The 69,668-nt window shown below is 44.1% G+C and overlaps 2 protein-coding genes and 1 pseudogene across 3 annotated transcripts; 2 read left to right on the top strand and 1 right to left on the bottom strand.

Annotated features, from left to right (window-relative positions):
- Positions 1-24,004: 24,004 nt before the first annotated feature.
- LOC120365461 (U6 spliceosomal RNA) lies at positions 24,005-24,100 on the top strand (annotated as a pseudogene).
- Positions 24,101-31,510: 7,410 nt separating this feature from the next.
- LOC120365294 (uncharacterized) lies at positions 31,511-40,226 on the bottom strand. The gene is made up of 4 exons (XM_074378816.1): positions 40,102-40,226; positions 36,044-36,527; positions 32,304-32,429; positions 31,511-31,602 (listed from the first exon to the last, which is right to left on the bottom strand). The coding sequence occupies exons 1-3, from the start codon at positions 40,224-40,226 to the stop codon at positions 32,316-32,318; spliced, it is 723 nt and encodes a 240-aa protein (XP_074234917.1). The 3' UTR covers positions 31,511-31,602; positions 32,304-32,315.
- On the top strand, positions 36,129-65,120 carry LOC101048223 (rho guanine nucleotide exchange factor 5). 2 transcript variants are annotated; one of them, XM_074378968.1, is made up of 16 exons: positions 36,137-36,210; positions 40,814-40,930; positions 43,288-46,444; positions 46,982-47,039; positions 47,493-47,557; positions 47,748-48,001; positions 52,298-52,458; positions 53,033-53,185; positions 53,454-53,583; positions 53,836-53,910; positions 54,348-54,437; positions 56,208-56,365; positions 56,979-57,140; positions 58,900-58,970; positions 60,765-60,869; positions 61,915-65,120. In XM_074378968.1, the coding sequence occupies exons 2-16, from the start codon at positions 40,832-40,834 to the stop codon at positions 62,070-62,072; spliced, it is 4,896 nt and encodes a 1,631-aa protein (XP_074235069.1). In that variant the 5' UTR covers positions 36,137-36,210; positions 40,814-40,831; the 3' UTR covers positions 62,073-65,120. The 2 variants fall into 2 exon arrangements, with proteins under 2 accessions (XP_003929874.2, XP_074235069.1); XM_003929825.4 differs by lacking the exon at positions 40,814-40,930 and having other exon boundaries at positions 36,129-36,210.
- The last annotated feature ends 4,548 nt before the right edge of the window (positions 65,121-69,668 follow it).

Raw genomic sequence — 69,668 nt, 5'->3', positions numbered from 1 at the left:
TTGTCAGAGACAGTGAATCCATAAACATTCATCTGGCAATCTGAAGCAATCACACAACAAAATCCACTTTCCAATCTGCCGAGATTGCAATGGTCATTTGTTTCTACTATTCTTGCCTCCTCCACGGAACTGTCTGTGATTTTCTCTGAATAAGCACATAGTCTTCACTTAGAGGAAGTTAGCAAGTACCACCACACAACTTTTCATTGCTGGGGATGAATGGAAAGCCCCACGCAGAGATAATTCAATGGAAAAAAGGGTTTTAATAATAATGGTAATAGTTAGCATTATTCGAAATTACTCTGTGCCATCCACTGCACATTGAGAGGGACTTTATAGAGATAACCTCGGTTTATCATTATAGTCAATCCATTTCCCATTATCACCCCATTTATAGATGTAAACTTTAAGTAGATGGAAAATGTTAGACTCACACCCAAACAATCTGGCTCCCAAGCTTTCTCTGTTTAACCAGGTCAATGTAGGACACTCTTAGCGACATTTCAAATTAAGAATAAATCTAACCAATCCTAATGTAGGAGATGTTTGGTGAATGTGGGTTCCTTCTCATTCTAGAATGTGCAATGATGAGGCCACTGGTGTCAGAGATTCTTTACGAAAGGCTTTTTATCCTGTTTGACGAGTCCTATGGGCATGGCTGCAAAGGAGGTTAAGAGATTCAGAGGAACACAGAACACAAAAAGGGTGGGAATGGAGGCTGTTCTTGCTGAGATCTGAGAGTTAGTTTAGAGCTATACTTGGTTTTGGGTGGTGAGATCCTGAAGAAAGACATCTCTAGTTCACATACAACACTCACATGCGCACGCGTGCACACACACACACACACACACACACACACAACCTGAGCGCTTCGTGAAGTACTATTCCAAGAACCTTACAAGTATAAGCCCTTTAAGTCCTCATAAAAACCCTATCAGGTAGAGACTATTATTACTACTTTTGGATGAGAAAACAGAGCTATAGAGAGATTATATAATTTAACCAATGCTCCCAGCTAATAAGTACCTAGTCCAGAATCAAACTTAGGCAATATGACTGCAGAACCCATAATCATAACCATTATATAAAAACCAAAGAGACTGTGAAATTTCCAAAGGAGAAGAAAGAGGAGGAGAGATAAAAGGCAGTTTTCCATCTCTAGTCGGAGATAGGCATTGGGATCCAGACAGAAAAGCACTTAAAACTGTGACCAAAAAACAAAAACAGCATTTTTTATACTGGTGTGTGAAACAAGATGAGGTAGGTAGCAAGAAGGGACTGTGACTTTAAGGGTCAGAGATGGAGGAGAAGCCACTTTCTTGATGGGCAGGATGGTGAAACCGAAAACAATGGATTAAAGAGGTTGACGCTGCAGTTTTAAGTTGATGATTCATCAATTGAAGAACATTAGAAAGTGTTTCTGTAAGTTATCTAGCCGGGTGTGGCAACATGTGCCTGCAGCCCAAGCTCATCAGGAGGCTGAGGTAGGAGGATCACTTGAGGATTTTGAGGCTGCAGTGAGCTGTGATTGTGCCACTGCATTCCAGCCCGGGTGACAGACTAAGGCCTTGTCTCCAAAAATGTAATAATGATAAAATAATTAATTAGTTTAATTTTTAAAAATTACCTAACTGGATATACAATGTATAATTCCATTACTGCTGAATACAGTTTTTTAATGGTTGTTTAGTTTCATGACAGATGCTGAATATTGCATTGCAACCAACACTGGGAGTGGATACAGTCAAATGGCAGGACGAAAGTGACAAGCTCTAATTCCAGGGGTAGGTCTCAAGGGAAGAGAGGAGCAGCAGGAAATCATGGTGTGCAGAAACACTGCTCAGGAAGTTGCGGGTATGGACCTTAAATTCTGTGTGTGAGTGCTCTCTCAGGATTGGCCCAGGCATCCAGGAAGCCCAAGACACTGCCTAGCCATTAAATACATGAGGCACGTACCTGAGACCCTGGGTCTAGTTCCAGGTCTACCATTTGCTAGCTGTGTTCTTTCCAGAGAAGTCCCTCAAACTGCCCAAGCTTCAGTCCTTCATCTGTAAATTGTGCATATGAAAGCTGTTTAGGACACCCCAGAGTGCCACTGAAAACCACGAGCAAGATGCAAATGGACACATTATTTTTGAAGACTTAAAAGTGCTATGTGAACATAAGATAAACTGTTATTATTACCATGATGTCAGACGTTATTTTAATTCTGTTGGGGAAACTTTCTGATCGGAAACCAAAATTGCTCTTTAGACAGGAATAGCATTGGTGCTGGTAGGTCACCTAAACCTTTGCCCTCGTGGCTTCCCCATGTCCCTTCTAGAGGCATAGGAGGCCACTCAGACTTGGAGGGCACAGGCTGAAAGGAGCAGGAGCTGTGGCCCAGACTCAGGGAACCTCTGTGAGTCAGTTGGCAAAGGCTTCTGGGGAGCCGCTCTCTCTTTGAACCTGGCCCTAGCCCATTCACTTGGAAAAAAACAGGAGACTTCTCCCAAGGCTAAGGAATTCAGCTTTGGGTTTTGGTTTCCAACTTTTTGTAATCCTCAACCTGGAGTTTACAGTACACGTCTCAATTATGCTTCATTCATCTCTCCACAAAGGACAAGCATTGGGTCATCTCTTTACACCTATACATTCCTAGCACAGAGTGACTACTCACAAAAAACCATATGGAATACACAAGGACACTTTAACTATCTGTTGACCTCATTTCCAAACTCTCAGTGTTGAGCCACCTTCTGATTTCTAACCTTCTTTAAATCCCTCTAATTTTAGGTTATAGTACGATAGAAATTTAATTGTAGCTGATAATTATTGAGCATTTACTATGTGGTCAGCATTGCATAAAATGCTTTAATATAATTCTCCCATCAAATCTGTGGAGTTAGGTACTAATGCTATCCTAACATTAAATGGAGAAAATAAAGTTTAGTGAAATTAATTCATTTATCCAAGGTCACTAAATTATTCAGTAGTAGAAACACGATTCAAGACCAGGCAGTCTGGCTATAAATAAACTCTGAGGCACTCCCTTGCAGAAGACCTCCTGATGTTCATCTCTTGAATGGCTGGTAACGGCCTGTTCATAGTGTTCATTGTGTTCAAATTTCTACTCACATCATATAGGCCCAGGGATGTGTTACCCTTTATTCTTTTTTTTTTTTTTTTTTAAGATGGAGTCTTACTCTGTCACCCAGTCTGGAGTGAAGCGGCCCAATCTTGGCTCACTGCAACTTGTCTCCCAGTTTCAAGCAATTCACCTGCCTCAGCCTCCTGAGTAGCTGGGACTATAGGCATGCACAACCATGCCTGGCTAATTTGTGTATTTTTAGTAGAGAGAGGGTTTCACCATGTTGCCCAGGCTGGTCTTGAACTCCTGACCTCAGGGATCCACCCATGTGGGCCTCCCGAAGTGCTGGGATTACAGGTGTGAGCCACTACGTCCAGCCTATTCTTTTAAGGTTGGATATCTCATGCATTTGATTAGTCCAATTCATCCTCTTAGCATATTCTTATGCAGTAGATATTAATAATCAAGAACGTGCGATTGCTCTAGGATCACAGAGAGAAAAAGAAACAATTTTGGATAGAAATTTAGCAATTACTATTAAAAATGCTGGAATGCTTATGTATGTTTTATCATAGGGGTCCATAGTCATTGTCTTCTCACAGGAGTGTGACAAATGACAGAACCTGTGACTCCAGAAGGCCAGGATGGTACTGGTGCTACACAGGAAGTCACGTTAGGGTGTTGCTCTTGAAAACTCCGATGAGAGGGTGGAGACAATTGTAGGCAATAACTACTGGAAATGATAGGGATGGAAATTTGTACGTTGCAGTCAGTTTCTTTGCCGCCTGAAATTGGCAGCTGCAGCATCTTTGGCATGTGGACCAGGGATTGCCAACTGCCAGCCTGTAGGACTTGTGCTTACTGTTTGCTGGCGTGTAGAGTATCATTGTTAAATATAGGTTCTTGACAATAGACAAAAAGGAAAGACATTTGGAATGCTGTCTCACTGGACTTCACAGCTCTGATGTTTTCACAACCAGCAGAGAAGTATCTGACATCCCTTGCTTTCTTCATAAATTTTAAATAGCATTGCCTCGTTTTTATCTGTGTTTTTCAGACCTGTGTTTCTCTGTTTTTAATTTTTGAAGTCATGTTGTGCCAAAAGAAGAGGTGAACCACTGAACATAGTAGGCTTTAGTCAACAGAACACTGGCTCAGCATGTCAATATCTGGGCTCTCATGCCAGTTCACCCACTTACTCACTGTGTGACCTTAGAAAAGTTGCTTAACTCCTCTGGGCTTCAATTTCCACACCTATAAAATAAAGAATTGGACTAGACAAACTTTAAGGTCGCCTCTTATTTTCTAATTCCCTGTTATTAGTTTATTCACATTTCATATTGATTTGGATTTTCATTTTTGTTAAAGGAGTATAAAATAAATTGCATACAGAGAAAATGAAATGGACTTCTGCGGCTAACAATCTCTCAGACCTTAAAAATAGTAGAAACCCAAAAATATGTACTAGCCAGGAACAATGGTTCATGACTATAATTCCAGTACTATGGGAGGCCGAGGCGGAAGGATCACTTGAGGCCAGGAGTTTGAGACCAGCCTGGCCAATACGGTGAACCCCGTCTCTACTAAAAATACAAAAACCAGCCAGGCATAGTAGCACACGCCTGTAATTCCAGCTACTCAGGAGGCTGAGGCACAAGAATCGCTTGATCCTGAAAGGCAGAGGTTGCAGTAAGCGAGACGATGCCACTGCATTCCAGCCTGGGTGACAGAGGGAGACTGTCTCACATAAAGAAAAAAAATAGTATGTACTGAATTGATTAATTAGCTGACTATTTTAGTGTTCTGGGAAATAGAAATTTCATAGGACTGGCTAAAAGTTAACAGGAAATGCCCACTCTAAGGAAAGGATATTACTAAGAACAACTTTTACTGGAAAAGGTTCTAGGATCTAGACTTAAAACTTAAATGTCCAGTTTTGTACCCATATTACCCACATTGTAGATAAACTTTTTTTTTTTTTTTTTTTTTTTTTTTCTGAGACAGAGTCTCACTCTGTCACCCAGGCTGGAGTGCAGTGGTGTGATCTCAGCTTACTGCAGCCTCCGCCTCCCGAGTTCAATGGATTCTGCTGCCTCAGCCTCCTGAGTAGCTGGGATTACAGGCATGTGCCACCACGCCCAGCTAATTTTTATATTTTTAGTAGAGATGGGGATTCACTAGATGGGGAGACCAGTTGGCCAGACTTGTCTCAAACTCCTGACCTTGTGATCCGCCTGCCTCAGCCACCCAAAGTGCTGGGATTACAGGCATGAGCCATGGTGCCTGTCCAGTAAGAGCTAGTATTTGTTGAGAGCTTACTAAATGTCAGGCATTGTGCTAAGGTACATGCATTATTAACCTGTCTAACACGTTATTATCCTTCATAACACTTCTATGAGTTAGTACTTCTATTTTTTTTTTTATAAAAAGAAAAAAAGAGATAGAGGTACAGAGATAGTAAGAAAGTTTTCTATGGTCACACAACAAGTATCTGACATAACCTGGACTCTAATCCAGGTCAGCCCATCTCCAAAGACCATGCCCATAACCACTGATCGTACGGCCTCCCTCTAGCCTGGACTTAAAGAATCTTTTTCTGTGAACGGCTAAGTAAGGATCAAGAAAATCAGCCTTGAGATCTCCTGTACAACTTGGCGATGACAGTTAATAACAATATATTGTATTTGTGAAAAATGTTAGGAAAGTAGACTTGAAGTGTTCTTACCACATAAATGACAAGTATTAGCTAATTCATATGGTAATTTGCCCAATTTAGCCATGCCACAATGTACATACATTTCAAAACATCATTTTATACATGGTACATTTTGTCAATTTAAAAAAATAAAACTTTTATTTTATTTGAGATGGAGTTTTGCTCTTGTTGCCCAGGTTGGAGTGCAATGGCACGATCTCGGCTCACTGCAACCTCTGCCTCTCTCATTCAAGCGATTCTCCTGCCTCAGTCTCCTGAGTAGCTGGAATTACAGGTGCCTGCCACCATGCCCAGCTAATTGTTCACATTTTTAATAGAGATGGGGTTTCACTATGTTGGCCAGGCTGGTGTCAAATGCCTGACCTCAGGTGATCCACCTGCCTTGACCTCCCAAAGTGCTGGGATTATAGGCATGATTCACTGCATGTGGCAAACAAACAAACAAACAAAAATACACATTTTAAAAGGCCACCATCTTTACCACACACAAAATAAAAGCAGCTTTAAGAAAATGATAAAAATATAGCTAATGTGGTCCCTCATATATATAACAAGTAAAATAATAATATGCAAATCAGTTTTGTATTGGAAAAAATACATAGATACAAGTAGAGACAAATGAACTATTAACAGTAGACAAAAATAAATATAATGAAAGATGTATATCTTCTCTAGTAAGTAATATATTTTAAAGCACAAGATACCACTGTTTGCCCATTAAATGGACAAAAATGAAAAGCTGGATACTTTCTAGCATCATTAAACATGTAGGCAAGTGGATATTTCCCCATAGTCTTAATAGATTTGGGGGAAATTTGGTCATATCTCTTCAAAAACTAAATTGTTTTGTTTTTTGCTTTGTTTTGATTTTTCAGAGACAGGGTTTCACTCTTTTGCCCAGACTAGAGTACAGTGATGCAATCATAGCTCACTGCAGCCTCAGAAGATATCCTCTGACCTCAGCCTCCTGAGTAGCTAGGACTACAGGTGCAAGCCACCATGCCTAGCTAAGTTTGTTGTTGTTGTTTGGTAGAGATGGGGTCTCACTAAATTGCTCAAGCTGGTATTGAATACCCGGGCTCAAGCTGTTTCTCTCCTCAGTTTCCCAAAGTGCTGGGATTACAGGCATAAGCCACTGTGTCCTGCCTCAAAAAATAAAATTTAAACATCTTTTGATGCAGCAATTCCAATTCTAAGAACATATCCTACAGTAATATTTCCATATGCATATATACATGTAAATATATTTTAAGCAGAAGCAATATTTGTAATATTGATAAATAACCTAATATCAGTAATGAGGTTATTAAATAAAACATTGCAAATATATACCATGAAGTATTATGCAACTCAATATAAATTTTATTAATATATTAACATCTAATAGTTTGATATTAATATACAATTTACATATAAACTAATATTAACCATAAGCAAAATTTTCATAAAATGTGAAGTGAGAAAACAAAGTTATATTGATACTGTGCTTTCTTATTCACTTGAAAACCTACCTAGATATGTGTATGTGTGAGAATATACACAGAGACAAACACTAAAGTATGAAAAAATGTTTAAATTAATACACATTAAAGAAGTAAAGCAGAGACCTCTCAAAATGTAGACTGAACCATGGGAAAGAATACTACATTATTTGAAATTTTTACAGTAAACCAATGTTCATTCCTTGTTCAGAGAAGATTTTCCTGACCAGCAGACATCATGCCATCAATTGGTGATTCAGGGACCCAGTGTCCTTATACCTCATGGATCTGCCATCATTTCCACATGGTTGAAATGTGTGTTGAAGAGAAAGCATGAAAGTTTCAGTGGCCTGACCCAAAATTGGACTCTTCATTTCTGCTCACATCCCATTGGCTAAAACGTGGTCACATGGCCATAAAAAATGCAAGTGATTCTGATAAATTTGGTCCATGTAGTCGGCATAAGAGGAACAATTTTGATAAACATCTAGCAGCCTGTCCCACAGGGAAACAGAGGTTCTGAGTTTCCAGCTCTCTGCCTCTTCCGGACAATAGTAAAACTCAAAAGAAGTGGTGGGACCAAGAGACTTCCGCCTCCTCCACAGATCTCCATCATCAGCACCTCCATAGATACAAACAATAGATTTTTTTTCAATTTTATCTGAAATACAATCCAAATAGAGCTTCAAGACAAATCTCCTATCCCCCATTTCAGTACCAAAATTCTGAAACTGCTACTGCCCCTGATCACCTTCTGAGGGACCCAGACAAAGTCAGCTCTGAACCATTAAGCCTCAAGATGTTGAGAAATCCTATCAGCCTGAATTCAGGTGTGCCATGATTAGCCTTATCCTTGTTTTGCTTCCCTGTCTATAAAATGGTAAGACACCACCCTATCTATTTCAAGGAAATGTGAACTTCGCAAAGGGTAATGTACACAGAACTTTGTAAGCTAAAAAGAACTACTGAAAGTTATTTTTAATCATAAGCATTGAGATCCATCTATTCTCTTCCCTCACCTTTGTTTTTTCCTCCCTTACTTTCTCTGTGTATTATTTATCTGATTCCTTATAAAAGAAATGAAGGACATATACCTACTATGTACCCACAAATACTGAATTTAAAAAAAATGAATGTGGTCCCTTAAACTAAAACCCACTACAATTTAGTCCCAAGGAAGAGAGTTCTAGGGAAGAGTCAAAGAATGACATAAGAACAAAAGGTAATACTGGGCAATAGGATTGGATTTGAGGTAACCAAATCGGACAGGTATATGATCCTTTCTTCCCAAAAAGTGGGTTCCCAAAAGTGTAGATCAGCCACTCCATGCTTTAAGGGGATAAAGAGAATAAAAAAGCTGAATTTCCAGCTTTCCAAAATGTGGTTCCCATGGTGTTTGCATGGAACTGGAAGAAAAGAAAGGAAGTGATGACTAAAGTGGATGAAAGGTCAGGCACGGTGGCTCACGCCTGTAATCTCAGCACTTTCGGAGGCCAAGGCGGGTGGATCATTTGAGGGCAGGAGTTCGAGACCAGCCTTGCTAACATGGTGACACTCCAGCTCTACTAAAAATACAAAAATTAGTTGGGCGTGGTAGTGCATTCCTTTAATAGCAGCTACTTGGGAGGCTGAGGCAGATAAATTGCTTGAACCTGAGAGATGGAGGTTGCTGTGAGCAGAGATTGCACCACTGGACTCCAGCCTGGGTGACAGAGACTCTGTCTCAAAAAAAAAAACAAAAAAAAACAAAAAAACACATAATTAAGTGGTGGAAGGGTTAAAATACTAAGTAATAGACTCTTCCAGCTTGCAGAAGACATCCAGCACTCCATGGCTGGGTGGCTCAACCCTTCCCCATCAGATATGGCAAAACAAAATGTTAGCATGTCAGCGGTAAGTCAGTTAGCAGGCTGTAGCAATGCCGCTAACAGAATAACATGACCTCAGAAGCTATTTGTCCTTTTTGAAGCCAACAACTATCCAGTAGGATTTTAGAGGCACCCAAAGCCTTACAATTATATCTCCCTCCTGCCTTCAGATATTCAGAATGTCTTTAGCAAGACAATCTTTGGTTTCACAATCACAGATAAACTTTCCATGCAGATGTATGTGTTCATATAGCTAGGTTGTGACTAGCAGGTAATAAGGGTCCTGTTTTATAAGACTTAGAGTCCTAGATACCTGAAGAGGGTGTGGAAAAAGGGAGGCTAGGGCTCCCCCAACAATTTCATCTATTTAAAGCCTTATCTCTTCTGAAACCTATAATCAAACCAGATTTGTAGCTGCCACTTAAGTCTCTGAAACCTTCCAGGAGCTTTTTTTAATGCAAAAAACAAACAAAACAAATGCCCACTAAGTTCCACCAATACAGGACTGATTAAGTAAAGACCAGTGTCTTCATACAATGAAATATCATGAAATTATCAACAAACAGTAAACAGTACGGATGGTTTCTGGATCTTATATAGAAAAATCTCCAAGATCCAGTCAGAAAGGCAAGAAAAAAAAAGTGGGTGGATAAACTCTATCTGTATGTGCTTATAAATGCATAAAGTCATTCTAGAGGAATACAGAAGAAAGAAGAGAGAGGCTGAAAACAGGGAAGATGGTGACAAGCAGCGGCTTACTTGAGCCTGGGAAGTAGAAGTTGCAGTGAGCTGTAATTACACCATTGCACTCCAGCCTGGGTAACAGAGTGAGACTCTGTCTCAAAAAAAAAGGGGGGGTTTTAAAAGCATATAGTTAGTGAGGGCATGGAGTGTCATACATTGCTGTATTTGGTATAAATGACCTCCATGGAGAACAGGTTATTAAAGTCTCCCACAATTACAGATGCACCATTTCGACACAGCAATTCTATTTCCAGGAATATATCCCACAGGTACAATGGCATGTGTGCTAAGCAACAGATGTAAAGGTTATTCACTGCAGCATTGTTGATATTGCCAAAGTACTGGAAAAAAACTCAATAGGAGACTACACCCATTCATAAAATCTTGTACAGCTGAAAAATAAATAAGGAAGCTCTTTATATACTAGCATAGAACAATCTTCAACCTATATTCTTAAGTGAAATATGCAAGTTTTGAAATATTTTGTGGACTATCATTGAAGTAATATATTTCCTGTAAGTCCAAAATATTTTTAGAAGCATTTCACCAACAACTTGTAATATTGGTGCCTTGAGGGAATATAGTTGGATAGCCGGGAAATGTGTGGAGGGAGAGATTTAACTTCTGTACTTTTAGCTTTTGAAGCATGTCAATGTGCAACTTTTTCAAAATATTTTTGAAGAAAAACAGATTTTTAATATTTGCAAAATTCACACCAGGCTTATATTCTAATCAAGCCTGAAGCTGTTCAGAGGGGAGCCTAGTGAATCCCCAAAGCTTCACATTAGTTCCATGTTTGATGCAGATCAAACTAGGGATAAGAAAGGTTGAGAACACTGGACAATTTTTTTCCTCCACTGGAGGATATACTACTGCCATTTAGATGAGTCATTATTAAATGATTCAATGACTTCATGATTCTAAATAAAACCATTTTCCAGGGACTTTTTTTTTTTTTTTTTTTTTTTTTGAGATGGGGTCTCATTCCATCACCCAGGCTGGAGTGTAGTGGTGCAATTACAGTTCATTGCAACCTGGAACTCCTGGATTCAAGTGATCCTTCTGTCTCAGCCTCTTTCCAGTTCTTCTGTGAGCTCTCAATCAAATGCTTTAGTTTCTTAATAATGAAGGGACCTCCTTTTCCCAAGCCCTGTGTCAATGGACTCTATTGCTTAAGAAGAGAGATGTCTGATTCGCTAGAGGAGACAGAAAAGAACATTAGTATCCAGTGATCGTTCTTTTATTTTGTTGGGGACTTAGAGTGACTGTGTTAACTTCAAAGAAGCCAAGATGCCTTGGGATGTGGTTAAAATCCAAATGACACACATCCTAAAAGAAATGAGTCTGAGCTGGGGAGAATATAGGATCCTAAGTATGGTAGTTATTCTAAAAAAAGATAGCTGCTACTGCCGGCCTGGGCAACACAGAGAGACCCCATCTCTACAAAAAATTAGCCAGGTATAGTGGCACACTATGCCATGCGGGAAGCTGACTCAGGAGAATTGCTTAAGCCTGGGAGTTCAAGGCTGCAGTGAGCTATGATCACACCACTGCACTCCAGTCTGGGTGAGACAGTGAGACCCTATCCCAAAAGCAAAACAGAAAGACAGCTGCCACTGGTGGGGAATGCTAACTCTACCTTCATAGAATTAGAACATATAAGAAGTCTTTTGCTACTTATAGATTGTGCATTCCAAGAGTGGTTTAGAGCTAAGAAAGCATATCAAGACTGACTTTAAAACAAAAATGACGACTCAACCACCCGGAGAGAGATCCAAGATGGCTGATCACTAGCAGCTCGGGATTGTAGCTCCCAGTGAAAGCGCAAAGAACGAGAGGACGCCACACCTTCACATGAATTCTTGTTGCTCAAGCACCAGGAGATTCCCAGCAGAGGAGCCCCACGGGTCGCCAGCGCGACTCTTGTGACCGGCGAGGCGGTTTTACCGGCGCCTCGGAGCGTCGGTTCTTGGTGCAGAGTCAGAAAAGCACCATCAATCTTAACGCCGCTGATTTAGTCGGTGCAGTGGGTTGCTCAGATTTCGGCGCTGAGAATCAATAAGTCGGATGTCCACTCAGAAAACCAATTACAAAGACGGTAAATACAAAGACCACAGATGGATAAATTTATAACGAAGGGAAGAAAACAGCCAAAAAAGGCTGAGAATACCCAAGATCAGAACGCCTCTCCCTCAGCGGGGGATCACAGTTCCTCATCAGCAACGGAACAAGGCTTGATGGAGAACGAGTGTGTTCCAATTACAGAAGCAGGCTTCAAAATGTGGATAATGAGAAACTTTTGTGAATTAAAAGAACTTGTTTTAAACCAATCCAAAGAAACTAAGAACTTTGAAAAAAGATTTGACGAAATGTCAAAAAGAATACACAATTTAGAGAGGAATATAAGTGAATTGATGGAGCTGAAAAACACAATACGAGAACTTTGTGAAGTATGCACAAGTTTTAACAGCCGAATTGATCAAGCAGAAGAAAGGATATCAGAGGTCGAAGACCAACTCAATGAAATAAAACAAGAAGACAAGACTAGAGAAAAAAGGTTAAAAAGGAACGAGCAAAGTCTCCAAGAAATATGGGACTATGTGAAAAGACCTAATCTACACTTGATAGGTGTACCTGAAAGTGAGCAAGAGAATGAATCCAAACTGGAAAATACGCTTCAGGACATTATTCAGGAAAATTTTCCCAACCTAGTAAGGCAGGATAATATTCAGCTCCAGGTAATACAGAGAACACCACAGAGATATTCCTCAGGAAGAGCAACTCCAAGGCACATAATCGTCAGATTCACCCGGGTTGAAATGAAGGAGAAAATACTAAGGGCAGCCAGAGAGAAAGGTCAGGTTACCCACAAAGGGAAGCCTATCAGACTCACAGCAGATCTCTCAGCAGAAACCCTACAAGCCAGAAGAGAGTGGGGACCAATATTCAACATCCTTAAAGAAAAGAACTTTCAACCCAGAATTTCACATCCAGCCAAACTAAGCTTCACAAGTGAAGGAAAAATAAAGTTTTTTGTGAATAAGCAAGCACTCAGAGATTTCATCACCACCAGGCCTGCTTTACAAGAGCTTCTGAAAGAACCACTACACATAGAAAGGAACAAACAGTATCAACCTTTCTAAAAAAATACCAAAAAGAGCATCAATATAATGAAGAATTTACATCAACTAATGGGCAAAATAGCCAGCTAATATTAACTGGCAGTATTAAACTCACATATATTATTATTGATTCTAAATTTAAATTGACTAAATCCCCCATCCAAAGACAGACAGGCAATTTGAATAATAAAACTAAAACTGATCAGTATGCTGCATCCAGACCCATCTCACATTCAAGGATACACAAGATTTAAAACAAGAGATGGAGAAGGATTTACCAACCAAACAGAGAGCTAAAATAAATAAATAAAACGCAGAAGTTAAAATTAAGCAACAAAGATCAAAAGAAGCAAAGAAGGACATTATATAATGATAAAAGGATCAATGCAACAACAAGAAGAGCTAAAGATCCTAAATATATACGCATCCAATACAGGAATACATAGATCAGTACCACATCATATCAACTTAGAAGTTTAAATGAAATGTTCGTTGGCTCCTTGTTTGTTATTCTCTTCCCTCATTTTCTTTTATATCTCCATTATTAAGGACAATTATAGGCATACCCATATTTAGATTGCATTCTAGCCCGGGCAATAAAGCAATACCCCCATTCTCTCTCCCTCTTCCTCTTTCTTTTTCTTATTTAAAAAAAAAAAAAAAAAAACCCAGTGAGATTCTAAGTGCCTCTTATAAGATCTCATGCCATTGCTTGGATCCCCTGGGTCAGTAACGCCCTGGGCTGAGCTAGGCACTCTGGCTGGTCAGTATTTCTTGATTTCCCTATATCACAGCTAAAAAAAAAAAAAGAACTCAACCACCCATATGTGAAACATTCTGATATTGTTCTAGATGCCTTTGATAATTTCATTTTTTTTATTTTGTTTTTGTTTCTGTATAGCAATTTGAATAATCTTTCTAACCCATCTTCAAACTCACCAAATTATTCTTTTTCCAATAGGCTATAAAGCAAAATCAGTAATTTTTAAATTGTACATATTGCATTTTTAACTCAAAAAAAAAATGACTAAAATTTTCAGAGCAAGCTTGTGAGCCAATGCATTTATGTCCACAAGATGGTGCTATAGCTTCTGCCAAGTACAAAACTCGCATTTCCTTTAGGAACTAGAAATACAAAATATGTTTCTGATTGAGGACCAAATCTGCACATGCTCTGGTGAGTCTGTCAAAGAAACAAATTGTGCAAAAATGTCCTGGGGGAGGTGGAGGTTGATTTGGGCCTAAAGGGTGAAGACCGTTCCAGGTAATAACACCTTCTACCACCTCCACACATACCTGAGTTGATGTCTCCTCCTTTTCCAAAATGCTGCTCTTCCTACCGTCAGGTGTGTGTGTGTGTGTGTGTCAGATATGGAACTGACGAGTGGCCCAGAGCTCCCACTTCCACCCAGGGGCAGCTCAAGGCTCGCCCCTTCAATAAAGCCTTTCTTTGCCATTCTGTCCCATATTAATCACACCTTCCTAGGGGTACAAATATAATAAGGCAACAGAATGTTTTAGAATACTATTTTTCCATTTCCATCTAAGTATGCCAAATTTTCGGGGGGCACAGAGTCCATTTTATAACCCACAGCAATTAGGATCCTATCTTGAATTTATGCACAGTGATGGTATCACAAATGCTGGCAATCTCAAGCAAGGGTTCAGTCACTTTGCTTAGCAGCCCAGGTAACTGGGAGGATGCTGGCCCCAGTCAGCCACTACCCAGATCTAGAAATATGTTAAGTCATCACCTCTTTGGAGTTGGTCGACCATCTCTAACAGATAGGATTAAACTGTCCTGATTTTCTTTTAATGTCTTGTTTTAAACTTTAACATCTTCAGTATCCCTCTCCTGAGAAAGTCACAGAGGTGGGAATGTTTGTATTACAAGGGAAATAGAAAGATGTTTCTGCTGAAGTGAATGGCACCTCCCTTCCTATTCATCTTCATTCTTTAAAAAAAAAAAAAAAATCTGGCCTGGTGCAGTGGCTCACACCTGTAACCCCAGCACTTTGGGAGGCTGAGGTAAGTGGATCATTTGAGGTCAGGAGTTCAAGACCAGCCCGGCCAACGTCGTGAAACCCCACCTCTACTAAAAATACAAAAAATAGCCGTAAGTGGTGGCGGATGCCTGTAGTCCCAGCTACTCCGGAGGCTGAGACAGGATAACTGCTCGAACCCAAAAGGCAAAGGTTGCACTGAGCCGAGATTGTGCCACTGCACTCCAGCCTGAGCAACAGAGTGAGACTCTGTCTTAAAAAGAAAAAAAAAAAATTTTTTCTAACAGAGATGAGATCTCACTATGTTTTCCAAGCTGGTCTTAAACTCCTGGGCCCAAGTGATCCTTCCGCCTCCACCTCCCAAAGTGCTCGGATTAAAGGCTTAAGTCACTGCGCAGACCTCATCTTTATTCTTGTCTCCATTTTTCTCTCTTCCGTTCTGTGCCTCTGTGCATTGGCAGTTAAAAATGTGACATAACTATACAGTCAGCCCTCCTTATCCACGGTTCCACATCTTAGCTTCAACCAACAATGGATCAAAAATATTCAGGAAAAGAAAATGGATGGTTGTGTCTGTATTGAACATGTACAGACTTTTTTGCTTGTTATTATTCCCTAAACACCACTGTATAACAACTATTTTCTTAGGATTTACATTGCACTAGATAATAATCTAGAGATATCTTAAAGTATACAGAAGGATGTGCATAGGTTATAGGCTAAGCCATTTTATTTCAGAGACTAGAGCATTTGGGGATTTTGGCATCTGGGTTGGGTGTGAAGGGTCCTGGAACCAATCCCCTAGGATGACTGGATGTGGTGGATCACTCCTGCTCTCTTTTGCTAGCATATCCTCTCCACTGCCACAGAGGTAGGGGCAGGGTAAGTGGAAGCCTAGGGCCACAGAGACAACAGGGTTCTCTGCGCTCACCATCAAGAGGAGGGGAAGAAACCTTTGTGCCGCTATAGTAGAGGCTGCCTTTTAGAAGATAACTGGGATAACATGGATTAGGATGGAAGAGAATACTCATACCTAAGAACAATCACTGACTAGGGACTTTTGACAGTGGATGAAACACCTCAAGAAATAGACATCAAGGAAGTGAGATAAGGGATAAGGCCAAAGACTTTATATCGGCAAAAAGGAAGGACAGAGTTAGACCACTAAGAGCCAAAGTAAGGCCATTTCTGTGTTGAAAATAAACAGCAGGCTATTACTGGGTTTTGTCTTATGTCTATCAGAAGAAGAGGCAGTAGACAAAACACAACTTACTCTTTCAATAACAGGAGATTTTAGTCTAAAACAGGTAAGATACAAAAAAAAAAAAAAAAAAGATGTAAAACATGTTTGCTAGCTTCTTCCAAATAGAAAAAAATAAAAAATATTTGGCTTTAAGCCCTCAACACAGGAATTCTTGGAACTCTCTCTTTTCCAACCGATGTAAGAGGCAGTATAAACATCTCTGTATGTATCAGTATGTATTTGTGTGTATTGTGGTCTCATCTGATACCAAAAAGAATACAATATTACTCATAAATATATAAACAGAGACACATACATTTAATAAGATAAAATTAAATTCAAGATAGATTTTAAAATAGGGCAATAGAAAAATAAGAATAGAAGGTATAAAAGTTCACAAAATATACTTTACTATGCAATACATCTCAGAAAGGTAGGTTACAATTTTGCTATTCAATTCTATTCTTCAATTCAGAAGGGAAATATGAGGGGTATAAATTTTCTTCAGGCTAGCCTTGCTTTCTCAGTTTCTTCTAGAATTTATGCTAATACAACTTGTTGTTCAGATGCAATTTGCATAACCTTCTATCTTGAGAAAATAGAAACACCATCTTCAAGGATAAAAGTCAGTTGAAATTCAGTTCCCCACTCAAATATATTTCCCACCAATAATTACCTAATGTCCTAAATTTACTGGGTGTGGAAATTTCTACTCTTCCCTATCTCAGGGTTAGTTTGATGCTTACCTGCAGTTTTCTTTCAGAGGTTAAAGGGTAATGACTGCCTCCCCTTATTGAATAATCTTAATTTGTATGTTCTAGGGATTCATTTGTTTCTTTTCTTTTTCTTTTTTTAAGACGGAGTCTCACTCTGTCGCCCAGGCTGGAGTACAGTGATGTGATCTCAGCTCACTGCAACCTCCACCTTCCTGATTCAAGCAATTCCCCTTCCTCCGCCTCCTGAGTAGCTGGGATTACAAATGCATGCCACCATGCCCAGCTAACTTTTTTTATTTTTAGTAGAGATTGGGTTTCCCCATGTTGGCCAGACTGGTCTTGAACTCCTGACATCAGGCAGTCTGCCCACCTTGGCCTCCCAAAGTGCTGGGATTAGAGGTGTTAGCCACCACGCCTGGCCTCATTTGTTTTTCATATAAAGCCAAATCCTGACAGATTACCTTGGTATGCAGTGAGTAGTAGAATGAGTGAGTCCCTAACTTGCAATGAATAGCACCCCCAAATACCATAAAATTAGAGATGAAATAGAAATGAGAACAAAGAAGAGGGAGATTGTATTAGTCCGTTTTCACACTGCTGATAAAGACAGACCCAAGACTGGGGAGAAAAAGAGGTTTAATTAGATGTACAGTTGCACATGGCTGGAGAGGCCTCAGAATCATGGTGGGAGGCAAAAGGTACTTCTTACATGGCAGTGGCAAGAGAAAATGAGAGAGAAGCAAAAGCGGAAACCCCTGATAATCCCATCAGATCTCCTGAGACTTATTCACTATCAAGAGAATAGCCTGGCAAAGACAGGGCCCTATGATTCAATTACATCTCCCTGGCTCCCTCCCACAACACATGGGAATTCTGGGAGATACAATTCAAGTTGAGATTTGGGTGGAGACACAACCAAACCATATCATTCTGCCCCGGCCCCTCTCTCATGTTCTCACATTTCAAAACCAATCATGCCTTCCAAACAGTCCCCCAAAGTCTTAACACATTTCAGCATTAACCCAAAAGTCCATAGTCCAAAGCCTCATCTGAGACAAGGCAAGTCCCTTCTGCCCATGATCCTGCAAAATCAAAAACAAGCTAGTTACTTGCTAGATACAATGGGGGTTCAGGTATTGGGTAAATACAGTCATTCCAAATGGGAGAAACTGGCCAAAGCAAAGGGGTTACAAGGCCCATACAAGTCCAAAATCCAGTGGGGCAGTCAAATTTTAAAGCTCCAAAATGGTCTCCTTTGACTCCATGTCTCACATCTAGGTCAAGCTGATGCAAGAGGTAGTTTCCTAGAATCTTAGGCAGCTCCACCCCTGTGGCATCACAGGGTACAGCCTCCCTCCTGGCTGCTTTCACAGGTTGGCATTGAGTGTCTGTGGCTTTTCCAGGTGTACGATACAAGCTGTCAGTGGATCTACCCTTCTGGGGTCTGGTGGACGGTGGCTCTCTTCGCATAGCTCCACTAGACTGTGCCCCAGTAGAGACTCTGTGTGGGGTTTCTGACCCCACATTTCCCTTCCACACTGCCCTAGCAGAGGTTCTCCATGAAGACCCAGCCCCTGCAGCAAACTTTTGCCTGGGTATTCAGGCATTTCCATACATCTTCTGAAATCTAGGTGGAGTTTCCCAACTACAAGTCAATTCTTGACATCTGTGCACCTGCAGGCTCTACACCACAAGGAAGCTGCTGAGGTTTGGGGCTTCTATCCTCTGAAACCACGGGCAGAGCTGTACCTTGGCCCCTTTTAGCAATGGCTGGAGTAGCTGGGATGCAGGGCACCAAGTTCCTAGGCTGCACATAGCACAGGAACCCTGGGCCCAGCCCACAAAACTATTTTTTCATCATAGTTTTCAGGGTCGGTGATTGGAGGGCTGCCATGAAGACCGATGACACGCCCTGGAGACATTTTTCCCATTGTCTTGGTGATTAACATTCGGCTTCTTGTTACTTATGCAAATTTCTGCAGCAAGCTTGAATTTCTCCTCAAAAATTGGGTTTTTATTTTCTGCTGCATGGCTGCAAATTTTCCAAACTTTTACGTTTTTTTCCCTTTTAAAATGAATGCTTTTAACAGCACCCAAATCACCTCTTTAATGCTTTGCTGCTGAGAAATTTCTTCAACCAGACACTCTAAATCATATCTCAAGTTCAAAGTTCCACAAATCTCTAGGGCAGGGACAAAATGCCACCAGTCTCTTTGCTAAAACATAACAATAGTCATCTTTGCTCCAGATCCCTACAAGTTTCTCATCTCCATCTGAGACCACCTTAGCCTGGACCTAGTGATATTGTCAATATCACTATCAGCATTTTTGTCAAAGCCATTGAACAAGTCTTTGGGAAGTTTCAAACTTTCTCACATTTTCTTGTCTTTTTCTGGGCCCTCAAAACTGTTTCAACTTCTGCCTGTTACCCAGTTCCAAAGTCACTTCCACATTTCCAGTTATCTTTTCAGCAGCGCCCCACCCTACTGGTACCAATTTACTGTATTAGTCCATTTTCATACTGCTGATGAAGACATAACTGAGCCTGGGGTGAAAAAGGTTTAATTGGACTTACAGTTGCACAAGGTTAGGGAGGCCTCAGAATCATGGTGGGAGGCAAAAGGCACTTCTTACATGGCTGAGGCAATAGAAAATGAGAGAGAAGCAAAAGCAGAAACCCCTGATAAACCCATCAGATCTCATGAGACTTAATTCACTACCATGAGAATTGCATGGAAAAGACCAGCCCCCATGAATTCATAATTGAATCAATCATTGAAAAGAATTAGTAGAGGTTTGCTAAATAGGCAGAGAAAGGTAGGATGAGCATTTCAGATTCAAATACCTCCCCTTGGGTCCCTCCCACAACATGTAGAAACTCTGAGAGACAGAATTCAAGTTGAGATTTGGGTGGGGACACAGCCACACCATATCAGGGATAGTCACTGTTTCACTGATGTCATATTTATGGCAAGAGTTATTGTCATTCATCTGAGCTCCATAGTTAGAACATTTCTTTTGAAAAGATTTTAAGCAGATTCATAATGTTTTATGAGATATGCTATAAACTGAATGTTTGTCCTTTCTCCCACCCTCCCATTCAGATATGAAGCTCTAACCTCAATGTGATGGTATTGGGAAGTGGAGCCTTTGCAAAATAATTGTGTTTAGATGAGGTCAGAAGAGTAGATCCCCCTTGATAGAATTAGTGCCCTTATAACTAGAGGAAGATATATTAGACCTTCCTCTCTGCAGAATATGAGAAGGCAGCCATCTGCAAGCTAGGAAGAGAGCCCTCGGCATGAATCAAATCTATTGGCATCTTGATCTTGGACTTAATAGCCTCCAGAACTGTGAGAAATAAGTGTTCGTTGTTTGAGCCAACCAGCCCACGGGATTTGGTCACAGCAACCCAAGATGACTAATATAACATCTTCACAATTGAGCAAATGTATATATATATATATATATATATATATATATATATATATATATATATAATTTGTTTTACAAATAAATAGAAAGATTAATTCCTTGTCTAAAACCACATGACCAGTATAGGATCAAAATCTCATTCTCTACATGGTGAACTTACTCAATTATTTGTTCAACTTCTAAATTATTTACTAACTGATCACCTACTATATGTTAGAAGTTATGCTCAGTTTTGAGCCACAAAGACAGAGAATGTATGGTCCCAAATCTTAATAAGCTTGCAATAGAAAATAAGCAGATAAAAAAATAAAAATAAATTAGTTACAATATCACAGCATTAAAAATGTACTAACAGAAGTCTACACTGAATATACTATGGTGGCACAGAATGAAAGATAATCATTCTATTTGGAGAAGTCAGGAAGGGTCTCAGAGATGAGGTAACATGAATTCATCATTGAAAAGAATTAATAGAGGTTTGATAAATAAAGAAAGGTAAAAGAAGAGCATTTTACACATAGAGAATACTGTCTAGCAAGATCCAAGAATAAAAAATAACTGGCATATAATGGTTTGACAAACAATCAGGTTTGAGCACAAAACATACACAGTAGAGACAGAAAAAGTGACCAAGAGGGAGCCTTGGAATGAAGGGAGGAGCCAGACTGTGAAAGGCCTTTAGATTGCACTCAGTACAATTTTTGTAAACTAAATGAACTGCCATTTTAAAAGCGTAACTTTCCTTTGTGTGTTGCCTTTGCCTTTGTCGAACAATACTAAGAGCACCTATACCTGTGTGTCCAATCTCCAGTCTTAAGGGTAGCTGGATTTTGGCATTCAAATTCCCTTTTCTGCTTTCAGGGATCCAAGCTGGGATCAGCAGTGAACAGGTCTCAGTGCTTGCTTCATTTCATTCATTGCTTCTGAGGAGAAGAAAGTACCAGGAAGACAACCAATCCTATGGTACTTCATAACTATGGCTTGGAGACCCATGTCGAGCTTTTTAGTCTGACCACAAGTCTGGCAGTGAAGGCTTCCAAAATGGATGTGTAAATTTGAGCCAAGAGTGAGTACCCAGAAGAAGCCATAATAGACAGCAAAAGGCTATGTTCAAAAACATCTACGTGGTCTGAGGAAAACTGGGGGAGACACCAACTAAAGCTAAGTGAGCCAATTTGGGGAATTAATTTATCACCCCTAGAAAGACAGCCATGTAAAGGTATAAACTGCCCCTTCCGTTGGTCCTTGTGGTGGGGTATCTGCTGCAACTGTCGTGGATATTCCCATGAAGCCTCTGTATGGACCCAAATATCAGAGCAGCCCATTCTGCTTTATGTATCCTGCTCTTTCATTCATTCATTCAACAAACATTCATTGATCACATGCCATGCAATGTTTTAAACACTGGGATTACAGAGACAAAAGACACAGCCTCTGCTCTTGAGAAACACAGTATAGTGAACAGATTAAAATCAACGCATTTCTCCAGATAAGGAAAACTTTCTAGAAAAATAGAATTGAAAAATAAGTTTTAATTCACAACAGCATAAAAAGCTATAAAGTGTTGATAACCTTACTTAATAAAAAAATATAAATAAAAAGTTTTAAATCAGTCTAAAGGACATATAAGATGAGAAGAATAATTGGAGAGACATATCTATACCTTTGGAAAGGATAGTTTATTATCATAAAATATCAATTCTCCCCCCAAATTAACCTCAGGTAAGATTTCAGTTGGGTTTTCTGAGGGTCTCTGAAAACCTCTATAATCTACATGGAACAGTAAAGGTCCACAAATAACTAAATAAATGTTGAGAAAGAGGAGAAAAGTAGAGGTAAGGGAGGGACTGTCCCAACCAAATCCATTGATATACTGTAGCGCCACTGCATAGAAACAATCTTGAGCAAGAACGTTTAAATGAACAAGTAGAACAGAACAACAGAGCAGAGTCAGAAACAGACTCATCTACTGATTAGAATGTAATATATGATAAAGTTGGTAGCATAAATCAAGAAAAGATGAAAATTGGAGTTTAAAAACTGACATAATACTAAACTGACATAATAATATTAAGTATCTACTCAATATCATTAGACCAAATAGATTCAAGATGGAAAATAAAGCCATAAAGATAATATAGAAGAATTAATGGCAATAATTGGAATAATTATTGGCAAAATTATTACACATTTCTGTTCAGATTACTAGGAGACTATGTTTTCAATATCTAAAATGTACAGATAACTAACATTGAGATTATGCAAGTGACAGAGCCAGATTTACATCTCAGAAAGATCACTTAAGGGTGCAACAAATTGTATCTACTCTTTCTCTTCTTTTTCTTTTGGAGATAGGCTCTCATTCTGTCACCCAGGCTACAGTACAGTAACATGATCATGGCTCACTGCAGCCTCAACTTCCTCGGCTCAAGCCATCCTTCCACCTTGGCTTTTGCAAGGCAACAAGAAAGTTTTGCAAGGCAACAAGAAAATGAGAGTAACTCAAGAGAAAAGTAGACAAAGGCATGATAGGCAATGTAACAACATGCTAACAAATCTACTGAAATGCTCAACCCACTAGTAACCAGAGAAATGAAAATTAAACAGCAGTGAAATACACAGTGAAGCTACTAGACTGATCGAAACATGCCCAGTGTTGGTGGAGACATGGGGCTACAGAGACTCTTGCACTGTGAGGAACACACAGTCAGTGCAGCTATTCTAAGGAGCAATAGGCAGGATCTAGCTAAATAAGCCCACCGTCGCTTTCCAACCCCAGAATTTGGATCCTGGATGTTCATATCCCAGAGAAATTCTCACACAGGTCCATAAAGAATATATACAAGGCTGCTCACTGCAGCACTGCTTGTAATACAGGGAAAATGAAAGGATTTGGGTGGCCACCACTGAAAGAGAGGATAGGTAAAATATGATTAATTCCCACTGTGAAGCACCAAGCACTGGTTAGAAGCAACAGACTATAGATACACAAAGGAAAATGAGTTGATGTTTAAAAATCATTCTAATTTTAAAAAGTAAAAAATGTAAAGTTAATAAAAGACAGCATTTGTGTACATTAAAAACACATACAAACAGTACAGAAGTCTTTATAATAAGAAAGGAATAAGGTGGGGCGCGGTGGCTCATGCCTGTAATCCCAGCACTTTGTGAGGCCGAGGTGGGCAGATCACAAGGTCAGGAGTTCAAGACCAGCCTGGTCAATATGGTGAGATCCTGTCTCTACTAAAAAAATACAAAAATTAGCCAGGCATGGTGGCGTTTGCCTGTAGTCCCAGCTACTCTGAAGGCTGAGGCAGAAGAATTACTTGAACCTACGAGGCGGAGGTGGTAGTGAGCCAAGATCATGTCACTGCACTCCAGCTTGGGTAACAGAGTGAGACTCCGTCTCAAAACAAAACAAACAAACAAAAAAAGAAATAAAGGAATAGTAAAATGAGGTAGGAGCCTTGAACAAACCAAAGAAACCAAATGATAGTGTGCCATGAAGATTTAAGTAATTATTTTCTGCATCTGCTCTTCCCCAATTGATCCAAACAGGTAATTGGTAATAAAACCTAAAAAGCGCCTTTATAGAGATTAGCTCTAGTGTTTGCACATATACCAAAATTGAAATGATACTGAGATTAGCAATGGCCCCTAAGAAAGGATGACACGCAAATTCATGAAGCATTCCATATTTTAAATAAAGTTTAAAAAAAATTAAAATTTTTAAAAGCAGAAAAAATTTAAAATGTAAAATAAATGTATATATATATATATATAAAATATATATATATATATAATATATATATATATATTATATATATATATATATATATATTATATATATATATATATATATTATATATATATACAGATTAGCTCTAAAGGCTGTGGTTATTTGGAGGAGGAAATAAGAAAAGGCCTCACCAGAAAGTGACAACAAAGATGGACCTTGGAGGATGTGTAAGAGTTTATACGAAGTAGGGAAAAGGGGAGTGTAATCTGAGGGCAACTGTAAAAGCAACGGTTTCTAAATACAAGCAAAAGATAAGAAGGGAGAGAACAGGCTGGGCACAGTGGCTCACACCTACAATCCCAGCACCTTGGGAGGCTGAGGTGGGAAGATCACTTGAGCCCTGGAGTTTGAGAGCAGCCTAGGCAACATAGTGACACCCCAGGTCTACAAAAAAGTTTAAAATGAGCCAGGTATGGTGGTGCCTACCTGTAGTCCCAGCTACCTGGGGGGCCAAGGTAGAAGGATAGCTTCAGCCCAGGAGGTTGAGGTGACAGTGAGCCATGATCACGTCATTGCACTCCAGCTTGGGTGACAGAATGAGACTCTATCTCAAAAAGAAAAGGACCAGGCGCGGTGGCTCAAGCCTGTAATCCCAGCACTTTGGGAGGCCGAGGCGGGTGGATCACGAGGTCGAGAGATCGAGACCATCCTGGCCAACATGGTGAAACCCCGTCTCTACTAAAAATACAAAAAACTAGCTGGGCTTGGTGGCGCGTGCCTGTAATCCCAGCTACTCAGGAGGCTGAGGCAGGAGAATTGCCTGAGCCCAGGAGGCGGAGGTTGCAGTGAGCCGAGATCGCGCCATTGCACTCCAGCCTGGGTAACAAGAGCGAAACTCCGTCTCAAAAAAAAAAAAAAAAAAAAAGAAAAGAAAAGAAAAAGAAAAGGAAAAAGAAGGGAAAGAATTGATACAACTTGCTGCACCTTTAAGTGATCTTTTGAGATGCAAATCTGGCCCTGTCACTCTCCCTTAGATCCTTCAATGGATTACCTTACCCTCAAAATAAAGATTAAATTCCTTAATATGGTCTACTAAGCCCCCATGATCCCTGGTCTCTGCTCACATCTTCAGTTTCATCTTGTGCTATGGTATTTCCACCTCTGTCCTCTAGATCCGAAACACTCTAGTTTTGCTTCAATGACCCTCCTGCTGCCAAATTACAGATTTCTCAAACCCTCCATAAGAGGTCATTCTCAGGTTATACAGATATACTTTCAGAAATCAAAAATAATCCCAACCATCTGAAAGGACCCCTACTCTACCCCAACCACCTGAAAGGACCCCTCCTCTAGGCCAAGGGCATTCCAAAGTTAAGTTGAAAAACTGTTTCAGGCAATGACGAAAGGGGGTCAGACATGCCTCATTACACCCTCCTCTTTTTTTGGAATTCAGGAAAAGCCAGCCAGTATTAACATCAATACAGACCTAAGGTCTGATACAAAACATTTACCATCTATTCTCTCTGAAACCTGCTACTTGGAAGCTTCATCTACATGATAAAACCTTGGTCTCCAAGACCCCTTAACATATCCCAGACATTCCTTTCTATTTATAATAATTCTTTCCACCAATTGCCAATCAGAAAATTTATAAATGTACCTATAATCTGCAAGCCCTCCTACCACCAGCCTCAAATTGTCCCACTTTTCCAGATTGAACCAATGTAAATTTACATGCATTGATTGATATATTATGTCTCTCCAAAATGTATAAAAGCAAGGTGTACCATGACGACCTTGGGCACATGTCACTGGGACATCCTGAGACCATGTCTTGGGTGCCTCCTTAAGTTTGGCAAAATAAACTTTCTAAACTTTCTTTGAGACTTGTCTCAGATACTTTTGAGTTCACACTTTTTAGCATACATCAAAATTATAGTAATGTAATATTAAGTAATCATTTGTTTAATGTTTATGCTGGCATAATCTGGGTCCTTGATCTCACTATACACCAGCCCCTCATTCAACACTTTGCACAATATTGTCCCTTATCTGAAATGCCTGGAACCACAAGTGTTTGAGATATGGGATTTTTTTTGGATTTGAGAATATTGGCAGGTAATTAACCAGCTGAGTGTCCCAAATCCAAAAATCCTAAATGTCAAATGTTCCAATGAACAGTTCCTCTGAGTATCGTATTTCACAATTTGGAGCACTTTGGATTTTGGATTTTTGGATCATGTCTGCTAAACCTATACATATGTTGAATTACTGCATAAATTAAGGAATGGAGTAGGAGTGCTTTGGTTGGGGTGGGAACAGGTGATTCTGTTTCAGACAGCTACCTGTGACAGTAGCATCTAAATAAGAGTTGGGGTCCAATTAAAGAACCACTGCCCTGTTCTTTCAGCGTGCTACACAATGGGATCCTCAGTGTATCCACTAGGGGAAGGAGATAAAAATATTAGAACTGTCAATGACGTTTATTTTTAACCTCATTTTTAAAAAACATCTGTTTGCACATCAAACAGCAGAAATACACATATATAATTCATAAATAAATAAATAAATCCATATATCGGAGAATGACTGCTCAAAAATCTTTTATTGACAGGGGTAGGATAAAAGATGTTTAAAAATCACTGCTGTGAGTCAGAGAGTTTCCACCATTATTATGCATCCAAATCAGCAAAGACCTCTAGTTCTGCTTGACCCCAAACCCAAAGAATTAAAATTCCATGCATTTAGGGCAATAGCAGATTCAAAATGCTGATCAGATGATTATGATGAAAGCCTTTGCTAAAGAACCACGGCAATAAACAACAGTCAGGCCCAGTGGCTCATGTCCCTATAACCCCAGCACCTAGGGAAGCCAAGGGAGGAGGATCACTTGAGTCCAGGAGTTCAAAATCAATCTGGGAAAAACAGAGAGTAGTGAGACCCCAATCTCTACAGAAAATTTTAAAACTAGTTGGGAATGGTGTCTCAGCTACCCAGGAGGCTGAGGTGAGAGAATCGCTTGAGCCCAGGAGTTCAAGGTTGCAGTGAGCTATGATCAAACCACTGCACTCCAGCCTAAGTGAAACAGCAAGACCCTGTCTCTAAGATAGATAGATAAATAGACAGATACCTAGAGAGACAGATAGAGTTTTTTAAAGGAAATTTTGCTGATTTGCCAGGTTTAGGAGCCACTGTATCAGAGGCATTCAAACCAGAGTGGCTCCTTCACAAATAGGGACTTGGTAAAATAAAGCTGAGACCTACTGGGCTACATTCCTAGGAGGTTAGATGGCCTCAGTCACAGAATAAGATAGGAGGTCGGCACAAGATACAGGTCATAAGATATCACAAGATATCTTGCTGATAAAACAGAACACAGTAAAAACACCGACCCAAATCCGCTAAAGCCAAAACCCGCTAAATCCAAAATAGTGATGGAAGTGACCTCTCTGGTCATCCTTACTGCTCATTATATGCTACGTATAATACATTAGCATGCTAAGAGACACTCCCACCAGTGCCATGACAGCTTACAAATGCCAGGCCGTGTCTGGAAGTTACCCTATATGGTCTAAAGTAGAGATAAACTCTCAGTTCTGGGAACTGCCTGCCCCTTTCTTGGAACACACATGAATAATCCACCCTTTGTTTAGCATATAATGAAGAAATAACTATAAGTATACTCAGTCGAACAGCCCATCCTGCTGCTCTGTCTGTGGAGTAGCCATTCTTTTATTCCTTTGCTTTCTTAATAAACTTACTTTCACTTTACAGGCTCACCCCGAATTCTTTCTTGTGCAAGATCCATTAACACTCTCTTGGGGTCGGGATCAGGACCTCTTTCCAGTAACAGTTACAGTAGAGCCAGAACTCCACTGAATGAACTTTACTGGTTATAGTGTCTTTAAGAACAGGAATTGGCTGAGCGCAGTGGCTCACATCTGTAATCCTGCCAGCACTTTGGGAGGCTGAGGCAGGTGGATCTCTTGAGCCCAGGAGTTTGAGACCAACCTGTGCAACAAAGTGGGGACTACTGTCTCTATAAAACAATTCAAAAATGAGCCAGGCATGATGGCATGCACCTGTAGTCCCAGCTACTCAGGAGGCTGCGGTGGGAGGATCATTTGAGCCTGGGAGGTAGAGACTGCAGTAAGCCATGATCACACCACTGCACTCCAGTATGGGCAACAAAGCAAGACCCTGTCTCAAAAAAAAAAAAAAGAACTGGTATTATCCCTATCCCCATCCCTATCTTCCAAAAATTTTGGACAGGGAAATTTCCAAAACATCCCAAATCCAAACATTTCAAAAGCCTAAAAGCAAGACAACCTGAATAACGGCAGGGGGTTGCACATTGTAGGGCAGGCAGGCAAGGACCCACTGTCTCATGACTGCAGCACCTTGCCATAGCTATAACCAGCCTCCAGCAAGACCTGGGTATTCTCAGACATTATTTACTAGACATTTTGGAGATGTTCAATTGAATGATATTTGAAAGCATACATATTTTTCTCTTACATATGCACCCAAGTTAAAAATGTCTTTGCATAGGAGATTCGAGAAATATGAGCCTCTAGTCCAGAGACTTAGGAAGAGTGTGGGTGTAACTACAGACCTATTAACATCACACAGAGGCATCATCACTTTGGCACTGGTTTACAAACTCACCAGCAAGATAATCTATTCCTCCTCCAAACTCCATGGCACCTCTAGCATAAAATGCACTGCACTTCTTCATTGTTGTTCATCTGTTTCCTCCATTAGGCTGGGAGCTCCTTGACATCAGGATAGGAAGCCTGTTCATCTCTTAGAACCCAGAAGAACTGGTAAAGGGCTGTTCTTTTTGTTTTTGTTTTTGAGACAGAGTCTTGCTCTGTTGCCCAGGCTGGAGTGCAGTGACGCAATCTCAGCTCACAGCAATCTCCACCTCCTGGGTTCAAGTGATTCTCCTGCCTCAGCCTCCCAAGTAGCCGGGATTACAGGTGCAAGCCATTGTGCCAGGCTAATTTTTGTATTTCTTTTAGCAAAGACGGGGTTTTGCCATGTTGGCCAGGCTAGTCTTGAACTCCTGACTTGAGGTGATCCACCCACCTTGGCCTCCCAAAGTGCTGGGATTACAGGCATGAGCCACTGTGCCTGGCTAATTTTTGTTTGTTTGTTTTTAGTAGAGACAGGATTTCACCATGTTGGCCAGGCTGACCTCAGGTGATCCGCCCACCTCAGCCTCCCAAAGTGCTGGGATTACAGGTGTGAGCCACCGTGCCCAATCAGGGCTATTCTTTTTTTTTTTTAAGGTAATGGCACTCTTTCCCTCTCTCCTTCCCCATGTTTGGTGGCCATACCACCAAACATCTCCCACGGACACAAACCATGAAGGATATCAAGTATTTTAAGCTTTGCTAATCAACTGTTTAAAATAATAGTCCATTTTAGAACTCAAACAAATATTTACTATACCATTTATTGATCCCAAGTTGGGCTTTCATCCTCTTAAAGAAGTTCAATGAACTACAAGAATATACGGGTTAAAAAAAAAAATTAACCCAAAGACTCCTAGTGACCTTTGTTCGAGCTAACACAGCATCTCTTAATCCAGCTCTAAAGGATGTGAAGAGCTCCAGGCCTGAGGCACAGTGCTGTGCGGCAATTTACTTCTTCATTGCACCAGGCCCATCGCTCATTGCCCACAGCATCCAGGGGTAAACTCTGAACAAAAGATTGCTTACACTTTCATAACTTCAAAAATTACATCACACATGCATGTCCACTGTTAACATACAATAACTAATCACACGTACTGTCTACAGAAGTTGTTGAAAACTCGCTCTGCTTTCTCCCTGTTGGCCTTAACAATCCCTGTTTCTAATTTCCTTCCATCCTCAGGTCATAAAACTTTATACCCAGTGGCCTGGCACAAAAGTTTCTTTTCTTGTTTCCCTAATATCCTTAAAGCAGGCATTGCAGCCCACTGCACTTCTTGCTTTTGTATAACCTGGAACCCCGTGAGTCCTAAGCTTTATTGTGCATAAGAATGACCCACAAAGCAAACTGGGGACTCCAATGCAAGTGTACCACAAACTAGACTTTGATCTATGGTGTGACAGATGTTGCAGCCAGATTGCCCTCGCATATACAAACTATACTTTGAGACCCTCTACACACTTAGTTGTTATATACATTATTCATAATTCACAAGTGAACACAACTGTGAATTATTAAAAATTCACCATTCATTCATTCCTTCATGTCAGGGTGGTGTCTTTCACTTCTTAAACTCCCATCCTTTTCCTACACCCATGACTTAACATCTTTGAGAATGAGTGAATTTCTAAATGTTTGAGTTAATAGAAACATTCTTTTTCCAAGTAAAACACACCATTTCCTCAGTAACCCTTCCCAGAACTACCCACCTTACCACACTTACCACTCTTACCACTACTGATTAAAAAAAAAAAAAAATAGGTAGTCCCAACTAAACCAGGCAAGCTGAAGCCCTTGGCTCCTGGACACAAATGATGACAGCTGTGGCTAAACTCCTAGGCAAGGCTCTTTAATGGGTCTATTTAGCCAGTAGGCCTCTAAATCTTGAAAGCAAAGCAGCAACATTGAAAAAGAAAGGGCCAGGCTGTGAAATGCAAATTCAAAGCAAGCAGTGGAGTATAAATAGTTAAGCTTCTTTCTCTGAATAAAATACAGAGCGAGAGAGGCAGCCTCCGCAAAAGCAAGAGCGGAACTGGAGGTTCTCTCAGGAACAGAGTAAGCACTCAGAGAGCACATCATTTTATGCACCTCCAACAGCCAATTTGTAAAATCTGACTTACTTGTTTTACCTTCAAAAAAACAGAATCAGCACAAAACGAAAATCCATTCCCGGTCTCATTTTCCCATTGCCCCTGCATTGTTCAAGGTATCATCTTTTCTTACCCACATGACTACCATATCCATCTAATTGCTACAACACCAATCCCATTGCCTCCCTCACCTCTCCACTTCACTACCCAAGCCAGTTCATTCTCTACATTGCCCCCAGTGCTTTTTCTTTTTAATCCAACCTTATAATCTGATCTCATCATGCCCTTGCTTGAAATCCTTCCAAGGAGGCCCATCCCCAGAAAAATAACGCCCAAACTCAGTAGCATGAATGGCCTACGAGGCCTTTCATGATTTGGCTGCCCTACTACCTTTCCAACTTCATTCTCTGCCATTTCTTCACCACATCTCATGTTAAACCCACACCATTTGCACATCCCTGAACAGAGGGCACTCAGGCTTGTATTTCTGCATATTTCACTTCTGCTGGTGGTATGCTTTTCCTATATCTTCCTTTATACCAGGTAACAGTATTTTTAAAGACAAGTCAACTCAAATCTCACCTTAGCTGGGTGCGCTGGCTCACGCCTGTAATCCCAACACTCTGGGAGGCCAAGGTGAGGGAATTGCTTGAGTCAAGGAGTTCAAGACCAGCCTGGGAAAACGACAAAACTCTGTCTTTATAAAATATACCCAAAAATTAGCCAGGTGTGCATGGTAGTGCATGTCTGTAGCCCCAGCTACCCAGAAGGCTGAGGTGGGAGGATCACTTGAGCCCAGGAGCTTGAGGCTGTTGTGAGACGTGATCACACCACTGCACTCCAGTCTAGGTGACACAGTGAGACCTTGTCTCAAAAAGAAAAAAATAAAACCACCTTATCCATTCATGCTTCTCTGATTCCCCAAGCAGTAGCACCTACTCTCTCCTGTACTTTGTGTCCATCTCAACACAACACTCATCAGGCTCTGCTATCATTATTTGCTACTTGCTTCTCTCCTCAATCAGACTGAGAGCTTCTTGGAAGCAGAGATCTTGTCTTTGTATATCTGGTTTCTAAGAATGCATACTGAGTAAATGAATAAGAAAAAAATGAATGAAGCAATTAGTATGTATGCCTTGAATGGCACTAAATTTAGGCTCATGACAATCAATGTGCAAAGGTTGAGAAAATAAAGAAGAGAAAATCAAGTATAGAAAACTGTGCTCATCAGAATAGAAGAGGACAGGCTGGGCGTGGTGGCTCACACCTGTAATCCCAATCACCTGAGGTCAATAGTTTGAGATGAGCCAGGCCAACACAGTGAAACCCCATCTCTACTAAAAATACAAAATTAGCCAGGCGTGGTGGCACATACCTGTAATCCCAGCTACTGGGGAGGCTGACGCAGGAAAATCATTTGAACCCGGGAGGTGAAGGTTGTAGTGAGTCGAGACCATGCCACTGCACTCCAGCTTGGGCTGGACAGAGTGAGACTCCATCTCTAAAAAAAAAAGACAAAAAACAAACAAAGTAAAAAAAAAAAACAGAATAGAAGAGGATAGCTAAGAACTACAGTGGCCAAGCCAGTCTGACTTCAACAGAGACTAATGGAGAGACCACGATGAGCCCCATTAAGAGAAGAACTGAGTTCAAAAGGTTCAATGCTGGGTCACAAGATCAGGAAAAGGCAGAGACAGAAACACCTTAGGAGTGTTCCAAGAACTAGCGCTGGACCAGCTGCGAGTCGGAGAGAGTTCACCACATGGGAACAATGCAGCCAGTAATGTGGGTTGGTGGCACCATGACAGCATCTAGTCAGGACAATGACAGCCCCAGGGATAACGCTGATGAGTTCCTGCTTCAAAAAAGGTCACCATAACTCCCTTAGTCCTGATACCAAGAACTACACAGGATTGTTCCCTGCCTCTCCCCAGACTTATAACTTGATCTTAAAGGCATTATAGGCAATTAAAGTCATCCCAACTTCCATCGGGTACTTAACACTAAGGTGATTTCTACATATTATATTATCGAATCACCACACCAATCCAGTGACGTATTATTAAATATTATTAACCCCATTTAAGACATTAGGGAAATGAAGCGTACGAAGATTCAGAGAAAGCACAGGAAGGTTAATATGCCCAAGATTTCACATTAAGTAAACAGAAGTCAGGATTCAAATCTACCCCTATCTGAATCTAAATTTCATTCTCTTTCTAGTGCATCATTCTCTCTCCTCTCTAGGCCTTTATAGAGGAAATACAGGTCCAAATGAAGTATCAAAATCTCTGGATGGGATGACAGGCATGATTAAGAAACCCAGTCACCAAGACCAAGCACTAAGACATGGATTAGAAAAAAAATAAAATGCCGAGAGCCATAGCCTGAAAAGTAAAGGGAAGAAAATCTGGGAGAGCTAGAGTGGCCTCCACACGCAAACATACCCTGCAGACGGGAACAGGCTTGATGGGAAGAGCAAACTCCCAAACTGATTGGTTGTAACTCTCCTACTAGTTGAAAAATCAGGAGAAGCCTTTTATGCTTAACTCTCTACACAAGCACGTAAGACTTAAGGGTGGTGACTTCAAGAACCAAAATGCTGACAGGTGAGAGCTGGCAGAACAAGAGGAGGTTGAGTTGATGAGACCTGAGGTTCAAAGAAAAGAGAGAGCAAGAAAGAGAGAGGAGAGAGAGCTGTAACCTAGGAGAACCAACTGAAGCTGGGGGGAAGCAGAAAGAAAAGCCGGGCTGGTTCAGGAGGCGGCTCCGGCACCTCTGACCCCACTGCCCACCCCCAGGAGGTAGCATGAAATATGCCAGAGGTCAACAACTTTTTTTTTCAGACTGAGTCTCACTCTGTCACCCAAGCTGGAGTGTAGTGGTGCAATCTCAGTTCACTGCAACCTCTGCCTCCTGCATTCAAGCAATTCTCCTGCCTCAGCCTCCCAAGTAGCTGGGAATATAGGTGCCTACCACCACAGGCGGCTAATTTTTTGTATTTTCAGTAGAGACAAGGTTTCAGCATGTCGGCCAGGCTGGCCTCAAATTTCTGACCTCAGGTGATCTGCTAGCCACTGCCTCCCAAAGTGCTCGGATTACAGGAGTGAGCCACCACACCTGGCCCGGAGGTCAACAGCTTCTGCCCTAGATCAGAAGTGTACTGACTTTGCTCACACATTATAAATCAAAGGCCCTCTCAAACCTGGGAATGAATTTTGTATTCCAGCCTAGAAGTGAAGCCAGTCCCAGTTTAAACTTTTTGCCTTTCTGTACTCCCAGTTCTTATTCCTTTGCTGGGCCTATGACATATGCTAGGCCTGCCCTTCTACACCTGAAGCCTCATCCTGATTTCTCCTATTGTTTCTCATACACTCCATGCAGCTTAGAGTAGGCTGAAAGCTGCTCAGCTGTCTAAGACTTAATCCCTCAGAGTAACACAGCAGAGTAGCACAATCTTTGAACATACAGCTGTTCAGGACCTTATTAGAGAAGAGACTATACTTCCTTAATTACATTCTGTTCTACAGCCACCTTCAAAATAACTAGTGACCACATTCAACCAGGATCACTGGCAACAGCCAATGGGCACAGTGATCTAGAAATGGTCTAACCAAGTTGTTTGGGCTGTAGACCATGGCATTCCTTAGAGCAAAATAGCCAAGGAGTCCATTAATATTTTACTTAACTTATGTCACCATGGAAACCCCTGGAGTAAAGAATGCCTTTGGGGAGTGGTTTGACTCAACCAAAAACATCAAAAATCTCTGTCCCCTAGGTAAAGGATTCCTACTCTGTGTGCGTCTGTGTGCTCGAGAGACTTTGGGCATTCTTTGAAGTATTGGAGGGGCACAGAGATAAACCCATTCAGCCTTGGCCTCCAAGACTAACAGAACTCAAGGTATCCCTGAAAAATCAGAAAAAAATACAGGCAAAAGGAAACACATAAACATGGGCTCAGAGATTTAAATACACACACACACACACACACACACACACACACACACACACCGGCCCTAGAAAGCACACAGAAGGAACATACACCCTGAGATATACAGTCACCATTCTAAAATAAACTCAGGAATACAGAAGGACACCGGCATGTCCTTTCAGAGATTCACAATTCTAGGCCCTAAGTAGGAGAATGAAGAAAGAAGAAGGAAACAAGAGAAAGGAGAGAGAGAGAGAGAGAGAGAGAGAGAGAGAGAAGAGGAAGAGGAAGGAAAAGGAGGAGGAGGAGGAGGAGGGGGAGGGGAGGAGAATAGAAGAGGAGGAGGAGGAGGATGGAGGAAGAGGAGGAGAAGGAGACATTACAGAGGAGCAATTAACACTGAGGCCTTGGCCAAGCGGTGGTGGCTCACGCCTGTAATTCCAGCACTCTGGGAGGCCAAGGTGGGCGGATCACCTGAGGTCAGGAGTTTCCAGACCAGCCCGGAGAACATAGCAAAATCTCATCTCTACTACAAATATAAAAATTAGCCAGGCATGGTGGCATGTGCCTGTAATCCCAGCTATTTGAGAGGATGAGGCAGGAGAACCGCTTGAACCCAGAGGCGGAGGTTGCAGTGAGCGGGGGTCGCGCCACTGCACTCCAGCCTGGGCGACAGAGCGAGACTCCACTCAAAAAAAAACAAAACAAAAAAAAAAAAAAAAAAACGAAGAAACACACAAAAACCACTGAGGCCCGAAGATAAAGACACACGTACACCCACAGATGTCAGACTTCCAGAGGCACGGCCCAGGCAAAAGGCGCACACACACAGAGGGCTGCGGGCGGACAGGCCGGTCCAGAGTCAGGCTCAGGTGAAGAAGACCCGAAGAAACCATCACCAGGGAGATTTCGGAGGCGTCGGAGGATACCGCGGGGCCCGGCAGCTGCCCCGGCCTCCGTGCGCGCCCCTGCCCGGGTCACCCCGCCCGCGCCCGACCTGCGCCCGCGCACCGCGCCCTCGGGGCTCCCGGGACGGCCCGCGGCCTGGCCCGTGCGCCCGGGCTCTCCTCCCCGCCGGCCGGGCACTTCCCAGCTCTGACGCGGGAGCTTCTTTCACACCAATGGGGCTCGCGCGCGGAGGTGCCCTGCCCCTCCTCCGGGAAGGTGTGTCCCTGTTTCCTCACCTGAAACTTCCTAGGAGAACCCGATCCCTCCCTCACGTCGGGCGGCCAGGGGCGGGCCGCGGGTGGGGCGGCCGGGCCTGCGCTGGGGACGGCACCGGGGACTGCGGCCGGCGCCGGGACCTGGAGGGGACGCTGGGGCCGAGGCAGCAGCATGTGACACCGACCAGGTGGGTGCCCTTCTCCCGTCTCGGCCCGGGGCCCCTGGCGGCCGAGGAGCGCGGCGGAGGTGGGGCAGGCCCGGAAGGAAGAGGAAGCCAGGCCTTCCCCTGGGATCGGCCCCCGCGGGGTCCGGGGCGCAGGCTCCGGAAATGGGGGGGCTGGGCCTGTAGGCCGGGCTCGGGTGTGCGTCTGAAGACCCTGGTCGGGAAGAGGAGGGGAGCTGGAGGAAACGCCGTTGCCTAAAAGTTTGCTTCCGGTCGGGTCCCGCCTAGGAGACAGGCACCCTGCCCCCAGACGTTCCCCGGGCCGGTAATCAGGGCTCTGGCTTCAAAGTCGGCGCCCTGGGGAAAGCTAAGCCGCGTCCGAAGGAATCACTGAGATTCCCCTTCCAGGCTGTTCCTTACCTGGAGAGGTTTTATCCGCTCCTTTTCCCTAACCAGGCCAGGCCCTTTCCTTATTTACCTCCAGAGGTATCTGCATACTGAGTGAGTCTGTGTGTGGCTTCTCTCCTTATTAATCAAACCTCTGTAACCTGGAACGGTGACTCCTGCCCTGCCCCTCACCCCAGTTCCCTAGAGATGGGGAGCCTCCCAAAGCTTCATGTGAATCACAACATTGCATTCGTAACTTAGCAAGGTGGAAAGAAGTTGGGGGCAGGGGTAGGAGCCGGAGGGCTAGAATGGGGGCTTAGAGCTCTAGAACCCCTGGCATCCTTAGTTGCCTTCCAGCAAGAGTGCCGAGGAGAGTCAGTGGTGATGCCACTTCATGTCCAGATCTCAATCCCCTTCTTCCCTTCCTGGATCTTGCGTTCCGAAGACTGATTTGCCCTCCTGTCTACCTACAAGTGAACTCTGGCCAGGACTGTTGTCGGATTGAGAGGGAAGGGTGTGTCAAGCAGACGAGAGGGTGGTTTTCCTTTAGAACTTCCTTCCTCGCTTGCTCCCCCACTGCACACCACTGTCTCGCCTGCATCCTGGGCCTACTCCACAGATCCCAGCTCCCAGCTAAAAAGCTCCTGATGTGGCCTGTGTCTCAGATGTCCTGTTTTATCCGCACTTGGAGCATGAAGAAGCTCCTGGCATAGGCCCTAGCAAAATGGGTGTCATTTGTTAACCAATCTGTGGGCCTAAAACTGAAGCCGTGGCTAGTGAAGGAGTCCTGGGGAGCTGGGAAGATGGGATTGGGGGTGTCAGTTCCACGTGAGACTGTTGTGCAAGAGGAATATATGTCGTGGTCCTAGTGGGGAGGAGCGAGACATCATGAGGAATGCAAAGGAATCTCTCTCATCAACAGAATATAGTAATTCTCAATAGAGTTAGGAGCCTTCATATATCAGGGGTCCCGAGAGTATATCCCTGCCCTTAACACAGTCTGTCTGAGGTTCCCTGGCCACATTACGTGTGTGTCTGTGGGATAGACAGGAATACGTCATTTGTGGTGTCTGGAGAGATCAGTCGCTATGTGGTATGGACAGGAATGGTGTCACTCCTAGGGTCTTGGGCTCACCAGGAGCAGCATTACTCAAGTGTCAGTGGTGTGGACTCAAACAGATAACCAACAGCTGTGGTGTAGACAGGGGCCGGGTCACTCACAGTGTCTGTGGGGTAAGCAGGAGCTGATCGCTTACAGTGCCTGCAAGGTAGACTGGAACAAAGTCACCCTCGAGGTGTGTGTTAATACACAAACACATCACTCACACTAATATGATCTGTGTGGACACCACCAGGACCACAGATGAGTTTATGGAGTGTTAAGTCAGCATTGACACTAATAATGTTCTTATATAAACTATCTTTTCTATAAGGCAGTTGGTGTGACATTTTCAGACCTTAGGAATAGATAAGAAATGTTTATTACATTTTTCACTGGCATGGTGGGACTTTCCTACAGTGGATAGAACACATGTTTTAGTCAGTGGTCAAGAAGGCTACCCCTATTTTGATATCTTAGTAGTATTGAGGGCAGTAATGTCAAATAGTGAATGGAGTTATATATTTATGTGGTGATCTTATTTTAACCTCAATATTATTTTAGTGATTTGTAAGTCAGCATATTTGAACTCAACCTTGCCAGAAAATCCAGGAAGCATGGTCCTCAAAAATATACATGGCACTCAGCCTCAGTTCAAAAAATTAGCTGTTTGTTTGGGGAGGGGTTATATTTTTGAAGTACAGTTTTGTGTCTCGTGACAAGAAATAGACAAGAACTAAGGTGTTGGCGGGTGGGCTCTAGGTAAGATAGTGAGCTCTGTCACACGTGGTGTTAAAGGGATGACTAGAAGCTTTTCCTCTCAAGAAGTCACATGTGGATGAAGTTATATGGATGTGAAATGTCTGTGGTCTGAAGAAAGGCCATATCCCCATGATGCCATGCCCTGGCTTTGCCTATACACAGATAAACAGTGATTATACACCCTTGGTGGAGAAGGGGATGAGGGTGTTTGCACTCTAACGTAATGAGCATAGCAAAAAAAAAAAAAAAAAAAAAAAAAAAAAACTCTCTCCTGATGTCTTTACGTGAGTAAGACCATGATTTACAGATTTCCTTTCGCTTTGTCACATTTTAGCTTTGTCATGCCTGATTGCAACAGGATCACTGAGATAGGATCAAGTATAGGGAATGTGGAGTATTTCTCCCTTTGCGGTAACCAGTGGCTGAGCAGGTGACCACTGGCATTTCCAAATGAAAGAAAACTGTTAGAAATGGTGTCAATGGGTTTGCAGAGGCAGGCATGCATTGTGCCACTAGATTGAAACAGAAAATGTCCAGGTAGCATGTGGTATTTATAGATAATACCGTAGATGGGGCAGAAACACACTTCTATTGGGAGGCTACTTGTTTTGAGAATGTGATGGTGTGTATGGACGAGGGGAGCTGAAAATACAGATGTGGGTGAGGAGAGAGTACAGGTTTAGTCTCATGGTCTCCTTAGGCAGGAAGGAGCCAAGTTTTAGAAGGTATCTTACAGTGAGCAAGTATATTATTCAATGTGTGGTTGAGAGAATAGGGCCACATCACAAAATCACCCGTAAGGATTATAGTGTTTTGTACGAAAGGGCTAGACATAGGGAACAAGTCACATATGGTGTCAGTTAACTGGAAAAGGATGTAAAAGACCTTCTGCATGTGTACAAGTATGACAGACATACCTCTGTGCCCCGTAGAGATGGTATCTATGTTTCTGGAGCGGTTGGAATCTTGTCACATACTACTTTTGCAGTGTAGTTGGGAACCTGCCTGTTTGGTTATGTGAGGCTCTATTGCAAGAGATTGTAAGGAGGGCTCAGAGTGTGTGTATGTGTGTTTGTGTGTGTGCGCACGCACAGGTGGCTCAGCAGGACAGTATTCTGAGCAGCTGAACTTTCAGTTGAAGCCTGGACCAGACAAGAAAGGTGCAGGGTCAGGTGCAGCATTGAGTCCATAGAATTCTGGGATCTTCTCTGGACTGGTGGTGGCCTTCCAGCTTTCTTTCAGTGGGACATCTAAGTGTTCACAATAGACCTAAGTCAAGAGACTTTCTTCAGATTTGCCTATACCATTCGCTTAGGAGAGCTGAACAAGGGTCTAGGGTCTTCGACCTTTAGTTTCTTCATCTGTAAAAGTTTCTGTGTGTCTCTGATGCTCCTGCCAGCTTTATGAATTCTATGTTTCTCTCTTACACTTATTCTCTCTCTTTCAGATCAACAGTACTTACAATAGCCACCATTTCTATGATCCTTAAGAATGACAGTGTACATTTTTATGTCATCTTGTTTACTCTTTACTAGAACTGTGACGTAATCCTTTTATCTTCTTTTTATGGATAAGAAAATGGGTGTTCAAATAAATTAAATGGTCTCTGCAGTTGTCTTAAAACCAGCAAAGATATCAAAGGGGCACAAGTAAACACTGAGCCACACTTTTTTAACTCTGCGTTCTTGCCGGCACTCATTTTTGCAGTGCGTCTTTGTTGAGAGCCAACTAAGTTCCAAGCAGAGGGGATTGAGCAGTTAATATGGCAGTGTTTGTGCCCTGTGGTGCTCATGCTGTAGCCTGGAAAATAGACATTAAATATGGCATGACTAGTACAAGGTGTATTTGAGGAGAAGCAAAGGATTCTCTGTTGCAAAAGAGGATTCCAGGCAGAGAGGCAGTGTTTGCAAAGCCCTACAGTTGAGAGACAGTGAGCTAAAGACACTGAAAGCCAGCTGTGTGTTGGGGAATGCAAGGACAGATGGTGACAGGTGGAGGGGCTGCTGGAGAAGAAGGCAGAGCCAGGTTGTGCAGGGAGTATAACCCATACTGAAGATTTAGGTTTCATCTCAAGAACATTCAGAGGCTACTGAAGAATCTAAACTAGAAGTGATGCTTTTGAAACTCACTTAGGTGCTGTATAGAGAAAAGATTGGAATAGGCGCAAAATGGCTGGAGGCCAGCGCCCAAGCTGTGACCAGATGCAGTGGTCTGGGCAAGAGGGTAACAGCACGCTCCAGTGGAGATGGATGGGACAGTCTTAGGGGATATTTAGCAGATGAGGTCAGTAGGATATGATGATTGATTAGATATGGGGAATCTGGGCCAGGAGGGAAACAAGAATTTAATTAAATTAATTAATGATTTATTTTGAGACAGGGTCTCACTCTGTCACCCATGCTGGAGTGCAATGGTGTGGTCTCAGCTCACTGCAACCTCTGCCTCCTGGCCTCAAGTGATCCTCCCACCTCAGCCCCCGAGTATCTGGGACTACAGGTACATGCCACCACACTCCACTCATTTTTCTATTTTTTGTAGAGACAGGGTTTCACCATGTTGCCTAGGCTGGTCTCAAACTCTTAGATTCAAGCATCCCACCTGCCTCAGCCTCCCAAAGTGTCGGGATTATATATACAAAGTACATTGGGAAACTCAGTTTCCCATCTGTAAAATGGGCAGAATAATGGTACCCATCTGTTACGATGACTCTTAGATGCATGGCATATACATATTTAAAGAAGTTTTTTATTTTTAATGACATGTATGCAGGAAAACCTTAGTGTTTCAGAATGAGAAATAAGAAAAATTAATTTGTTGTGTATACATCTCTAAATGTTTAAAGTTCTGTGTAAACTGGTAATCATGATTTTAGGAAAAGGTGGGCATTTTCCATTGAAGTGAAAAGATCACATTTTATTTTGGCCTAAATTTTATTCTTTATGTGAAAAATATTTATCAAATGCTTAGTGTGGGCCAGGTATTATGCTAAGTACGGACAATTGAGCAAGACATTGTTCTTAATCTCATACATTTTACCATCTGTTGAATAGAGGATAAATCAAAATATGCACATCATTATATAATTATAATTGTATAAATGCTACAAAGGAAAAGTAAAGTGAATTATAGTTGGTAAGTGCTACAAAGAGGGGTACAGTTTAACCTAGTTAAAAGACTGGAGTAAAACCAGGAAAATGTAATACCACAAGTAACAAGAGAGTATTTCCAAGCTCAGTAGTGTCCAATACTGACAAGAACCACCCACAGTGAAGATATGGAGGGTCTTTGGAATTAACAGCGTGTAGACTGTAGGGAATATGGGCAGAATGCTGCTTATTGAAGCTGGGTTGGAGACAGCTTTGATGTGAGAGTATGAAGACAGCAGATAAAAGCAACTCCTTCCAGACATTTGAAAGATGAGAAGAATGTGGATTCCACATTCTTCTTCCATTCCCGAGGGGTGTTTCAGCAGAGATGAAGCTGTGAGCACACGAGGTCCCTGGGGAAGCAGGCTAGAAATGACAGAGCATGGAAAGGAGGGACACGTCTTTTCCTGACTGAGGGCGGAAGATAGAAAGAGTAGAAATGCAGGTTGCTTTGGATTACCAGAAACGAAGTGAGAGGAATCCCGTTCCATCGATTTCTAGTTTCTTTTCAACATAGGGGATGAGGTGTTCTGCTGGAAGTGAGCAGAAAGGCGGGAAGGTCAAAATCAAAAGACAGAAATGTCAAAAGAATTATTGCGAAGAATTCCTATGGATACTGGGGCAAAGGAGAGAGTAAGATAATGCAGAACGCACACTTCTGTGGGCCTCCTTGAAGGTGGTAACGTGTCTAGTTCAACACTAATCCAATAAGACTGTTATCATCCCACTTTACAACAACTGCCTCTAGAATTGGAAACAAAACTGTTGGTTAGTTACAACGCTGCAGCAGACACTATGGAAAATAGAAAGATGCGTTAAACTCCAAAGCCTCTATAAAGTAGATGAAACCATAGTACCTTGCACATTGGCTATAATAGCCTGGCCTGTTTTAACTGATGTGCACAGCTTAGGAGGAAGATACCCTCTCCTGACACTGCTTCTCTGGCCTAATAGATCTGGGGTGTGTCCTGTGCTGTGTCTGTGTCTCTGGGAGTAATAGGAGGCTGAGTCACTCCTAGTGTCCGAAGGGTAGAAAGGGAGAGACAGAAGATGACGTAATACAGTCTAGAGAGAACTGACGACTGAGAGCCGCTTGGCTGTCTCTGACAATGGTCCTCTGCTGTAATTTAATTGTTCATTATTACCTGTTTCCCTCACAAGACCACAAGCTCCATGACGACAAGATCTTTATCTCATTCACTACTGAATGCCCTACACTTAACAGGGTCGCTAGGAAAATATTTATTGAATAAATAAATCAATGATGAGTTTTTTTTTTTTTTTTTTTTTTTTTTTGAGACAGAGTCTCACTCTGTCACCAGGCGCTAGGCTGGAGTGCAGTGGTACAATCTTAGCTCACTGCAACCTCCGCCTCCCGGGTTCAAGCATTTCTCCCGCCTCAGCCTCCCGAGTAGCTGGGACGACAGGCGCGTGCCACTACGCCCAGCTAATTTTTGTATTTTTAGTAGAGATGGGGTTTCACCATGTTGGCCAGGATGGTCTCCATCTCTTGACCTTGTGATCCGTCCGCCTTGGCCTCAATAAGTTTTATAGAGGCTACTGCTTATTTTGTCGAGAACATGTTGTCTCAAAGAATGACCCTAAATGGAACCAAAGAAATGCATCACTCTTCTTTTTTTTACAGTCTCTTCCTCTGATAGGTAAAAGCAGAGTTGTTAGAAACCTTTGTCTTTAATTCCTCCTTAGGTTTCAGCCCTGATGGAGGCTGAGGAGGCCCAGCATGGAGCGACTACTCCCATCCCTGCCATAGAGGAATTCAGCGTTATCCCTGAGGCTTCCATGAGGAGCAGCCAGGTCTCTGCCTTGGGGTTTGAAGCTCAAGAAGATGAGGACCCATCCTATAAATGGAGAGACGAACGCCGACTCTCGGCAACCCAGCAGAGAGAGTTAAGGAATGTGTGTGACTATGCAGTTGAGACGATGCCCTCTTTTCCCAAGGAAGGTTCTGTAGATGTGGAGCCCAATCAGGAAACCCTTGTGGCCAAGGCCTGGGACACTCCAGAAGGCTGGGAGGCAGCGCCCCAGAGTCTGGCAGGCCAACAAGCAAGGACTCTAGCTCCCCCAGAGCTCTGGGCCTGCCCCATTCAGACTGACCATCTAGACATGACCCCATTTTCCAGTGACCTGGGAAGCGAAGAAGAAGAGGGGGAATTTTGGCCAGGACTTACTTCTTTGACATTGGGATCTGGACAGGCAGAAGAAGAGGAGGAAACCTCTTCAGATACCTCTGGTCAGACCAGATTTTATCCTCCCTGCAAAGGGCACCCTTCGGACACCAACGAGACAGAAGTCTCTGAAAGTGGGATGGCCCGGCAGGGGGAAGAGCTGCCGTCTGAGGAGCTGCAGAGAAGTCGGGGGCTCGTGCATCCCCAGGAGGCCCAAGTTCTGGAGGAGCAGGGACAGCAGGAAGTGGGATTTTGGGGGGAAGGAACTCTAGGGGAGGATGTTCATGCTAATGGGCTGTTGGGGGAGGAACAGATGATAGAGCAGGTTAATGGCGAAAAGGGAGAACAGAAGCAAAAACAAGAAAAGGTACAAGATGATATGATGCTTGGGAGACAAGGAGAAAGGACGAAGCTCACTGTGGAGCCAGAGGGTCTGAATGATGGTGAGTGGGAGCAAGAGGATATGGAGAGGAGGGTTCAGGGTCAGGGAGGTCCAGAACAGGGAGAAGAGAGGAGCAAGGTGCTGTGGGTGCCGGAAGAGAATAGGGTGGAGTCCCAGGATGAAAAGAGTCAAAGCTTTGTGGGAAAGCCAGAGGAAGTAACTGGAAAGCAAGAAGACCATGGTCTCAAGGAGAAAGTGGTGCCAGTTGTGGGGCAGAAGGAGAAGGAGCCAGGGAACTGGGATGGGGGCAGCCTGGGGGCAGTGGGAGGAAAGTGGAGCAGGGAAGAGGAGAATGAGCATCATGGGCCTCCGATGCCAGCTCTGGTACCCGCTGTGGACTCTCCTTGCTGTGACCTGTTTCCAGGTGCCTCATATCCCATGACTTCCACAACTCAGACAGAGGCCCAGGCTGAGGAACTGTCCCCCGAAGCTCTGACTCCCTCACTGGAGCCCATCGGATGCTCTCACCAGTCCATTTTTCTATCTGGCCACTTTTCCACGGAGGAGTCACCTGACGAGGAAATAGCTCAAAACAGCCAGCAAGAGGGATCCAGGCTGAGCAAGGGAACAGTATCCAGCCAGGGGACTGAGGTGGTCTTTGCCAGTGCATCTGTGAGTCCTCCAAGGACACCAGATTCAGCTCCTCCCAGTCTTGCTGAAGCCTCTCCCATCACACGTGCCTCGGTATCTGCCAAGCTCGCCATTGCCTTTCTGGGGAGGGAAACCTTTTGTGCTGCACATGTTCCAGAAACTGCCAGTGCCTCTGTCTCAATGGATAACCCATCTCCCTGGGGGACTTCTGAGATGTGCCCGGCTGCCCTCCGTGGCTTCCCCTCCACCGGGGCCAGCCCTCCCAGGCCCCCAGCCAACTCCACAGGTGCCATCCAGCACTTACGGAGCGACTCCTTTCCCGGTTCTCACAGGACAGAGCAGAGTCCAGACCTGAGGGGAAGGTCGCTTTCCTGCTCCCACTCAGAGTTGCCCCAGAGGCCCCCCAAACCTGCCATCTACGGCTCTACGACCCCAAGAAGGAACAGAAGGAGTGGTAGGGACTGGAGCACCATTTCAGAATCCCCTACTGCCTTGTCCACTCCAGAGCAGAACTCTCAAGAATCCATCTCAAATCTGGAGAGGCACCACAGTCCTTCCAGCAGCCAGCCATGGGGCTCCCCACATAATCCAGACTTTGCCGCAGCGTCTTCCACCTACGGTTCTTCCCCATCCTTTGTCTCCATGGATGTGAGGATCCACGAACCTCTGCCCCTCCCTCCCCCAGAGAGGAGAGACATCCATCCCTCCGAGGTGGAAAGAGATGGCCATCCTCATGCAGCGGTTCCCACACTGAAGCGGCATAGCCACCCTCCTCCATTGGCCCTAGGTTCAGGGCTGCATGGCCCCCATAAAGGCCCACTTCCCCAAGCCCCAGACCCCGCCGTGGCCAGGCAGCACCGACCTCTACCATCTACCCCAGACAGCTCCCACCATGCTCAGGCCACCCCCAGGTGGAGATACAACAAGCCGCTCCCCCCCACCCCTGACTTGCCACAGCCCTACCTTTCTCACATTTCTGCTCCCGGTGTCTCACGGATCTACAGGCCTCTGCCCCCCGTGCCCATCATAGACCCTTCCACTGAACCACCCCCATTACCCCCAAAGTCCAGGGGGAGGAACAGGAGCGCTCAAGGAGGGCATATGAACTCAGGGGGTCATGCCAAAACAAGACCTGCTTGCCAAGACTGGACGGTCCCTATCCCCGTCTCTGCTGGACGCACCTCCTGGCCCCCGGCCACAGGTCGATCCACAGAGTCTTTGGCTTTCACCAGCAGGAGTAAGAGCGAAGCATCCCCGGGCATGGCTTTCAGCAACATGACAAACCTCCTAAGCCCCTCTTCCCCTACCACTCCCTGGACTCTGGAGCTCCAGGGACCCACCCCTAAGGATGAAGCAGGGGTCTCAGAACACCCTGAGGCCCCTGCAAGAGAACCTTCAAGGACAACCCCTCAGCAAGGAGCCAATGGCCCAGGGAGGTCGTCTGTGGGCCAAGCAAGGCAGCCAGAAAAACCTAGCCATCTGCACCTGGAGAAGTCGTCCAGCTGGCCCCACCGGCGGGACTCAGGAAGGCCACCAGGGGACAGCAGTGGACAGGCCATGGCTCCTGGTGAGGGGGCCAACAAGCACAAGAGCTGGAACCGGCAGGGCCTGCGCAGACCTTCCATTTTGCCTGAGGGCTCTTCAGGTGAGCAAGGACCAGAACCACAGTGACACATCAGACCAAGCTTTTCCCAGCTCTTCCCGCCTCATCCCATCTTCTGTCCCCAGAGTTCCCAATGTTCCCTCTGCTGGCGTCGCTCACACGCGAACCTAACCTCAACCCAGAGCCCTGGAACGCCCTCCATGCTTCTTGGGATGCTCTTCCCTCTTCTTCCCCTCTGCCTCCCTGTCTCTCACTCAACCAGGGCCTTCTTTGGATGCCCCGAGGTTGTTGCGGACTCCCTTCTACTCTTTAGTTGCAGTCACTGGCTTGCTGTCCTCCTGGGTGATAGAGAAGGCCTCCTGTACTTGCCCTAGCCCCATCCTGACCCATGGCTGGGGACATCGCTGGTACCGGTCTCCCTCACGCTCTCTGCTTTGCCACTTTCTTCCCTCCCAGTTTCCCAATAGAGCCCGTTTTCCCCCCGACACCCCTATATCTTCTACTCTAGGTCTTACTGTCCATGGCTGTCTCTGAATATCCCTCTGAAGTCTCAGTTATCTTCCCCATTTCCACTTTTAGATTCAAGAGGTCCAGCCATGGAAAAACATCTGGGCCCCTCAGACACTGTTGTTTTTCGGTGAGTCCCCCTGGCCCCAACAGCCACGCTGTACTCTCTTCACTTAGGACCCTGAGATCTCCTAGTGAGGATTTCAGTTGATAAGGGTTCTGAGACCCCCAAATAGCTCATTCCTGTTTCTTCTGGGTGTAAGGAGAAGAGAGAGATGCCAGGATCCCAGGGTAGGGAGATTGTCTTTATCTACCTCATTCAGTCAACCGAGCCTATGAGGCATCTGTCCTCCCAAGCCCTTCGGCCGTGAACTAAACCCCATACAAAAGTTCCACATGACATCCAAGAAAGCTCCATGTTACCCCAACTGGGTCAAGCTGCAACTCTGTGTCTTTCCAGGGGATTTGGTCTTGACATCCCAGCTCGTGTCCCAGAGGCTAGAAACTTTGTCCCCCATGGTTACCTGGGGTGCTCTGTATCTAATGGCCAATAGGTACCCCAGAGTCCTTCTTTACTCCACAGGGAGAAAAAACCAAAGGAGGTGATGGAAGGCTTTTCAAGACGCTGCTCCAAGCTCATCAACTCCTGTGAGTACCTTGAAATGGAACTATAGACCCAGGTGGGCATTCTGCCTAGAACTGAAGAGGGGCTTTTGGCTGTCAGCAGTGGGCTGGGGACGTTCCTGGGAGAAGGCATTGCAGAAGAACTGTTTCCCTGCCTCCGCTCACTGTCCCTTCTTCCTGCTTCTCTTCCTCCCTGTGCTCCTTTGCCCTGCAGCCCAGCTGCTTTACCAGGAGTATAGTGATGTTGTCCTGAATAAAGAGATCCAGAGCCAGCAGCGGCTAGACAGCCTGACAGAGGCACCCGGGCCTAGCTCCCCGCGGCAGCCTCGGAAGGCCCTGGTCTCCTCCGAGTCGTACCTGAAGCGCCTCTCCGTGGCCTCCAGCAGCTCCCTCTGGCAGGAAATCCCCGTGGTGCGCAACAGCACCGTGCTGCTCTCCATGACCCACGAAGACCAAAAGCTGCAGGAGGTACTGGGCAGGATGCAGTGGGGAGGGGGGTACAGAAGAGATGACAAGGTCTTGTTGGCTGGCATCCTTATCTCCTGCTCACCACTGCCACCAAGAGCAGGCTGTCCCCGACACACAGGCGCATGTACATGCCACAGCTGTGGGTCATGTCCATTCTGGAGAAGCTGAATTGTTTGGCTGGGCGCAGTGACTCACAGCTTTAATCCCAGCACTTTGGGAGGCCGAGGTGGGTGGATCATGAGGTCAGAAGATCGAGACCACCCTGGGCAACATGGTGAAACCCGTCTCTACTAAAAATACAAAAAAAAAGTTAGCTGGACATGGTGGCGTGCACCTGTAATCCCAGCTACTCAGGAGGCTGAGGCAAGAGAATCACTTGAACTCGAGAGGCAGAAGTTGCAGTGAGCCGAGATCGCACCACTGCGCTCCAGCCTGGGCAACAGAGCAAGACTCCATCTCAAAAAAAAAAAAAAAAAAAGGAAGTTGAATTATTTTCTGGATATCACCACCTCTTCTTTTGTCTCCACCTCCTCATGCCATAGGCCACTTACTCCTGTCTGCTTGAGGTCTGGGTGGCCGTGGCCTCTGAATTTGTGGGGAGGAGTGTGGAGTTAATCCCATCATCGCTGCTGTTTCAGGGTAGAGAAAAACTTTCCTGTTCAACCAGGATTTCAGGCTACACTACAGTTTTCCTCTTTAGCCAGAACATACTCAGGGGCTCTTTGTTGGGTCTGTTGAAGAGGGCCCCTTGCAGCTGTCCTGGAGTCCAGTCATCTAACAGGGGCCTTAGAATCATCAGTCCCTGCATGGTTGTTACTCCCAAGAGCAAGACTGAACTAGAGGCTGTTTGTCTGATTCTAAGCTATTACCATTAGTAAGTTTTACATGGAGAGCGTCACCTAATAATTTGTCTGAAATATGAGGTAAAACCTTTCTTCCCAGAAAGACAGTGTGGAACAATGGAATAGAATAATGTTTAAGAAATTAAGTTCTGGAAAAAAAGACCTATATATAAAACCCACTTTTTTAAAAAAAATTATTAATTTATTAGAGACAGGGTCCTCCCAAGAAGGTAGGACTACAGGTATGTGCCACTATGCCTGGCTAATTTTTAAATTTTTTGTAAAGATGGCATCTCACTGTGTTGCCCAGGTTTGTCTTGAACTCCTGACCTAAAGCAGTTCTCCCACGTTGGCTTCCCAAAATGCTGGAATTAGAAGCATGAGCCACTGAGCCTGGCCCCAGAGCCCACTTTAATATTTCTAATTTAACTTTAGCCAAATGATGTGATCTTCTTCTTTTTTTTTTTAGATGGAGTCTCTCTCTGTCACCCAGGCTGGAGTACAGTGGCACAATCTTGGCTCACTGCAACCTCCGCCTCCCAGGTTCAAGCAATTATCTCCCTCAGCCTCCCAAGTAGCTGGGAGTACAGGCGCCCACCACCACTCCCAGCTAATTTTTGTATTTTTAGTAGAGACGGCGTTTCACTATCTTGGCCAGGCTCGTCTTGAACTCCTGACCTTGTGATTCATCTGCCTCAGCCTCCCAAAGTTCTGGGATTACAGGCATGAGCCACCATGCCTGGCCATGATGTGATCTTTCTAAGCCTCAGTTTCCTCATTTGTAAAACTGAGATACAAACAGTCACTGCAAGAATCAAGGTCATGAATGCCTGGTACATAGTAATTTCTCAAAAAATGTTGACTTTTCATTTTAAGTAAGACAGACCTAGGTTTGAATCATGACTTCACCAAGTACTAGTTTAGGCAACCTTATAACTTCATTAAATCTCAGTTTCCCCACCTACAAAATGCCTACCTTTCAGGGTTCCTGTATGGTTTAAATGAAATAATGCATATCTAATTTAGCAATAATGTCTGATGTATAGTTTGATAAATATTAGTGCTATACTCTCTGCCTTTCAGAGGCAGGGAGGAGTAAAATTTAGGCCAGGAGAACTTACAGATAAAAAATGCTTTTACCAAGTCAGAGACAGAATACATTTTTAGGCTTTGCAAAGTTCAGAGAGCCCCGTTCTGGTTGCAGATTTTTAAGGACATGGAAGATATTTAGAAAATAACTGATCTTCCCCATATTTGACCAAACAGCAGGGAGATGACATGAGTTCTAGCTCTCTTTTACCAATGCCAGCATACTGGAAGTCCATCAGATTCCAGCCCTGGTCTCCCGTTTGTAAGAAGAAAGGGCTCTACATTTCTATCTCTTAAACACACATATTCATTTTATAAAGTAGCACCTCTGAGGTCCACAAAGTACTGTCACAGATTCCATTTCTTTTGACTATTGCATCTTCCACAGTGAGACAGGGGTCACTATAGTCACATAAAAAGACAAGAAAAGTGAGATTGAGAGAGGTTAAATGAGCCACCCGAAATCAGTCACATAGTGAATGTTAGGGCAAGGATGCAAATGAGCCTTCGGTGTCCCTGTTCAGGGTTATTGTATGGGAGGGTCATCGGGCTGTGTCATTGGTCATCCAAGTCATCACCAGGGTGTGTGTGTCTCTTTTCTCTTTTCTATCCAGGCACTTCTCTTGAGACCACGTGCTTGGATGAAAAGCATGAGGATCCCAGCTAGAGGCATGGTCATGAGTCATGGCACCCCTTGCTGGGACCTTCAAACAGGTTCTCAGCTGCTGAGCGTGCACTAAACCACAGCTGCGCCATCTTGTTCTCAGATATCCTGCTCTGTCTCCTGCTTCTCATCTGTCCTCAAACCTCAAACTGAGCTCATCACCTTCATCCTCTAAATCTATGCCTTTTTCAAAGGTCTCTGCTTTGGTAAATGACTCCATCATTTACCCAGGTACCCAACTCAAAAAGCTTTTGCTTTGAGTACAAAACATTAGCTGCAGCCCTTCCTTCTCTTTGAGGCCCCATTTCTAGCAAATAACCCAACCCTTCCAATTCTACCTCATAAATAATTATAAAATTAATCTACGTCTCTTCAGCTCCATAGCTATTCAGGCCTTCATCTCTCATGTGGAATTATTACAACAGTTTCTTAACATGGCTCTTGCTTCTTTTAATCTTTTCTTCTCATTCTGCTCAGAAACAACTTTATAAAAAACAGACTGGGTGCGGTGGCTCACGCCTCTAATTCCAGCACTTTGGGAGACCGAGGCGCGTGGATCAGCTGAGGTCAGGAGTTCGAGACCAGCTGGGCCAATATGGTGAAACCCCCTCCCTACTAAAAATACAAAAATTAGCTGGGCATGGTGGTGCACACCTGTAATCTCAGCTACTCAAGAGACTGACTCAGAAAAATTGCTTGAACCTGGGAGGCGGAGGTTTCAGTGAGCTGAGATCGTGCCACTGCACTCCAGCCTGGGTGACAGAATGAAATTCCATCTCAAAAACAACAACAACAACAAAAAACAGAAATAACTTTACAAAAAACAAATCTGGTCAAGTTATTCTCCTACGTAAAACCTGTTTTCACTGTCCCATTGTCTTAAGTCCAAACAATTTTACATTGTTTACATCACACTTCCAACCTCCCCAACTGCTGCAGCTTCATCTCTTGCCACTACTGCTGTACATTTGGTTTGAAAAATGCTCAATTTATTTAGTTTAATTTGTTTGTTTGTTTTGAGATGGGGTCTCACTCTGTCACCCAGGCTGAAGTGCAGTGGCACGATCTGGGGTCACTGCAAACTCACCTCCCAGGCACAAGCAATCCTTCCACCTCAGCCTCTCCAGTAGCTGGGACTACAGGTGCATGCCACCATACCTGGCTAATTTTTGTGTTTTTTGTAGAGACAGGGTCTCTCTGTGTCGCCCAGCCTGGCCTTGAACTCCCAGATTCAAGCCATCCACCCACCTCAGCCTCTCAAAGTGTTGGGATTACAGGCATGAGCCACTGTACCCAGCCTACTTAGTTTTTTTTAAATATAAATTTCATTGTGTTTATTCAAGATATACCACATGATGTTAAGGGCTACATATAGATAGTAACTGTGTTGCCCTAATGAAGCAAATTAACTATTAATCTCACATTGTTACTCATTCTTTGTTCTTGTTTTTGTGTTAGATTTCTTGAAAGCATATTTTTTCTCTTACACCTTTGGGGGCCTGTACTGTGCTTCAACCCTAGGTGAAATCTTACTCTAATGCTCTTTGCCTCTCATCCCAGATCAACTTCAGTTCTGGTGTGACTGTGAACCATAAAAGGATCTTGCTCACTGCTGTACCCCCAAAGCATTACACAGTAGCTGACATATACCAGGGGGTCAATAAAATTCCTAATTCATCTTCCTTATCTCCAACCTCCTAGGTCAAATTTGAGCTGATTGTGTCAGAGGCCTCCTACCTACGCAGTCTAAACATAGCTGTGGATCATTTCCAACTTTCGACTTCACTCCGGTCCACCCTTTCCAACCAGGAGCACCAATGGCTCTTCTCTCGTTTACAGGATGTGCGAGACGTCAGTGCCACGTGAGACTCCCCTTCTTTCAAATTCCACCCACTCAGCCTCACTGTTGTTAGGCTTTAAAAGTTCCGTTGTTGTTTTCCCCCTCTTAGAAATCCTCTCATTTTTCCCCCTCTTAGAAATTACACAGTTATGGGATGAAAGTGGGCCTCAGTTTCTTCCCTGATTCTCAATGGTTATAGGAAAAAAAAATGGCAAGAAGAGGAGAGGGCCTGCGGGTGAATAGATCCATGAATGGATAGGTAAATGAGTAATGCTCCCTGGGTTGAGGTTTTGGATTACCGTGGTCATGCACTGCACTGGAGATGAGGTGGAGAAACCATCCAAAGATCAGAAAACCTGAACAGGGTCAAAAGAAGAATGAGAAATGGAATATTCAAATAAAAGCATTAAATCAGGCCCAAACTCAGGACAGTTTTGGAGAGAATTCCAGTACATAGCAAGGAGCACAGAGCAAGGAGTCCATAGAAGTTATTGACTAATGGAGTGAAGAAGTCACAGGCTCGGTATACATCAGGGGCCAGTCACCTGCTTAATGAGGCCCAGAAGTCTCATGAGACTTGTTTACATCCTGTACAGGTTCCTTTCAGACCTGGAAGAAAACTTTGAGAATAATATCTTCTCCTTCCAAGTATGTGACGTGGTCCTGAACCATGCCCCAGACTTCCACCGGGTCTACCTGCCTTATGTCACCAACCAGACCTATCAGGAACGCACCTTCCAGAGCCTGATGTGAGACTCATCCCCCATTCAATCCTCATGTGGGCCCTGCAATGACCTCTGGCCTTCCCAGCCCAGAGGGCTCTGCCAAGAGCACGTGTTCCCCGCCCCGCCTTCCGTGTTGGTCCCCCTCAGTCATCACATCTGAGCACCCTGCAGTCAGCTCCCACCGCTCTTTCCCAGCCCACAGATATTCCACTGACCTCCTTTCCCCGTACCTTCACTGCATCCCCCTTTGCTCCCCACATCCCCACTTTCCTAAAGCTCCCTCTCCATGCAGGAATAGCAACAGCAATTTCCGAGAGGTCTTGGAGAAGCTGGAGAGCGACCCCGTCTGCCAGCGCCTTTCCCTCAAGTCCTTTCTGATTCTGCCCTTCCAACGCATCACCCGCCTGAAACTGCTGCTCCAGGTAGGGCAGATGCTACCTTGGTCCTCTCCCCTTAACTCAAAGGGATGTCCTCAGGAAGACCCACAACAAAAGACCATCCATTCTTCTGCCAGTTCTCCACATCCTGCCTCCCTGCTGCCCAGTGCCTGCTTTCTTAGAAATATTTGCTGCTGAAAGTTGTCCCTTGGCTTCTCATTCACCAGCCCCCAGTCATTTTTTCCTGTTTCCCATTTCTTCTTCCCGTCCGGCTCCTGCCTACTGCCTGTTCAATAGAACATTCTGAAGAGAACACAGCCTGGCTCCTCGGAGGAAGCCGAGGCCACGAAGGCGCACCACGCCCTGGAGCAGGTAGGCAGCCACCACCTCCACTCTGACCCTTTGTGTGTTCTTCTCAGAGAGGTCTTCCCCACCTAGGCCTACGACTCCAGGGAGCATGGGAGGTGGGACCCTGTTGGGAGAGCTCAGCCACCTCCCTCCATCCACCAAACTTCCAAACATAGACACCCATGGCCGGCTCTCCCACGCCGAGCACACGCCACGTGAAGGGACTGTGTTCTCTCCACCATAGCCCCCACGTTGACGCTCACTTTCACTCAGTCCAGGAATGGTCTGCCAGCTCATACAAAGGTGCCTAGGACTTCCGCTTGATCCTGCCTGCTCAATTCAAGCCTGGGAGAAATGAGCAAGGCTGTCATAACCAGTTTCCAGATTGCTTGCAGGGGACTCAAAGGTCAAAGCCTCTTAACACGGAGCCCTTCCCCTTTCCTCACTCTGTGCAACCCTAGCTGATCCGGGACTGCAATAACAACGTCCAGAGAATGCGACGGACCGAGGAGCTAATCTACCTGAGCCAGAAGATTGAGTTTGAGTGCAAAGTAAGTCAGTCCTATGCACCCCCTTCCTGCCCATGAACTCCCTTAGCATGTCCTGCAGATCACCCCCTAACGTGGAACCCCCTTGCTCACATGATCCCCAGCCCCTCATCTCATTTCTGTACACCTTCTGTTCTGTCCTATTTCTACGAGGCCTATTTCAGTCTCCAGGACAAATTGCTAAGTGAAAAGCGAAGGTAAAGAATTGTGTGTAGCCGGGCGCGGTGGCTCAAGCCTGTAATCCCAGCACTTTGGGAGGCCAGGGCGGGTGGATCACGAGGTCAAGAGATCGAGACCATCCTGGTCAACATGGTGAAACTCCATCTCTACTAAAAATACAAAAAATTAGCTGGGCATGGTGGTGCTGTAATCCCAGCTACTCAGGAGGCTGCGGCAGGAGAATTGCCTGAGCCCAGGAGGCGGAGGTTGCGGTGAGCCGAGATTGTGCCATTGCACTCCAGCCTGGGTAACAAGAGCGAAACACTGTCTCAAAAAAAAAAAAAAAAAAAAAAAAAAAGAATTGTTTGTATATTGTATCATCTTTGGTATAAAAGTGGGAGGATACAAATCTATATATGTATCTGCTTGTGTGTGCATAAGGAAACTCTGGAAGAATAATAAGAAAAAAAGCAACAGTAGGTCCTGACGACAAGACGGTGTACATTTGAGAAATGGGCAGATGAGAGAGAACTTTTCAGGATGAGCCTTTATAAAAAAATGTTTTGGTGCGTGAATCATTTATTACTTTATAAAATCTCTTTCTAGTCTCATCAAACCCACATAAGACTGGATCCAAATTTAGGGCCAACATCCCTCATTGAACTACAAATGTAAAATAGACTTCTACATTCAAATTCCAAGTTAGAACAGATACCATTTGTTTTGTTTTGTTTTGTTTTGTTTTTTGAGATAGAGTCTCACTCTGTCGCCCCAGGCTAGAGTGCAGTCATGCAGTCTCGGCTCACTGCAACCTCCACCTCCGGGGTTCAAGCAATTCTTGTGCTTCAGCCTCCCAAGTAGCTGGGATTCCAGGTCCGCACCACCATGCCTGACTAATTTTCGTATTTTTGGTAGAGACAGGGTTTTACCATGTTGGCCAAGCGGATCTCAAACTCATGGCTTCAAGTGATCCACCTACCTCTGCCTTCCAAAGGGCTGGGATTATAGTAGTGAGCCACCATGATGGTGCTTAGAACAGATACTAGCTTTACACTCCTGAAAGAGGAGGAAAATGCCTTATTCACATCCTAAGCATAGTCCACACCCTCATCTTTAACCAAATTCCAGCTCCAAGACACTCCACCTAGTTCTCATCTCCATGTTTGACTATAACTGCTCACATGTCTCTGGTATGATAATAAATGGAATTGATACCAGACCTACCTCTAATACTTTAACTCTAAGACACATCATAGACACACCGACTTGTTCCGTCATATACCCTGATTGGCCTCTTCCATCCCTCCTTCAGTTCAGGCTTCTAGGTCAGAGCTGTCCCACACACTCACTCTCCTGAGTGGGACCATAGGCATCTTCTGTTTGCCTGAGCATACAACCGTGGGAGCCGCACACCAGTGGGCAGCGGTAGACAGAGCGTTCAGAGAGAAAGAGAATGTAAGTGATAGGTTATGAGCCAGAAGGCAGATGTGGAAGAGATGATCATTCAAGGTGGAACTGGCATGGAAGTAGCATGGGAGAAGGGTGGGACCAGGCGCAAACCTCACGCTTCTCCCGTCTGTGACACTGCCTTCTCTGTCTTCCTCTGCCCTGTAGATATTCCCACTCATTTCTCAGTCACGCTGGCTGGTAAAGAGCGGGGAGCTGACTGCCTTGGAGTTCAGTGTGTCCCCAGGGCTGCGAAGGAAGCTGAGCACGCGTCCAGTCCACCTGCACCTCTTCAATGACTGCCTGCTGCTGTCTCGGCCCCGAGAGTCAGTGACTGGAGTGGCAGGCCAGAGCACAAGACGGGAAGGGGATGAGGCTAGACGGGAGGTCTGAAAGGGAGAAAGAAGTGTCATATTCCTAGCAGAGCCCTTCTCAATGGCTTAACCCATAGAGCTCAGGTCATGGCCTAGAGGAGAAAAACAAGCCCAAAGCAAACGGGATCCCATGTCATGAGACCACACGGCAGGACGTGTACTGTGTTGTAGACACAGCAAAATGTAGCAAAACAGCGTTATCATGTTCTCACATCAGTCTATCTGTGGCTTCTTTGGACTGGCCTCCACCTACTACTCTAGAGATACTTAGCTAATTCCAGATCTTAAGTATCTGGTCTTAAGTTTCTTGGGAAATTTACGTTAATTCCATCTCTTCACCTCTTTAGAGTGGTAATGTATCCACTGCACTAGGTTTGTGGTTTGCCAAACTAGTGACAAATCCCTGAGGACCCTGAAGCTACTGTCTTGGGAGCAAGTTAGGACCGTATTAGGGTTTTTGTGGGAATTTGCAGGCTGTAGACGCAGGGATTTTGAATCCAGTATTATGAGGGTAGGTGAAGTACGGAAACTCTAGAATCATGTTGAAAAGATTTGTATTTTGCAGGGGTAACCGATTCCTGGTATTTGACCATGCTCCCTTCTCCTCCATTCGGGGCGAGAAGTGTGAAATGAAGCTACATGGACCTCACAAAAACCTGTTCCGACTCTTTCTGCGGCAAAACACGCAGGGCGTCCAGGCCGAGTTCCTGTTCCGCACGGAGACTCAGTGAGATGGGGCTGGGCAGAGGAATTGGGAGTGGGGGAAGATGGTAGCCTGGAAAAGAAGTGGGGCTAAGGCAGAAAATGTGTCCAGAAGACGGCCTTGGCCTCTTTTAGCCCATTCTGGACTGGGGAGCACCAGAGAGAAACTCAAACTAGAATTAATGGATAACTTGCAGGAGATAGGGGTGGGAGAGGGGACAGTCACTGCCGAGGCTTAGCATCTATTTTCTACTCTTTATTCAAGAAGGACAAAGTCTGTGTGGTATCAGAAAGGAGAAGGACTGGTGTGGAGTGAGCAAAGAATTGGAATACTAGTGTCTGTGAGCAAATGCCTCCATGCCTGAGACAGAAACCTCTATGCCCCAGCTGGTGGGCACAGATGTGAATAAGACAAGCGCTGGGTGACCTTTGCTTTCTGTGCTCCCATCTTCCAACCCAGTCCTCTGTTGACCCAAAATCCACAGTATTGAGAATGTTGATTTGCTCATCTTTTTAATAATAATAAAATACATTCACATAGACAGACATACTTTTTTTTTTTTTCTTGAGACGGAGTTTCATTCTTGTTACCCATGCTGGAGTGCAATGGCGCAATCTTGGCTCACCGCAACCTCCGCCTCCTGGGTTCAGGCAATTCTCCTGCCTCAGCGTCCTGAGTAGCTGGGATTACAGGCACGCGCCACCATGCCCAGCTAATTTTTTTTTTTTTTTTTTTTGTATTTTTAATAGAGATGGGGTTTCACCATGTTGACCAGGATGGTCTCGATCTCTTGGCCTTGTGATCCACCCGCCTCGGCCTCCCAAAGTGCTGGGATTACAGGCTTGAGCCACCGTGTGCAGCCACATTTTTGATAGTATTAATAGTACCTATAAAATCTGGAACACAGTGCCTACAGTAATGAACATACAAAAGCCTGTGGCTGTTACTGCTATTATAAAAGATATATGAATAGCCATTTAAAAGTTTGGCATATCAAAGTGTTTGAGGATCCCTATGTTATAGACACTTTTTCGGTGTTGTCCCCTGGAAGATACTTCAGAGTGGGACCAAGAATGCCTGTTCCCATTTATTGAACAGAAGGACTGGCATAGGAGTTTGTGTGCAAAACAGCACATACCTCAAATCATCAGGTGCAGATGCATGCTGTTTGTTTGGTGCTTTGAGCACTGTTCCTGGAACAGTCATAGTGTTGGTGCTCAACTACCTAGGCGCAATTGGGCGCAGAGGCTAAGAGAATGCAAAAGCCTTCAGAGGATTACAAACCTAGGCTTGGATTGCACTGTGCAACAACAACGAATAAATAGTAGACATATCTTCCTGATTTAATTATTATTATGAAACAGTGGTCATCTCTGAGATATTGGGTTGAAGGGAGATAGGCGAGGGAGTGTCAAGAATCATGCAAAATGATGGAGGAGATCTAAATCGAGATGGACATTTGACTTAGTACAATTTCCACAACAGAAAATCTATAGACTTTACAACTAACTCACTTTATGCCCCACTTGGAAGATATGAGAAGCCATTAGGAGGATAATTCTGTAAAGAAAGAAGGAAAAGTAAAGCATGGTGAGACACATTCACATGTAGTTTAAGACCGTGTCATATTTCCAACCAAAAAGAGTCCCATAGAGTTTGTCATAGGAGTCATGGAACTAGATAGGACTAGAGAAGTCCTTCCTATAGTCTTTTGCCATCCCCATCCTTGGCTTTCATCCTACACCCCCACAGTTGAAGCTGTGACCCTGCTTTGTTTTCTCAGAAGTGAAAAGCTTCGGTGGATTTCAGCCTTGGCCATGCCAAGAGAGGAGTTGGACCTTCTGGAGTGTTACGGTGAGTGAGGGTCTGAGAGGGAGAGAAAAGCAAGCAGGGTCAATGTCACCTTTGGATACAGGGGTTTAGAGGGCTGGGTGGGAACTCTAGGCTTCCATTTATTGATTTTCTGTAAAATGTCGGGGTAAAGATTGGCCTCTAGAGCTTAAACGCCGGAAATATATCACTTAAAACCGCTAATCACCACAGCAATCCCCCTTCCCCATACATTCCCTTCCTTGGGCAATAGTTTTCCCTTTTTAAAATCACTTGTCCCCTTAAGTCTAAGCTGACATTATTTTGCCTATATGACCTACTTGAAGGTCTTGTGGGGGTAGGGGAAGAAAGCCTGACTGTGGTGGGAGGTATGTGGTAGGGTAGCACCACAGATCCATCTTGAACACCCTTCTCCTAAGAGGGTGACCTGAGGTCACCTACCCCAGGCTTCTGGATGCTCATGGGGAGCCACAGGCACATACACATTATGCATGTGTCTGTGTTCACACCAAGACTGGACTTCTTATGCCTCTCATGTCAGCCCCACAGTTATCCTCCAGCAAGGATACCCTGATTTAAATCCAGAATCTGATCTCAAAGGAACACTGGACCTTTAGCAACTGAAAAGAACAAACAACCACAGGGCACGTTGGGAATGAAGTAGGAGAGCCCAGCAGTAACTGAATTCTGTTAACGCGCTCACTGTGCGCTCTGTCTGCTGCTTCAGTGCCCCTGTGGGTGAGGAGGGCAGGATCATTCTTCCTCCTTCACTTTGACCTTGTGAATAGCAGATGGGGAGGATCTTGAGGAAGCAAATAGTAATGCAGCCTTCCGTTTGTTTTACAAGAGAATCGGGCCAGTGTGGTAACATAAAAGAGCAATAAACCTACATATGATGGAATACTAATAGGTGAAGCATGCTGTGAGGCTTGTTTTCTCAAGCTTCAGATCTATGGGCTTGTCCCTGGGTTCACAAAAACAGAGAAATAGAGAAATCCTGAATAACCTCAAGGTTCATCTGGATCCATACCGTTTTGATCATTTATAGATGAGGAAACTGAAGCTCCAGGGGCTTCGGTCTCTTGTGTAGGTCCTTCCTGGGACCCCACTGGTTAAATCTTTGTTCATCCCATCTCTGGTACCAGGAAGAAAATGAAGAATAAGACACAGACTCAGATTTTATAATCCAGTTAGAGAGGCAAAGCACATCCATGCCGCAGTTAGATAGGGATAAATGCCTTGGCATGAACACACAGTCTTAAAAGAGTTCAGAACCCATTGAAGACTAGCATCAGGGAGGGTTTCAGAGGGAAGATGGGCCATTAGCTGGATCTCAGATATTTGAGATGAGGAACTAAAGGTGTTCGCAATGTATTTCTCAACCCGTCTTCTCTGGAGGAGTGGAATTTTTGGTCCATTTCATTACTGCTATGTCTATTTCTTTATTAACAATTTTCAAATTTCTTCTTTTGTCTGTGATTTTCTTTTCTTTTTTTTTTTTTAATGGAGTTTCACTTGTTGCCCAGAGTAGCTGGGATTATAGGCACTCACCACCATGTCCAGCTAATTTTTGTATTTTTAGTAGAGACGAGGTTTCTCCAAGTTGTCCAGGCTGGTCTCAAACTCCTGACCTCAGGTGATCCACCCTCCTCGGCCTCCCAAAGTGCTGAGATTACAGGTGTGAGCCACTGTGCCCAGCCTTGTCTGTAACTTTCAACCTGTCTCTAACTCAAGTCCTCCCACACCACTCCACGCCAAGTCTCTGTGAGCTAATCCCCTCCCTCTCCTAACTTCTCTTCACACTCTTCTCTTCCAAAGACTCTCCCCAAGTACAGTGCCTTCGAGCCTACAAGCCCCGAGAGAATGACGAGTTGGCCCTGGAGAAAGCCGATGTGGTGATGGTGACTCAGCAGAGCAGTGATGGTAAGTGGGAGGATGCGTGAGCAGCAGGCCAGGCACTACGGGCAGGGCACCGCTGGGGATGTGTTCACTTCCCGCAGCTGCTGTAACAACGTACCATGGACTGGTGGCTTACAGCAATGGAAACGCATTCCTTCACAGTTCTGGAGGCAAGAAGTCCCACATCAAGGTGTGGGCAGAGCCACGGTCCTTTTGAAACCTCTAGGGAGGATCTTCCATACCTTTTCCAGTCTGGTCACCTCAGCTGTTCCGTGGCTTGTGGCAGCATCTTTCCAACATCTGCCTCTGTCTTCCTGTGGCTGCCTTCCTGTATCTGTATCCAAGTTTTCCTCCTTTAATTTTTTATTTTTTTATTATTATTATTATTTTTAAAACAGAGTCTTTCTCTGTGTTGCCCAGGCTGGAGTGCAGTGGCACGATCTCAGCTCACTGCAACCTCCGCCTCCCAAGTTCAAGTGATTTTCCTGCCTCAGTCTCCCACATAGCTGGGAATACAGGTGTGAGCCACCATGTCTGGCTAACTTTTGGATTTTTAGTAAAAATGGGGTTTCGTCATATTGGCCAGGCTGGTCTTGAACTCCTGACCTCAAGCAATCCACCCGCCTTGGCCTCCCAAAGTCCTGGGATCATAGGCAAAAGCCACTGTGCCCAGCCCAAGTTTTCTTCCTTTATATAGACACCAGTTATACTGTATTAATGCCCACCTTACTCCAATATGACCTCATCTTCACTGTATTAATTATATCTGTGACAACCTCATTCCCCATAAGGTCCCATTTTGAAATATAGAGGATTAGGACATCAACATAAATGTTGAGGGGGGACACAGTGCAACCGTCACAGTGGGGAAGGCTCAGGAGCGGACACCTGGAGACTTGGCCACACATAGGGCAGCCACGTTTAGGACACTCAGAGGCTGGGTTTATGCTGGAGGCTCCCCAGTTCACTCAGCCTGAGGGTTCAGAAAAGTCTTCAGGAAGGTGATCCAGGGAAGCTGTCATGAGCCTTTCCCAGGTAATTCTTGCTCCCACTCACCCTGTGCCCACAGGCTGGCTGGAGGGCGTGAGGCTCTCAGATGGGGAGCGAGGCTGGTTTCCCGTGCAACAGGTGGAGTTCATTTCCAACCTAGAGGTCTGTGCACGGAACCTGAAGGAAGCTCATCGAGTCAAGACTGCCAAGCTACAGCTGGTGGAACAGCAAGCCTAACTCTCTGACTGGAGTTTCCTGAGCTGAAGAACAAGCTGCTCGTGGCAAGGGCTGGCCCCAGAACCCTGCAAGAGAGGCCTTCTGTGGACAGAGAACCAGGCCTTCTCAAAGCCCAAGGACAAAATCCAGCTAACCCAGTCCCTCGGCCCAGGCCCCCTTTTGTGCTTTGTGCTTGGTGAGGGGATTTCGAGGGAGTTTGCAGTGGACTCTGGGAACCTTTTATTTTAGGAAAAGGGACCATTGGGGCCTGAGCCAAGGAACTTTCCTGCAACTGCCTTACAGTGCTTAAACCTTCTCCGCCTCTCGGGTGCAGAGTCAGAGCTGGCCAGAGTTTCAGTGATGGCCATTTGTTAAACAGAATCTGACCTCACTCTCCTGGAGGGAGATGATTAAGAGGGGTTAACGCATCAGATGGGAGGGTCAGCCCGGTGACCTCTAAGGTATCTTCTAACCCTAGAAACTCCAGAATTATTGGTGAGAGGTCAGTGTGTCTCTGAGATCTGTGTCTATTGGTGGCAATGTGAGGGTGATACTCTCTCACTCTAATAAACTTGGCACTTCTCTGAGTATCTTCTTCTCAAACTCCTCAGCACTGAAAAAGTTTCAAAACATGGAATCCCAGGAGAGTTCCAGCCTGTTGCGTTTAGGTGTCATAGAAGACTAAGGTGGTATGTAGGTGATGGTACTTCCTGACTCCTGCTTTATGACCCCTGAGAGTTTGGGCAGATTTTCTGCTTGTTCCAGCTTCAGAGGTTGAGAAAAAGTTATAAGTAATTGATAGATGATGAAAACCCCATCTTTGCTGTACCCAAAAGGTATGGGTATGGGCTAGTTTGGGTGGACGGGGCAAATCTGACTCAGACCATCCATGGTTTTGTATTCTGGCTTGAATTATTGTGAAAATATCTTCTCAGCTGCTTTAGCTTTCTTCTTTGTGAAAGGTAGAATGGAAAGAGGCCTGGGATCCAGGTCATAAGACCTAAACTACAGGCACCACGCTGCCATGATTCAACCCTTCCGAGTCTCTGTGCCCTTAAATGTAAAACATAGGCATGAACCGAGTAATATCCAAAGCTCTGCTTGACTCTAACAAATGTCTTCTCAAGTTTCTTTCAGGTTGCCTGTCTCAGTTGAAGAGTATCACTGAATTTTCTTCTCATCAGCCTCCTTATATAACAATAGCATAGTCATCTTTTATGCCATCTTTTCATCTATGATAGTCCTTCCTTTGACACTCCTCTGTTTCATAATTAGGAGGGCTCAAAAGTAGAATTGCATTGCAGCTTTGTACAAAGGTAAGAAGGATGCTATAAAATTTGTCCTAGGCCCAATTAATGATGATGTGACATAATTGTCATCCTTTTAATAACACACTGTGTTTTCAATGTATCCTAACGTTAGCTTCCTTATTTTTTTATTTTTTAAATTTTTAATATTATTATTATTTTTTTTTTTGGTAGAGACAGGATCTTGCTATGCTGCCCAGGCAAGTCTGAAACTCCTGGCATTAAGCAATTATCCTGCCTTGGCCTCCCAAAGTGCTGGGATTACAGGTATGAGCCACTGTATTTGGCCAGTTTACTTAATGTTGAAAGAAATTATCACTATAGTCATTAAGATGTGGGCTAGGCTGGACGCAGTGTCTCATGCCTGTAATCCTAGCATTTTGGAGGCGGGTAGGGGGGAGGCAGGGGTGGGTCACCTGAAGTCAGGAGTTCGAGACCAGCCTGGCCAACATGGTGAAACCCTGTCTCTACTAAAAATACAAAAATTAGCTGGGCATGGTGGCACATGCCTGTAATCCCAGCTATCAGGGAGGCTGAGGCAGGAAAATCGCTGGAATCATGGAGGCAGAGGTTGCAGTGAGCCAAGATCGTGCCATTGCACTCCAGCTGGGGCAACAGAGTGAGACTTCATCTCAAAAAAAAAAAAAAAAGTGGGCTAATATTATTTTATCATAAACAAGATGACAATGCTAAAATATCCAAAATAGGATGGTTTTAGAGAAGTTCAGTTGAGGTTTTTCACTCTTTTTGTAAAGCCAGATTTTTTTTTAATAAATAGTATATATTATTTGCTGTAATTTGCGTATACTAACATATAAAGTAATAATTGATTCATTTTCATTGCAATAACAATAATTAAAATCCAAACTATTTGTACAAACCATATTTGAATACTGGCCATATTACTCAAACAATTCCATATCCAGTCTTACATTATTTTCAAGGCAAATTCTCCATTATTTTCTCAGAGAGATACAATACAGCTTCTGAATGTAAATAGTTTTTTGGGTTGCATGACTGCTTTTTTTGCTTGAAGTTTTCAAGGCTTTCTCATCCCTTTGAAGATAAGTTCTATAAGACTTCTAACTAAAACTAATCTTGCGGTTTTTAATATGTATTCATTTAATTGGGTTATACTCAGCTAATCTGGGATATTAGAAAGCATTAGGCTTTACCTGTCTTTAAGTTCTTGGTTAAAAAAAGAAAAAGAGAAATTTAGACATAAGTAATGTCTCTTTCAGTTGAATTACTAACTACACTTTAGGTTTGGAAAAATTGAATATAGGTTCATTCATTGTCCCATCCATCTTCAAATTTCCAGAATTTAACTCAACTTCTTCAGTGATCACTGGCACTGTTACATGGCCGTTTCTTATAAGAGATTATGAAAACAACCATTAACCAAGACTTTTTGGCCAGAACTGCATTTGGAGCATATGTGAATATACAGTATTTTGTAGCAAAACAATGCATTGAGTAGTGTCTTCAGGAAACATCGAAAATCATTTAGTTCTATTTATAGAAGCTTTTCTGAATTGTAACATACTTGGAGCTTAGAATCATACAGGTATATGCTCAGTTATTTTCTTTGTGCACTTGACCACATTGGACTTCTACTGTCATTTTTGCCTAAGCACACAGCTTAGAAAGCTATTTTTTAAAGTTCATTCTTATGACCAACTTTTACTTAAAGTTAACTATGACCTTTAGCTTTTTTTGTTTTTTTTTTTTTACTTTAGGTGCATACTATATCCGGCATTTCTCCCCATGCTATCCCTCCCCTCCCTCCCCACCGCCCGCTGTCTCTCCCCTACCCCCCCCCCCAACTGCTCCCAGTGTGTGTTACACCTCTCCCTGAGTCCACATGTTCTCGTTGTTCAACACCCACCTATGAGTGAGAACATACAGTGTGCTCTGTCTTGGCCATTTATAATGATTTTAGTAAGACCAGCCTACATGTAAGTATCTGGAAGGCACACGGTTTAATATGTGTTTATTTTCCCTAATTTCATTTTTTGTCTTCAATTACTTTTATATCCATGACAGATAAAAGTGAATCCGAGTTCTATGATTTTGTTTTAAATTAGCCCTTGGGATAGAAGTGGTTAAAAAGTCTTTTAAAACCCAGATGACATTTGCTGGTTTTCCTCCCTTTGCACACATATTTACCCCCTTAAATAAACTTGATTCTTTTAGCCACCCCATGTTGGTTGGTCTATTCTTGATAGGCTGTGTGCTTCCTTTTTTTTTTTTTTTTTTTTTCTTTTTTCTTTTTTGAGACGGAGTCTCCCTCTGTCGCCAGGCTGGAGTGCAGTGGCTTGATCTTAGCTCATTTCAACTTCTGCCTCCCAGGTGTAAACAGTTCCTTCCCTCAGACTCCTGAGTGGCTGGGTTTACAGGTGCCCGTCACTATGCCCAACTAATTTTTTCGTATTTTTAGTAGAGTCGGGGTTTCACCATCTTGGCCAGGCTGTTCTTGAATTTCTGACGTCATGATCCACCTGCCTCAGCCTCGCAAAGTGCTGGGATTAATTACAGGTGTGAGCCACCATGCCCAGCCTGTGTGCTTTTTAAGTATTTAGTGATGTGCCCTTATCATAAACTCCTCTTTTTTTTTTTTTTTTTGAGATGGAGTCTCGCTATGTCGCTAGGCCAGAGTGCAGCGGCACAATCTCAGCTCACTGCAACCTCCAACTCTCTGGTTCAAGCTATGCTCCTATTCTCCTGCCTCAGCCTCCCAAGTAGCTGAGATTACAGGCACGCGGCACCAAGCCCAGCTAATTTTTGTATTTTTAGTAGAAATGGTTTTACCATGTTGACAAGGATGGTCTCAATCTCCTGACCTCGTGATCCGCCTGCCTCGGCCTCCCAAAGTACTGCGTTCACAGGCATGAGCCACCGCGCCCGGCCAGACTCCTCTTGTTTGTGGGGTCTAATGAGAATTCCAGTGTTTTGGTACAGTGGCCCTTCACAGACAGTTATTCCCCACCCAGCCCCTCAAGACACGTCACTGAGACTTGTGCAGGTTTGTACTTGTGTATGTTTCAGACTCCTACATAAATAACTTTTGTGGTGGCAACTCTGCTCTATCACTAACACAGTCCAGTGACCCCAGAGCCACACTGACCGTAAATGTGACTCAGCAGCTGTATGATTACAGCAGCTCCAGGCCTGTAGTCCAGCGTAATCTTCTAACTGAAGTCAGGTGTGTGGAAGGGCCAAAGGTTATGCGTAAATGAGCTGAAGAGAGACAGATGCCAAGCTCAGTCATGATTCAAAGGCACTTCTTGCTTAGATTTAGAAAACGTTCTCTATGCTTAATAGTCTTTCACCCATTTTTTTCTGACCCGCCCATCGTAAGTGACAGTCACGGAGTGGCAATTTCCTTAGCTTCTTCCTTGGAAGAGCATCCATTCAGCCTGCAGTTCCCAAGGAGTGTCACAAAAACAAGGCTCAGGGCACAGACAGAACTCTAGCAGTAAAGGTAAGTGAGGGTGTTGTTCTGGGTGGCTGTGAGTGGGGCATCTGGGAAGGAAAGGAGCCGGGTTGGCGTGTGTTGCAGACTTTTTCCGCGCCGCTGGGGTGGGGGTAGCTGGTGTCTGCTGCTCCGTGAATGAGTCATGGGCTGAGGGAAGAACGTGCTCTAGGGAGGAGCTGCGTCTGGCCTGCAATGTCTCCAGGAGCACCAAGGGGCAGACGAATATTTTCCAGCAGTTTACCTGAGCATTTCGGAGAGGGGACTATCTCTGAACAATGCAGATGGAAACCCAGAAGGAGAGAGGGAGCCAGTACACGTGGTGTGTTGAGTGAGATGGAGGCTCTGCATCTGCCCAAACCAAGGCGCTCCTGAACACCAGGGAGAACATTCAGACTGTTGGGGAAAGGGTGGGCAAGAGCAACAGACCGGGGGATATTGTGCGAGAGTCATAGCAGCCCAACAGAAGAGAGTATAGGCGATCCCAGAAGCGGACGGTCTCAGGGAGGAAAGGGAAATGTAGAAGGCAAGGAAATGACGAACCCTGGGTGGGACTCAGCCAGCCTGTCCTAGAGTACTTTCTTATCGAGATCAACGTATGGTGCAAATGAGAAAATTATCCACTGCTGGACTATAAAGAACCCTGGAAGTCCTTGAGTCTGACACCCTCATCGGTCACAGTGGAGCCTGGAGAGGGGAAGGGACTTAGCTAAGGTCATACAGCCAGTTGCTTATAAATGACACATTTTCCAGCTCCGTGTCCACCACTAGGATATAAGCAAGTGACCTGCTGAGCTTGTGCTCGTCACCCAAAGGGTGAAGTGACTTGCCATACAGTGCAAAGGTTGAGCGAACAGAAAATGTGCAGGCAGAATATTTTTGAGAGAGCAGGAGGAGGTGATGGTCAGACTTGTAGAACTGTTAATAAGCAGGTTTGGATTATGGAATTGAGCTTAGCCTGGCAGCATGAACCAGAAAACAAGAACCAAGGTGTGGTTTTCAAAGCAGTTCCTCATCCTTGCACAAGCAGGGCTATAAAGAACTGAAGAGTCTAGTAGTGTGTGAGTGTGTATGTGTGTGTGCATAGAGGTGGCTGCTTAGATTCAGGGGAGGAGAATACACATGTATCTTTGGGAGAAATGGAATTTATGCAGTAAGACTGGGCTTCCTCCCTGAAATAAAATAATACTTGTGATGGGTGTGGTTGCTCACCTCTGTAATCCCAACACTTTGGGAGGCTGAGGTAGGCAGATCCCTTGAGCCCAGGAGTTTAAGACCAGCCTGGGCAACATGGCAAAACCCCATCTCTACAAAAATTTTAAAGATTAGCCAGGTGTGGCGGTAAGCACCTGTAATCCCAGCTACTGGGGAGGCTGAGGTGAGAGGATAGCTCGCGCTCAGGAGGTTGAGGCTGATGATCATGCCACTGCTCTCCAGCCTGGGCAACACAGTGACACCCTGTCTCAAAGAAATGAATAAAATAAAATAATACTTGCATTAACAAATATAAGGGAAGAAGATAAGGAGTTTTCCAGTTAAGAAACGAAGAGAAATGCATATATATATTGAGACAGGGTGTCACTGTGTTGCCCAGGCTGAAGTGCAGTGGCATAATCTCAGCTTACTGCAGTCTTGACTTTCTGGGCTCAAGTAATTCTCCCACCTCAGCCTCCTGAGTAACTGGGACCATAGGCTTGTGCCACTATACCCAGCTAATTTTTTGGATTTCTAGTAAAGATGAGGTCTTGCTATGTCTCCCAGGCTGGCCTTGAACTCCTGAACTTAAGTGATTATCTCACCCTGGCCTCCCAAAGTGCTGGGATTACAGGCATGAGCCACTGCACCCATCAAATGTATGTATATTTTTAAGTGTTTGGCATCTTTTAAATATGGTCCTGGGAACATTTTTTAGTTAATTGGGTATGAAAATATACCTGATTTCACCAATTTAAGTAATTCATAGGCAGTAACAAAAAAGTCAGAGCAAAATGAACAGTCTGTTTGGTATGGCGCAATGAGGTGAAATAATGAAATCGTCAAATTGGAATACTTGCTGTGATTGGTAGAAGGTAGAAGAATGCTTGCTGTGGTTGGATGAAGGGGCTTTTGAGAAACAGTATCGTATCCCTGGCTGGCTACAAGAATATGGGTTGGGGTAAGGGTGCAGGAGCTTGAGAGGGACATGTTGGGTAGAATTGGGTGGAAAGGATGACATTAAAAGCAATAAAGTGTTCCAGAAAGCACCTATGTGGAATCTCTGTGGGTGGAAATTCCATTCTCAGATAATGAAACTGTGGCACTAGGAATGTAGGTGAGGCAACCTGCCAGAGTAATGAGATGAAGAAACGAAATGTGACGGCCACAGAATGAAGAAGCAAGTAAGGTGGAGAAGCTCCAGTCCTGGGTCAGACACCACTCCTCCCCGGACTGTGTCTTCTGCACATCTTACTCCCAGAAGCCAGGGCTCTGAAACCCAGAGTTGGTTTGACGTTCTTTCCTCCCCATCCATGCGGTCAGCTCATTGATTTCTTCTTAGCATTGATCGCATTAATTGCTTTCCTACTTCCCTCCTGCTGTGTTGTCTGGGTGCCTCCTCCCTGGGCACTGGAGAGACATTCCCACTGGTCTGTCTACTCCGTCTTTTCACTTACAGTCTATCTGGAAGAGTGTTCCATAATCTCACATTTGACTTTCTATTCTTTACCCCTCTCGTTGTCTACCAGATAATAAGGCTGGAGCCACCCTAGCCATCCAGCTTCCACGAGCCACCTCCATTTCTCACGTTGCCCCTTTGGTGACACGTTCACTAACCTCACTACCTGCTCTTCTCACACA

Source organism: Saimiri boliviensis, chromosome 10 (genome assembly GCF_048565385.1).
Source record: "Saimiri boliviensis isolate mSaiBol1 chromosome 10, mSaiBol1.pri, whole genome shotgun sequence".
Lineage (NCBI taxonomy): Eukaryota > Metazoa > Chordata > Mammalia > Primates > Cebidae > Saimiri > Saimiri boliviensis.
The sequence above is the reverse complement of the archived record's forward strand: the minus strand, read 5'-3'. Positions and strand labels throughout refer to the sequence as shown.

Coding starts and splice junctions, on each gene's coding strand:
- LOC101048223 (XM_074378968.1), top strand. CDS start 40,832: ATGCTGGAGTGCAATGGTGTGGTCTCAGCTCACTGCAACCTCTGCCTC. Junction 48,002..52,297: donor AAGACCAAAAGCTGCAGGAG/GTACTGGGCAGG, acceptor CCAACCTCCTAG/GTCAAATTTGAGCTGATTGT. Junction 56,366..56,978: donor CTGCTGTCTCGGCCCCGAGA/GTCAGTGACTGG, acceptor TGTATTTTGCAG/GGGTAACCGATTCCTGGTAT.
- LOC120365294 (XM_074378816.1), bottom strand. CDS start 40,226: ATGAGCACCACAGGGCACAAACACTGCCATATTAACTGCTCAATCCCC. Junction 36,528..40,101: donor AAGAACGCAGAGTTAAAAAA/GTGTGGCTCAGT, acceptor CCGACTTTGAAG/CCAGAGCCCTGATTACCGGC. Junction 32,430..36,043: donor GTTCTCCTAGGAAGTTTCAG/GTGAGGAAACAG, acceptor TTTTTTTTTTAG/AGATGGAGTCTCACTCTGTC.